Source organism: Podarcis gaigeae, assembly GCF_964106915.1.
Source record: "Podarcis gaigeae genome assembly, chromosome: 4".
NCBI classification, from domain to species: Eukaryota; Metazoa; Chordata; class Lepidosauria; order Squamata; family Lacertidae; genus Podarcis; species Podarcis gaigeae.
Window position 1 is genome coordinate 83,671,598 of NC_139677.1, and position 67,395 is coordinate 83,738,992.

Consider the following 67,395-nt stretch of genomic DNA (forward strand, 5'->3'; position numbering starts at 1 on the left):
TCCTCAGAGCCTCTTCCAGCTCTATGATTCTATGAACATCTGGAGAGCATCACATTGACTATCCTTGTGCTACAGCATGCCTACTTATTTCTCTCCTTTGAATAGTGAAAAGAAATTAGAAAGGTATGGTAGTTAGTTACTTATCTGGTGTTCCTGTAAATTTCAAGGTTCTGTATTAAACCATCACAGGCATTGTGCCTTTCTCATACCTTTCTGCTAGATTCAGGCATATAATAGTGGAAAGGAGCCAATTACCTAAGCATCAATTCTTCAGTAATGCTTACATTAAGTGTCTGTCTACTTGCACTGTAATTACATCTATTATGCCAACAAATACCTACATACAGGTCTTTGGGGACCAGGTGTACCTAATGTGTAGTTGTTTTATCTACTGGGAAAGATACACAGATGTACTGAGGAATTTGACAAGCTTTGAAGTGATTACTTTAAACACTTCAACAAAACCAAATGTACACTCCAGATTTCTCGGTTCACATCGCTGCATTTAGCAATAACATATCCCGATCTGGTTTTAAAATATGAAATAGCTCTGTGAGAGACACTTTCTCATTGTTTACTGATAATTCTATAATTATAGTCATTTCAGAGAGCGGTTCTTAAGTTCTCTAGTGTTCACCCAGGACTTGTCCAGTTAGATTCTTAACAGCTTGTGGGTTGTCAACAACTGCAAGAGTTAAGTCAGCGTTTTTAAGAGGTGGGAGATATGATTATTTATTTTATGTACTCATCTGATGGAGGTGAATCAAAGCAATTTTTCAGAGGCTGCCTTTCTGACTGAGAGACCTGTATCTTATCACATGCACTTGTGTTGGGGTAACCAACTAAATATATATCCATTCTAAATCAGATCTCTGCCATTAAAAAGGAATGGGCTTGATTGCTGTAGCTTGGGAGAAGGGACTAGAGGTCAAGAGTACAGCTTAGTCCCCCTTAAAGACAAATCAATGGAGGGCAATCAAGTACTGAGCATCAACATTCTGAGTACTCAGTGTCTTTGGTCAAGGAGGACGGAAAAGGCCACCTTCTGACGTTCTAAACAAAGATGCACAGGGCATTATCTTGCCTCTTCAACATCCTTCCTGTGTGGCAGGAAAATAAGAGGATTATGCCCCTCCTCAAACTTGTCCTCTGGCTGATGGGGGAACTCAAGGAAATGTCTTCCTGGGCTGGGCTTTTCATTCCACATGGCAGAGTCAAGACATTGCTGGAACGGGAGAAGGGAAGCTGCCCCATACAGCAAGGGGAACCAGAGAGATAGAGACTACTTTGCATTTTTCTCCTGGTAGTAGACAGAAGGATGCTTGCAAGGTGGAGCACTCCTTGTTCAAGTTTCCATTCAGCCAGCCTTGCCTTTTTTCAAGATACTCCATTACATTCCCCATTCTCCAGCCCTCCCCTAGGAACCCAGCACCCCATGTCCACTGAGCGCTGGAATGTTTCGGGGTTTCCATCCCTCCCCACCCCAGTGACATTCCAAACAGTGTTTTGTACTTCTGATATCATTTTGGCCACATAACAATCAACTCTCTGATAACGAGCTTGCTGTTTGTATATAGAAAGACTTTTGTCGTCCCTGGGCCCATACCTTTTCTCCAGGGCTATGGACACCCCAATTTTGTACTTACCAACTGCAGAGCCTTAGGAACAGAGGCATCTGGTAATGAATTAAAATCCTTCATCACCTTAAGCACACTCTGCCCCAAACACCTGGAATCCTTTTCTAATTGCTATAAATAATTACTTTGCTCCCACAAATTGTGCTGGTATTCTTCCAATTGCCATTTTTAAAAATTATAGCATGTCAAGGCTTTAACCCAGCCTTCCTTCGGCAACCTGATGCTCTCCAGACATTTTGGACTACAGATCTCATCCAGCAGACAGCAGGTTGGCAAAGTTTGCTCATCTTCCTTGCTTATGAGCCATTGAGCACGTGTCGACCTATGCTAAATATTCTGCGCCTTGCTCATACAGAAACCTCGGGTGCAGTTCTGTGGTACTGAAGACAGCCAAGCACTAATTCTAGTCTAAATAAAGCTACTGCTCACCATATATGTCTGATTACATATTATTTTTGCACACTAGAGTAAAAAAAAAAAAGTTGAGATATATTTAATGAGGAAAGCCATGAGCTAGAATTATTAGCAGCTTGCTCCAGCCAAATTCCTGAAAGCTGTACAATTAATCCAATATGCCATGAAGCCAAACAGAGTATTTATCCCAACTTGTAAAATTCCTTTAAGTGGTATAAAAGTTATGTTTGAGCAAATTGGGGATTTTGTGTCACTTTGATATCAAAGTTTACATCTTAATTAAAAACAGCCAAAATCAGTGTTGGAGGTCTTTCATATTTTGTTGAACAGCATATGCTGTGTATGTCATGTGGTCCTTATTAACTGAATTTACTTTCTTCCTACCCGAGCCTTGACCCTGCCCTGGGAACCTCATAATACATGGCGTTCCAAATCTTGCACCAATTTGCAGCTGCTTTTCCACTTGGGCACAAAGCATAGCTGGCACCACCATGTGAAAGCTGATCCAAACGTACCTGCACAAAGCAAGAGATCCATACCCATGATTGCATGCATCCCATAAGCATCGGGATTCCTGCTTACTCAACAGGACCTTTCCCAAACACAGAAAAAGAGGCGAGAGGGGAGAGACGTCCTGTTGAAAAAGTGCTGATAGGGTGCATGCTTAGTGCTGCTTTGGATATAATCCTATGGTGGTGGCAATGATGATGATATACGGCTTAAATGTTAGGATGACTTATGAGCTCTTTGCGAGTATAAAACCAATATGCAAGTTTAAAACTCATTAAAACAGCATAACAATCAAAAGAGTTGAAACAGCAATCGAAACAGGGCATTTAGATCAGATGAGGGGGATGTCTTCATGAGCCGAAGGAATGCCAATACTGATGGGGCCTCTCATATTTCAGCAGGGAGAGCATTCCACAACACTGTATCAGGTACAGAACATTGTGAGGTCTAGAACTTTGATTCTGGTCACAGGTGAGCCCATAGATTATAAGCTGTAGCCACATTTTGGCCCCAACGCATTTCCATCTCATGCAGATCAATGAACCACATAGTCCCTCCATTCCCACATCAACCTTTCTGTGTTGGCACTAGGGCTGAAAACCCCACTCTAAAATGTTTCACCACTAAGGATGGACAAATCTTTCAATGTCAGTTTGTTCAAGTTTTTTATTTTTCCAATCGTCAGTTTAGTTCTCCACATTGGAAGATGGAATCAGTGAATTGGGGGAACCTGTGTCCTGGACCCCTGTCCTACCTAGCAGCAAGTCTGTATGTCAAGTTCAAAGTTCAAAGTCCGCCAGAAGGCCCTCGGAGCTGGACCTCAATGTCTGGGCAGAATGATGGGGGTGGAGACGCTCCTTCAGGTATACTGGGCCGAGGCCATTTAGGGCTTGAAAGGTCAGCATCAACACTTTGTGCTCGGAAACGTACTGGGAGCCAACGTAAGCCTTTCAGGACCAGTGTTATATGATCTTGGCAAACATGACTTTCCCTAGCTTGTAAGTGCACTTTTGACAATAAAGAGTTAATTCCTCATTCTGAAAAAACAAAAAAAATTCCTTCCAGTAGCACCTTAAAGACCAACTAAGTCAGTTCTTGGTATGAGCTTTCGTGTGCATGCACACTTCTTCAGATACACTGAAACAGAAGTTTCCAGACCCTTCTATATAGTGAGAAGGTGGGGAGGGGTATTACTCAGAAGGCTGGTGGGAATGGGTGATTGGCAGATAGCTGTGATGAGCCTGTTGACGACTCTTAACGACTGCAATAGGTCTTACAGGAAGAAGCAAGGGGTGAAAAGGTGAAAAATGGCTTTGTCTTGTATAATGAGATAAGAATCCAAGGTCTTTGTTCAGGCCAGGTTTCTCCATGGTTTTAAGTTTGGTGATAAGTTGTAATTCAGCAGCTTCTCTTTCCAGTCTATTTCTGAAATTCCTTTGTAGTAAAACAGCTACTTTGAGATCTTGTATAGAATGTCCTGGGAGATTGAAGTGTTCTCCTACTGGTTTCTCTGTCTTGTGATTCCTGATGTCCGATTTATGTCCGTTTATTCTTTGGCGTAAGGTCTGGCCTATTTGTCCAATATAGAGAGCTGAAGGACACTGTTGGCATTTGATGGCATACACAATGTTAGACGATGAGCAATTAAATAGTCCCGAGATGGTATGTGTGATGTTGTTGGGGCCAGTAATGGTGTTGTCCGGGTGTATGTGGCAGCAAAGTTGGCATCTGGGTTTATTGCAGGCTCTGGTGCCAGTGTCCGTGTTAGGTCTGGTTGTAGTATTATTGTGGGTTAGGAGTTGTTTAAGACTGGGTGGCTGTCTGTAGGCAATGAAAGGTCTTCCTCCCAGAGCTTGAGAAAGAGAACTGTCATTGTCCAGGAGAGGTTGTAGATCTCTGATGATGCGTTGTACTGTTTTAACTTGGGAGCATTGTTCCTCATTCTGGACATTCTGCATCTGTCAGCCTCGTGACATTATAACACAATTCTATAGCCACCAACCAATTACCCAACAGTATTTGGTGCCACCAACCCAACAACTTCACACTGCTCAGTGCTGACACCGCCTGTTCACTGCTGATGTGAGGCAAGACACAAGGAAAGACCCTTCCATGCTTCTAATGGTAATCAACAACGTTGTTCGGTATCCTTTAGCAAGAGTGGTGTGGGGGGAAATTGAGCCCTATGGTCACATTCTCTTCTGGACAATGTTATGAAGGCCAGAATCCAGAGGCCACTGGTGGCCAGAGCCAAAAGTATGCAGTGCAATGAATGTAAATCTTTACTTTTGTACAGTAAACAGGTTGCTACACAACCTTCTCTGTTCTCCATCCAGGCAAGCAAAAGGCATTATCTGAGCTCAAGGACAAATTCCAGCCAGGCAAGAGCGTTCAAGGAGGGTGCAAACCAAGGCTGGTGAGGTGAGCAGCCTAAGGAAAGAACACAGGGCGAAACAGAGAGACCTCAGTTTCCCCTCTCCTGACCTCTAGGGAAGTGCCTAGGACAGCCATGTCCTGGTCATAATGTGATGCATGTTGCACACACATGCATTCAGGAACCTTACTGCCATGGGTGTGTTCACATGGGTGCGTGGAATGATCCAAAAATATAACCATATTCTAGAAACTTCCACACACCTCTTAAGATAAAATGAGAGGTTGTCCAGGTAGGCCAGTAAACTCATGAGCAAATTTATTCACTTATTATGAAAATGCATAATTTTGTACTGCCCTTCATCTGAGGGCCCCAAGACAGAATACAACAAACATGAGGGGGGAAATTATTCACACACACCCAAAAGAAATATAATAAAACCAACAGCCATCACAAAAGAATTGACAAAATGAGAGTCAGGACTAAAATGGCAAAAGATGTGAAGCAGACTGAAAGACCATTTGCGCTTTAAAATGCCTGGGCTAATCAAAATGGTGGAACATGGCACCAAAAACAGCAATGTCAGCACCAGTTGCATCTCTTTTGGGAGGGCATTCCAAAGGCATCATCGCCAGGAAGCCTTTTCCTTTTGACTAAGGAAGGTGCTCAGAGGAGGGTCTCAGCCAAAGATCTCGTAGAGTAGAGAACTTTTTTTTTCTGCTCAAGGGTCATGCACCCTTCCTGGCAATCTTCCAAAGGCCATATATCAGAGGTGGGCAGGGCCAGGTGCAAAAGCAGAAGCGACAAATGTACGGTACATTTTACAGTAGGTAGATTCTACACACAGACACACACACACACACACACACACACACCTTCAATCCAAGCAAGCAAGAGGCAACAGGAGAGTTCAAGGGCAACATTCCATACCCTCCAACATTTCTCCAATGAAAATAGGGACACCTTATTTATTAAGGGACACGGGTGGCACTGTGGGTTAAACCACAGAGCCTAGGACTTGCCGATCAGAAGGTTGGCGGTTCAAATCCCCGTGATGGGGTGAGCTCCCGCTTTCCGGTCCCTGCTCCGGCCAACCTAGCAGTTCGAAAGCACGCCAAAGTGCAAGTAGATAAATAGGTACCGCTCCGGCGGGAAGGTAAATGGCGTTTCCGTGTGCTGCCCTGGTTCACCAGAAGTGGCTTAGTCATGCTGGCCACATGACCCGGAAAAACAGTCTGCGGACAAACGCTGGCTCCCTTGGCCAATAAAGCGAGATGAGCGCCGCAACCCCAGAGTCGGTCACGACTGGACCTAATGGTCAGGGGTCCCTTTACCTTTACCTTTATTTATTACTACTACTACTACTACTACTACTACCCTGCCCATCTGACTGGGTTGCCCTAGCCATATATAAAAAACATAACAAAACATTTTAAAACTCCCCTGTCCTCTGAAGGGACATCCTAACATACCCTCAAACATAGCTCTGATAGAAATAGGGACGCCCTAAGGTAAAGCAGGACATTTCAGGATCAAATCAGAAACTGGGACGGCTTCTGTAAATCCAGGACTGTCCATGGAAAATAGGGACACTTGGAGGGTCTGATTCTAGCCAGGCAAAAACACCTGGGGAGCCAAGTGAGAAATGAGGCCTAAGGAGAGGTGTCAAGGCCTGAGGAGAGTTCCAGGACAACTGGAGGGTTGCATTTGGCCCCTGGGCCTGAGGTTCCCCTCCCTAGGTCTACAGGAACAAATGTGTAGCTGGAGGTCAGAATACAACCCAAGTTCTTACTCTGGAGCAGCAGTGAGGAACCTATGGCCCTCCAGATGTTATTGGACTAAGCTCCCATCATCCTTGATCATTGTCTATGCTGGCTGGGGCTGATGGGAGTTGGAGTCTGTCACCCTCTGAAGGGCCATAGGTTCCCCATCCACACTGTATAAAATCAAGGATGTACAATGTCAGTGTTGTACAGCTTGTTTCAAAATTAATAACATCCCCCCCCTTTGGAGAAACTGCTGCTTTTGTTAAACAACAGACATGACCTTCAATTCAGCAGTCTCCTCTTGGCATCATTTATAGAACATTTGACAGATTGACAGTTTTCTCATTTTGCTCCAATCCCCTCCAATCACCCAGAAAGGCACAGAGGGCAATGAAGCAAGCGAAATAATCCTCCTTGCGCTGGATTTTGCAACCTTCAGTTTCTCTAATGTCCAGCTGCCCTAAGGTGCTATTTATGGTTCTGGACAAATTTTTACATGGACACGTTAATTTCATTTACACATTAAGTCAGGTCTGATCCATCTTTCTTAAGGAGATTAAAAAAATGTATGCACATAACACTGACTCATGCTTTAGCCGCAAGAAAGCAAAGTGATATTTAAGTCTACCATGTGCCTCCCAGAGGAATGTCCACCTTCAAAAATTAAAAAGGAAGTGACCCCTAACAATGATTTAATGATAACACATCCCTCTTTGGTGCCTGTGTGCTTTCTTTCTATGTGCTATTTTGAGCTAAATAACCTCCCTTTCTAAGCTGTCTCTTACTGAGACCCCTTTTTTGTATACTCCCTTCTCCATATGTGTTTCCTATTATATCATTGTCATGGAGACATATGCCATGATGCATAAGACTGGGGGCAGGAGTAATATATTATTATTATTATTATCATCATCATTATCATTATTATCATCATCATCACTACACAGCTGCACATTCCCACATTGCAGGGGGTTGGACTAGATGATCCACAGGGTCCCTTCCAACTCTACAATTCTATGATTCTATTATTATGATTCTATATATTTATTTATAGACCACCGTTTTCCCTAAAGAAGACTCACTATAGCTTACGAATATAACATCAAATTCGTTTTTTCAATCCCTTGCATGTTTCTCTAATCAAACAATTGTTTGGCCTGTCTTGTTTTGTTTCTGTGATGTTCTTTTGCATTTTATATGCTCCAAAAAAGGAGAGGTGGTGGCTGTGTGATGAACACAAGGGCCAACCAATCAGCAGCAGGCACAGCCCTTTGAGCTATAAACTGTAGAAACTGCCTTCTCTTGAGCTCAGTCCAGGGACAAAGATTGAGCATATGCCCTGAATGCATTTAGTGTGCTTTAAGAGTTGGTTTGCTTCTAAATTATGTTGGCCTGGATGCACACTTACTCTTCTTGAAATTTCAGACCAGGACAGACTATTTGTGTCTCTCTCTCAAACTGACCTCTACAGTCACAGCAGGCGCTGCCACCTTCCATTCGTTTGACCTCACCCCCCCACCAAAGGTGCATTCCTCCATTGTCTCCCAAGACAGACGATGGCAACCAGCCCATCGAGCCCAGGAGTGGGAGGCTGTGGCCCTCAACATGTTGTTAGACTCCAGCTCCCACCAGTCCTAATCCACATGGCCAAATGTCAAGAAGAAGAAGAAGAGTTTGGATCTGATATCCCGCTTTATCACTACCCTATGGAGTCTCAAAGCAGCTCACAATCTCCTTTCCCTTCCTCCCCCACAACAAACACTCTGTGAGGTGAGTGGGGCTGAGAGACTTCAAAGAAGTGTGGCTAGCCCAAGGTCACGCAGCAGCTGCACGTGGAGAAGCGGAGACGCGAACCCGATTACGAGTCCACCGCTCTTAACCACTACACCACACTGGCTCCTAGTGTCAGTGGTGGTGTCCATGGCGTAGGAAGGGGGTGCAGTGGGTGTAGGCCAACCCAGGTGTCATCACTGAGGGGGTTGACAAAATCGCAAAAATATGTGTTTTTAAAATAAATAAATAAAAATTGGGCTCACAACACTTTTGGGGGGGGGGAAATAACTCCCGCACCCACCACAAACCCCTTCCTACGCCACTGATAGCTAGGAGAGGTGGGGGGCACTGGGTGCTACACTGTGGGCCCTGCAGCGTGCCTGAGCCACACATATTTCCTGAGGGGAAGGCAGTGGGTGGACTGCCTGCAAGCTCTGCACTGCTTTTTTGAGCAGTGCAGGGCTTGCATCTGCCCACCGCCTCAGCCGCCCTCCAGCTGAGGAGGAGGCTGCAGAGAGGCTCCACGCAGCACACCCTGCCTTGGCTTGCCCTGCCCCCATGGGCAGCTCTCTCCACCACCGGCTGCAGGATGCACGCAGCGCACTGGACACCCAAGTGGCTAGCTACACCACTGGGCGGTGTGAGATGTGGCCCACCAACACCTCTGATCTAGTCCACTATTTTCTACTTTGGCTGAATAAGAAATGCCCAAGGTCTCAGGCAGAAAGATCTTTCACATGACCTGCTAACTGGAAACAGGAAGGTTTGGACCATAGCTGTCAACTTACAGATTTGAAAATAGGGGTCCAGCAGCCTCAAAAATAAGGGATCAGCAGCCAAGATAAGGGATTTTCCGAACACAGGTATGTTCAACTTCTGAGCCCCTCCAAGCCAAAGGCAGAAAACCCAGCCAGCAGCCAAACGAAGCCTCAAGCGGTGGTTCCCACAACGCAGCAACCCGGCAAAGGGGATGCAGCAAGGAAAACCACCGTCACCTCTCCGCTGGGAAGCACTGAGCAAAGGCGAGTCCCCAGGCAACGCGGCCGATTTGATCGGCACAAGGCATGCAAGCTCCACCCCCCCGTCGTTCTTAGACTCCTTATTGAGTGAGCAACGCAGCCAAGCAACACAGTTGGAGCCTCCCTCCTCCCTGGCTGGCAGGGAGGGAGGGAGAGGAGCTGCTTCCTTTGAAACCCGGGAAATTTAAGGGACATCATCAATAAGGGACAGCAGCGAGACACAGCGCTGGGATAAGGGACTTTCCCACCAAATAAGGGACAGTTGATAGCTATGGTTTGGACTCTGGGACCTTCTGCATGCCAAGCAAGCACTCTACCACTAAGTGATAGCCACAGGCACTGTGGACTCACCCCTTGCTTGCTCACACCATCCTTGATAGCAATGACTCTGCTTTTCCTTCGCCCACTGCCTTGCGTGATTTCACTCAGATTGGAATGGTACAGCTGAGAACATTGTCAATCAGAATCTTGTAAAAATTACTCCATAAGGGCAGAAAAATGGGGGATATTCCCCCCCCCCCCATCCAACAGACTATCCTGAAAGGCAAAGGGTAATGGAAACCCCAGGAAAGTCTTAGTGCATAACATACATGTAAAACAGATTGAAAGCACATCCCCTGCAAATAATCCTGGGATTTGAAGTTTGCTAAGGGTGCTGGGAAATTTAGTTCCATGTGGAGTAAACTTCAGTTCATAGGATTCTTGGGCGGGGGGGGGGGGGAGAGATGCTTTAAATTTATGGTGTGCATGCAGTCTGCATTAAAATATTAACTAGATTCCTTACAGACTAGAATAGTCTGGCTTATTGTAGAAGATATAAAAATTATCGAAGAAGATCTGAAAGTGGCAGGTTTGTTGTTCTTGTTTAACTCTACGTACGTGACACAGAATTGCAGTTCATTTGATTTGTTTTGGAATCTGCACGCAGGTAGCAGAGTTGGCACAGAGTCGCTTACATAAGAATGGGAAATCCTTTCCCCTGAATACTGACAAATGCTACCGCAGGATTTTCCTGCACTTTTGCTGACTCACTGCAGCACCATTTATTTATTTGTTTAACCAACAGAAAAACTTGCCACATTAGACAAGACTCAAGGTCCATCCGTATGATCTGTGAATCAGCTCTTTCAATATAACGTTTTGGAGAGAGAACTCCAATACTGCTGCGTTCAAAACCAGCCCTTAGCTGCATGCGTCATTTGCAACCCCACAAAACATCAGAGGTGACCTAGAGAGACAATTTTGAATTCTGTACTTTTCTTACTTATAGGCTCAGTCATAAGCTCTTCAGTATCCTTGATGAAATATTGGTATGGCAACCTTTCTTCTCCTCCCATTGCAAAAATAAAATAAAATATGATAGTGTTCTCTTACTGTCATGTTCCTATTGGCCACACTCTATAAGAGTCACTTTGACTATCTGATCGAGAGACAGAAACACTGTTCAGACATTCTCAGAACATGCATGGAACAGGGAAGCAAGAGTAAAAGCAAATTCCCCCTGGGCATGCATGACATAATCCCTATGTACATACAAGTTGACACACCTGTTGGAACTGTACATGCAGTTGGAGACCCTGCATATTTGTGGTACCCCGATTGTGTCCAAGTAGCCTACATAGAGGACAACTTTTATGCACAAAGGCTGATTCAGTCAGTACCTCAGATGTGCACAGGGGGTGTGGCCAGAGGGTGCAACGTCATTCCAGCCTCTATACACATTCAGAAAATATCTGGCCACTGGGAGACAATTCTTTTTAAAATTAATAAGCTTTGAGTTATTTTCCGCTACTCTCTATGCTGTCTCTGACATAGCAGGGCTGCAAAACTGTGAATTTGGAGCTGTGGGGGTGGGGGTGCTTCTGGAAAGCTGAGTCCCATGCCATTCTGGTAACATCTGGATACAGCAATCTCCCAGTCTAGGCAAACAGGGTGATTCCTTCCTACACCAGCATTGTCAGATCCCAAGGAGAGTCAAGCTGGTGGGGGGAAACAATGTAATTTTTAAAAGGGATCCCAAGGGGATCCTGGTAGTTACAGGCCAGACAGCTTAATGTCTGACCTGGAGAAACTGTTGGAAAGTGTTGTTAAAGATAACACAACCAAGCATATAGAAGAACAAGCCTTGCTGAAGCAGAGCCAGATTGGCTTCTGCAAGGACAAGCCCTGTCTTACGAACCTATTTGAGTTCTTTGAGAATGTCAGCAAGCACGTAGATAGAGATGATCCAGCTGACATAGTGTGGACTTGGACTTTCAAAAAGCTCTCAGCAAGGTACCTCACCAAAGACTCCCAAGTAAGCTTAGCAGTCATGGAATAAGAGGGGAAAGTCCTCTTGTGGATCGGGAATTGGTTAAGCAGCAGGAAGCAGACAATGGGAATAAACGGACAGTTCTGCAGTTGGGGAGGTTTAGAAAGTCCCTCAAGGATTGGTACTGGGACCTGTGCCTTTTCACTTGATCATAAATGATCTAGAGTTGAGGGCGAGGAGTGAGGTGACCAAATTTGCAGGTGATGCTAAATTATTCAGTGGATTTGTTGCACTAGTGCACTATAATTGTGCAAACCTAATTTTCTGGTATGCATGCTTCAGTCACTCTCACAACATAAAGGGCAGTCTGAAGGCACCCTTAGCCTTCAGTGGAGGAGCCTTCTCTAGGAGCTGTCCATAGTGCTGCAACCATGCCACTCCCATGGCCTGGCCATACATGTCTCACTGTTGTTGATGTGGGTACCTGAGCTGTGGTTTGTTTCCGTGAACAAAGAGTTAACTTCACTGGCCTTGGGTGATATATTGTTAGTTGCAACTCTGACATTATATTTTCCCCCAAATGGTCCACTGGAGCATTATGTCAATAAGTACTGTATGTCTTATAATGATACTGGGATAAAGGTAAGGTAAAGTACATGGGTGGCGCTGTGGTCTTAACCACTGAGCCTCTTGGGCTTGCCAATCATAAGGTTGGCAGTTCGAATCTGCACGACAGGGTGACCTCCCATTGCTTTGTCCCAGCTCCTAGCAGTTCAAAAGCATACCAACGCTAGTAGCTAAATAGATACTGCTGCAGCGGGAAGGTAAACAGTGTTTCCATGCACTCTGGCAGTTGTCGTGGTGTTCTGTATGCCAGAAGCAGTTTAGTCATGTTGGCCACATGACCTGGAAAAACTGTCTGCGTGCAAACGCTGGCTCCCTCAGCCTGAAAGCAGAGATGAGCACCACACCCCACAGTCAAATTCAACTGGACTTAACCATCCAGGGGTCATTTACCTTTACCTACTTGGATTTCTGCATTGTACAGAATTGTATTGTACAGTATTGTATTGGATTTCTGTATTGTAAACTACTGTGAGCCTTCTGGACAAAGCCTAGAAATTTAATAAACCAAAGCTATTCAATGACACACACACACACACACACACACACAATAAAATAGTCATATATAAAGTCTAAGTCCCAGTAAAATTTTGTCACACTTCTATAAAGGTTATAGAATGTTCTTCAGAAATTCTTTGCTGTTCTTCTTAATGGGTAAATTAAAGTGAAGTCTGCTACCGTCCTAAGTGGAGATTAATTAACATTCCATATGCAACTATTTGTCTCCCAAGAAAAGACTAAATGAATCAAGGTGACTTTGCTTGAAAGCAGCTGAGGGAGAGAAAATGTATTTGCTGCAATGGCATTGCAGGTGATACAAAGAATTTTATATGGTCAGCTATGCACTGTTAAAAAGTATGCCATCTGCATATAAATAGCTATGTATGGGAATATATACCAAATTTAGAACAAAATGCCTTATTTAGTGAACGTTGTTCCATATTAGCAAATGGATCTTGTAAACTTGTTAGGCTTTTCTATAGACAGAAGTCAGTGGGAATTAACTCCAGTACAATCCTATGCATGTCTACTCAAAAGCAAGGTGCTTTGAATTCAATGGGACTAACTCCCACTCAGCCCAAGTAAGTGCATATAGGATTGCAGTATGAAACTTTCTGAACGGAAGAGGAAGCAAGAAGAAAACCTTAATCTAGTATCTGTCCCTATTCTAGATTTTATGCTGACATAGAATAATTCTTCCTCCTCATCTTAATATTGAGTTTTTCCCTCAAAGAATTGCTTTCAGTGACTAGGGTAGAGCTTTTAAGTGCATCAAAACTTTGTTATCAGCTAAATTTTATTGGTTCCCCCAGCCCCATTTTTTTTTATTTAAAAAAAATGTATTTAGTCCCAAACTTACGGGAGGAAATGAAAGAGAAATTGATGTAACAAAATAAGTAAGACTGCACTTTTATATTCTCTTACCTAAGAGTAAGCCCCATTGAACTCACTGGCAGATAATTCTGACTGCATACGCAGGGTATTGCTCTACACATAGTATTTTGAAAGCACAGCAACATCCCATTCTTTATCCGGTGACACTTTGAGCTTCTTAAGGTTGATCAGTTTACAGCACAACAAATGAGCTGTGCCTTGTTGGGGGAAGGGGTCACCAAAGTAGAATCACAGAACTGTAGATCTGGAAGGGACAACTAGGGCCATTGAGTCCAACAGCCTGCAATGCAGGAATATTTTTCCCAACACGGGGCTCAAACTCATGACTCTGAGATTCCAGTCGGGATTCAGGCCTCATCATGGGACTGAAACTGCCTTGGTCGCACTGGTTGATGATCTCCGGCGGGCTAGGGACAAAGGCGAGAGCTGTTTCCTAGTTCTGCTGGATTTCTCAGTGGCCTTTGATACCATCGACCATAACATCCTTCTGGACCATCTTGAGGGGCTGGGAGCTGGGGGCACTGTCATACAGTGGTTCCGCTCCTTCCTCCTGGGCCGTGTTCAGAAAGTGGTGTTGGGGGATGAGTGTTCAGACCCCTGGGCTCTCACTTGTGGGGTGACTCAGGGTTCTGTCCTCTCCCCCATGCTTTTCAACATTTACATGCAGCCACTGGGAGAGATCATCAGGAGGTTTGGGCTGGGTGTTCATCAGTATGCGGATGATACCCAGCTCTATCTCTCTTTTAAATCAGAACCAGTGAAGGCGGTGAAGGTCCTGTGTGAGTGTCTGGAGGCGGTTGGAGGATGGATGGCGGCTAACATATTGAGGTTGAATCCTGACAAGACAGAAGTACTGTTTTTGGGGGACAGGAGGTGGGCAGGTGTGGAGGATTCCCTGGTCCTGAATGGGGTAACTGTGCCCCTGAAGGACCAGGTGCGCAGCCTGGGAGTCATTTTGGACTCACAGCTGTCCATGGAGGCACAGGTCAAATCTGTATCCAGGGCAGCTGTTTTTCAGCTCCATCTGGTACGTAGGCTGAGACCCTATCTGCCTGCAGACTGTCTCGCCAGAGTCGTGCATGCTCTGGTTATCTCCCGCTTGGATTACTGCAATGCGCTCTACGTGGGGCTACCTTTGAAGGTGACCCGGAAACTACAACTAATCCAGAACGCGCCAGCTAGACTGGTGACTGGGAGCAGCCGCCGAGACCATATAACACCGGTCTTGAAAGACCTACATTGGCTCCCAGTACATTTCCGAGCACAATTCAAAGTGTTGGTGCTGACCTTTAAAGCCCTAAATGGCCTCGGTCCAGTATATCTGAAGGAGCGTCTCCTCCCCCATCGTTCTGCCCGGACACTGAGGTCCAGCTCCGAGGGCCTTCTGGCGGTTCCCTCACTGCGAGAGACCAAGTTACAGGGAACCAGGCAGAGGGCCTTCTCGGTAGTGGTGCCCGTTCTGTGGAACGCCCTCCCATCAGATGTCAAAGCGATAAACAACTACCTGACATTCAGAAGACATCTGAAGGCAGCCCTGTTCAGGGAGGTTTTTAATATGTGACATTTTAGTGTATTTTTCATCTTTGTTGGAAGCCGCCCAGAGTGGCTGGGGAAACCCAGCCAGATGGGCGGGGTACTAATAATAAATTATTATTATTATTATTATTATTATTAGAGCAGACATAGGCAAACTCAGCCCTCCAGATGTTTTGGGACTACAACTCCCATCAACCTTAGCTAACGGGACCAGTGGTCAGGGATGATAGGAGTTGTAGTCCTAAAACATCTGGAGGGCCAGTTTGCCTATGCCTGATTAAGAGCCTCATGCTCTACCAACCAAACTAGTTCTTCAACAATGCAGGATACAACTACAAGTAGAGCTTCTGTAGCAAGTATATGGCATTACAATGTGCCCCCTCTTGCCCCTGCCCTTGTGTGAGTCCATAATTATATTTAGTTTTTGAACAGAGGTGGGAAGACTCATGCCCTGGTCCTTGAGGAATCTCTCAGACTCATGCCCTGGTCCTTGAAGAATCTCTCCAAGTCACACCCTCCCTCAGGCTTCAACCTGCCCAGGATGTGTCCTTGAACCTACTTTTACATATCTGGAATGTAGTTTACTACACAAAGGAAAAGAGTCACATTTATTGCCTCTGGCCCCAACCATCACTGGCAGGTGGGCCCAGGAAGGCTGCTCAGGGGGGAAAGTGATCCTCAGGCTGAAAAAGGGTGCTTCAGATGTTGAGAAGACTTTCTATCATCCTTCTGAAAGGATACTTGGGACATATTATCATAGACACTGTCCTTCTTGGAGCAATGCACCGCCATTTGTTGAACCATCCCATTTATTTTATTTGATACTTTGAAATATGTCCACTCCTCTTAACCATAACTGGAGTGCATGTATACCCTAAATTAATTTGCAGAGATATGAGTATAGATATCCCACACAGCAAGACTATGTAAGACTGAATGCCGCCACCACCAAAATCACTGAACTAGGACTGGTTCCTCCAGTGTAGTCCTGTGAAGGTTTTAGTTGTCTGGAGATCATTTTGTCCCAAATCTTCTCTCCTCGCAAACAGCAGCATCCTCGTATGCCAAGAATATCTCATTCTTCAGAGGATGTCCACCAGAACATTGTGTTAAATGCTACTGTCCACATTTATACCACACAGAGATGCTGAAAATAATAATTTGATGGCTGAGAAACAGACTTTAATTAGAACAGATTCACAGGCTGCAATCTGAATGTGCAATCTACTCATTAAAAAGGACAGAAAATGGTTTGATTGTAGGGCATAAATTTACCCTTTGTAGGAAGACAACTCCAAGTACAAAAGGACTCCTCCTCCTCCATCTCGCAGAGGAAAGTATAACAATCTGCGCCTAAATGTTCAAATGATGTTTGAAATGTTCAGCAATGAGAATATCCGATGGCCCTAATAAAGGTGCCCTCTCCATCTCCCACAGGCTCCATACAGCATAGGCACTACCATAATGTGAACAGACTTGACACATTAACAGTAATAGCAGGGAGAAGTTAGCTTTGCCTGTTCTGTATAGGAAGTTACACTGGGCTGTGCCTATGCTCCTGTATGATTATGAAGTCAATAGATCTCGAATGGAACTGGGGGAGCTATATGAAAGAATAGGTAAAGATAAAGGGACCCCTGACCATTAGGTCCAGTCGTGACCGACTCTGGGGTTGCGGCGCTCATCTCGCTTTATTGGCCGAGGGAGCCGGCGTACAGCTTCCAGGTCATGTGGCCAGCATGACTAAGCCACTTCTGGCGAACCAGAGCAGCGCATGGAAACACCGTTTACCTTCCCGCCAGAGTGGTACCTATTTATCTACTTGTACTTGACGTGCTTTCGAACTGCTAGGTTGGCAGGAGCAGGGACGAACTAATGGGAACTCACCCCGTCGCGGGGATTCGAACCTTCCAATCGGCAAGCCCTAGGCTCTGTGGTTTAGACCACAGCGCCACACGTGTCCCTCATGAAAGAATACTCACTTTCAAAATTCTATAACAATACATTTATCCAACACACATATTTCCATTCATATGCACAGTTACACGTTGTCAAGTATATTAACACCAAGTTGCCGTGTGAATTTTAAAGAGGTGTCAGAGATGGAGAGCTCTAGAATATACGAAGCCTTTTTTTCCCCACAGCACTGGAATAGCGGTAATAAAAGTTTCCCGTGTTCCCCCACTCACTATACTTATTTCCAAGGCATCAAACTGCAACAGTAGAAGGTGTGGCCTTGGTTATTTGCTATCTATGAGAAGTAAGCCAACCATCTATACAGTGGTACCTTGGTTCCTGAACGGCTTAGTGGCCAAACAAATCGGCTCCCGGATGCCGAAAACCCAGAAGTATGTGTTCCGGTTTGTGAACGTTTTTGGGAAGCCAAACGCCCAACGCGGCTTCCAATTTGAGTGCAGGAATCTCCTGCAGCCAATCAGAAGCTGCGCCTTGGTTTACGAACAGTTCAGGGAGTCGAACGGACTCCCGGAACGGATTAAGTTCGACAACCAAGGTACCACTGTATTAGTGAAATCAGGAAACTGATGGAACAGGATTCATGTTTGATGTTTTGCGGACAGGCAAACCAGCTTTGATGCAAAGGTGAATGTCTGTGTATTCAGGAAGGGAATGAGGTCCCAAGCCTCTATATTACTGCTGCATTTGAGGACTCCATGAAATTTAATCACACACTGTTCATCTTGTTTTATAAAGGGATCGCTTTTTTCCCCAGTTCTATTTTGGAATTATTCCATGGAGGACTTAGAAGTGACCAACCAAGCTTTCATTCGACTTCCGTTATATGCTAATAGAAAAGGCTGGGTAGCCTGCTACCATGTGTTGGACCAAGATAATGTATATCATAACTCCGTATCTACAAAAATCCAATAGGTATATACACAGCACTATGGGTTATTTGAATAAATTGATTACAGTTTATTGCATCAACTGCCATAAAGTCATAACATTTTTCTTGCTTACTTTTAGTCCTTTCTTTAAAAAATACAAAAAATAAATTAAATAAAAAACATGTTAAGTAATATTAATGATCTGTCTATGATAAAAAATACCAGCAAATTCCACATTAAGGCTAAAAAGTATGACCTTATTATTCTTGTAAGTTCATGGCAAGTTTGACCTTAGCTATTATGGGTGTCCTTAACATTTTTGTGGACTTAGTGCAAAATCAGATACTTATTGCTACTGGAATCCACCTTTATGCAATATGTATATATATCTTTTACTGTTAGATGCTGAACATGCTGTATGTCCTTTAACTCGTTTATTCGAAGGATAATCATTTTCTGGTTCTGGTTATTAAAAACACAATTTCAAAGTAATTTACAATGATAGTCCTATTGAGGATTCTGGTGGAATTAGTCCAATTAAAGTGGTCTTATAGCAGGCCTGCACCATTTGTGATCCACCCAACTAATACACAGCCTAGTATGGTGCCTTTTCAACTGCTTAACAGTCTTCCCATTTTCAAAATCCCAGGCAGGCAGCAAAAAGAAAAAGGGTCGTCATAAAGTGGGTTTTGATCTATGAGAAAACTGTATCAAATTCTTAAACAGAAACAAAGTCCTGATCAATTAAGTCAATATGTGTTGAATGTAAGCAGAAATGCTCTGACAATTAGATGTCCAACATCCCTTGGAATTAACCTAGTTGTCATTTATTTACTTTGAAAGATTTAGCCCAAAGCTAATATTCAATGGTTTACTATACATTGGTAAAGTCTTGAGTCTGATTGTACTATGGGCCAAGAAGCAACAGGCATTAAGATTTTCATTTTAAATAAAAGAATAGTTTTCTTATTCTGATCCCATTCAGAGAAAGTGACTGCACACATTGTGGTGCTCACATAATAAATTTTAGCTATCAGATATGTGGAACAGATCTCTTCAGTGTATCATGGATAGTTGCATCAAAAAATTACCCAAGATTGGATAGGATGGACTGGCTAGCCAAAAGGGCAGAACTACACATTACACTTGACTCAAGGCTGCCTCTGAAAATCCCAGCCCCATGTTGAGTTCTCCACCTCTCCCATAATGATTAAACACACCTGTGTTGACATCATAATTCCTCAGCCCTTGTCCAGAACACAGGTTGATATTCCACAAGGGTGTGGAAACGTACAGATAGATGACATAATAATAAGGGGAAGACTGACTTTGTATCAAAGAGATACAAAGAGTGGCGAGAGAGGGGTAAGAACTGTACATGGGGATATAATTTTCATTTGTAGCCCCATGTGGAATGTAATGTGCTCCCCACGCCCCAAAACTGAACATGTAAACTCATCTTGTGCAGCTTGCAACCGAGTGAAGGAATGCTGAATTCATTCTGAACATATTGATGGTTATCTCCAATTTGTTCATAAGCAGTACTTAATATCTTTAGTTTGTCTCCAACGGAGGCATGCTCAAAGTAGACCCACTGAAATCAAGGGGCTTGAGTTAGTTGTTGCTAAGTCTATGGGTCTGTTCTGTGCATGACTTAGTTGATACAACCCTCTGTGCATTAAAGTCCCTTCTTACTCCAGCTAGGGGAAAGATTTAGGCTTGTCTCTAGTGACAGCCATATTCAGAGCACACCAGTTGAAAGTAACGAAAATGACTACTCATTTCAATGAGTCTACTCCGAGTACAAGCTCGTTGGAGGCAACCAGAGCCTTGAAACTACTCGCTAATACTTGCACCGGAAAACTCAAGTAAAATTTGTACGGTCCCAGAATGACATGCAGTATCAACCAAAACAAGTGGCATCAGAAGTGCTTAGATGTGCTTCAGTTGTTTTAAGCATCACTGCAACCCAAGGAAATATGCATCATTCATACGGAGGTGGATGCACAACTTTCCAAACTAAATAGAATCCAGGCAACAACCCAAACCAGGCTGAGCTGAAACCTTGTACAGGAACTCTGCACAATGGTACACAAACATAGTGCATTGGGCTGCAGCTGTTGACAGCACTTCTGACTCAGCTATTCCCAGGGGCTCTTTTCTATGGGCAAGTTCCAAAATTGCAACCCCTAACGAAAAGTGTGTTTGCACTTATTACGTTACACAGTCCTAACGGCATACAGTATATGGAGCAGAGCCTGCCTCAGAATACACTCCAGGAACATATGGAAGATAACTTGAAATAAAACAAGTATAGTACTTTCCCCCTCATTGCAATTCTCAACAGAGATTTATTAGTTTCATTTGCAAGAGTCTTACTTTAAGAAGGGTGTTAATATGTATTATGACAGTTCACACTGAAAGCAATTTTTCCCCCATAAAAGATGTTACAGTAATAACCCCTATGGAACTTGTGTAATTTCAGAGTAGATAGTCAAGTGCACAATTAAACAAGTTTACAAGAGTGAACCTTGCCCCGGGCCTCTTGTACTAGTTGTGAAAACCTTAATTAGTACAAAATGTCAATATTAGGATGTTTCTGGCATTCTGCTTAAATAAAAAGAGCATATTTATCATTTAGCTTTGGTATTATCTGCAGTAGGTTTTAACAAGTAGAGTATATACCAACCCTTATTTTCTTTTCTCTTTCTTCTTTTCACAACTGTGAAGCTTACAAAGATGGAATAAGTCGACTTACCAAAGAGGAAATATTACAGACACAGAATTAAAGTTTTGAAGACCCATTTTTATCTTTAATCCTTGGGGAGGGGAGGGGGGAGAGTTTAAGCTATGAAACAAGCAGTCAGAAGAGTGAGCTCTCTGTGTCATGAGTGGTTGTGCATACTTTTACAATAATATGGGCACAAAGCAGATTGTCGCCTTCAGTACATTAGGGTCGCTAGATTTCTCTTTGCCTCCATGCACCTTTTACGTTTGACTTGCATGAGTTTTATCACAGGTTCAAAAGCGGCCTTCGCTGTCGAAATGTTTCACAGAGCCTAAAGCTTCCAAACTGCCTATCTGGCCTGTACATATTTCATTAAAAATAAACTCTATATAATAAATAAATATATAAAATAAATAAAATGTTGCCTTTGGAATTTCTATAAATAAATTTAAACTTTTTTACGTATTTTTTTTACTACTTTTTAATTTTTTATTTTTATTTTCTTTATCTTTTCTCGTTTTTTTCACCTAGGAGGTCTTTGCTTTTAAATTCAGCGAGGGGTGGCTCCCACTTGAGCAGTCAAACAAAAAAAAATAGTCTCTTTTTCTTTGTTTGTTTGTTTGTTTGTTTGTTTGTTTAAGTAAGACCGAACCCTCCATGCCTTCTTTTTTTTTTTGTTTTCTTTTTTTATAAATGCAGCGTACACTTGAGCAGGCCACCAGCCAAAATTCCTGATGAGTCAAAGTATGGCAGCTATGCTGATATAGGATGAAGTACAATGGATCAAAAAATTTAAAAGCGTGTCTATTTCCCAGCATGCATCAGGCCTTTCCCCCTCCCCCTTCCTTCTTGCTCCAGCTTCTCTCTTTCATCCTCTTTCCTTTCTTTTTTCCGCTCTCACACATTCTCACTCTTCCTTCCTTCCTTCCTTCCTTCCTCTCATAATAAACCAAGCGAGTGGGAAATAGGCACTCCTCCAGGAAGACAAAACCCCTTTAAGTGCAGAACAAAATCAGCATGTTCCATCCAAGCCTCCATCATACATTATGCATGCGACAAAGTTTGGCAACAGTGGAGCTGATGCGATGACACAGCTAATCAATTAAGAACCCACCGCATGAAACCTTTTATAGTGGTTACTTTCGTTTTAAGGGCTCACAAGTGAAGAAAACGTCTTTGTCAACTTTGGCTTAAAATATCCTTATATAGTTCAGGGACTTTCTCTGGATCCACCGGTCTAGGTAAAAAATGTGTGAATTTTTGATGGCGCTTAGTCCTAGTCGCTTCTCTCGGAGACCCGTCTTTATTTAATGCAACGTAATATCGTCTTCCAGTGTCCACATGCTTATACAGATTTGATGAGTATGTGTTATACCAGTTCTCTTCAAATTGTTCTCTGAATACACACTCCTGGGTTAGCTTTTCCTGTGGACAGAAACAGGGAGGGAGGGAGAGAGAGAGAGAAGGAATTAGCAACATATTTAATTACTTATTGCCAAATGCCATCTAGAAAAACCAGGGGTTGCCATTTGGGAATAATAATAATAATAATAATAATAATAATAATAATAATAATAATGTATCATTTATATCTCACCCATCTGACTGGGTTTTCCCAGTTTTATTGTGCTTTTTATATTTTGCTGTAAGTCACCCAGAGTGGCTGGGACAAACCAGTCAGATGGGTGGCAAATAAATAATAAAGAAGTTGTTGTTGTTGTTGTTGTTGTTGTTGTTGTTGTTGTTGTTTTGTCCCTTTTCAAACACTACTACAGAATCTCTTTTTTAGGAGCCCCAATCTCATGAGACAAAGCTGACAGCAACCAGAGAGAGGGCCTTTTCAGTGATGGCACCTCATCTGTGAAACTCCCCAGAGAGCTTCATCTAGAGCCAATCTTTTTTGGCTGCAGACAAAGACATTTTTATTACATTTTTAAACTATCTGTTTTTTTACTATGTACTTAAATATACCGATACAGTTGATTTTTTTTAAAAAAAATGGTTATTGCTGTTTTAAATTCTGCATCATAATCTGTTGCGTCCTTTCTCTTTTTAGTTTTAGTCACTGTTGTGCTCATTAATGGATTAGTGCTGAGTTTTTTTCATTTAGCAAATAAGACATCTAAAAATATTCCTTCTCCAATCCCCCATTCCTCACGACCTGCACAAATATAATCCACCTTTGCTTCCTCAAAGAACTGAAATGGAAAATTTAAATATAGCAATATTAATAACAATAACAATATTGTTGTCATTGTTGTTTAGTCGTTTAGTCATGTCCGACTCTTCGTGACCCCATGGACTAGAGCACGCCAGGCACTCCTGTCTTCCACTGCCTCCCGCAGACTCATTAATAGTAATTAATGTATCCATTGTCATATGCAACCATGTGTGTTTCCATGAAGGGCAGGCTATTAAAAGCTATATAAAAAAACCAAATGGATAGGTGGCTCAGGGGTGGTGGTGTGATGAAATGTTCTTTACCCATGACCACCATTACATTGGTTCCAACCTAAAATCTGAAGACAGCAGTACCAGAGGATTTGCCCACAGAAGCTGACACAACAATAGGTAGAAGCTGAATGTGTTCTAACAGCCTCCCATATCTTATTGAGAGAGAAGAATGCCAGCAGCTTTGTAATCAATGTCTTCTTTATATTTGTTGAATAGTCTGTAAATACAGCTCTTGCAGTCTACACATCTCTTGGAGCAATTTTAAAAATTACTTTATATTCTTTCAATTGCCAAAGCAGATGCTGAGAAGAAGTAGTCAGTGGATGCTGGGCTCTGTGTGTTGGGAGGGGAGGCGTAAAACTCATTCAAATGAAGTTTTTTTCTGCTATCTACAAGCATCACATGATGTGCGCTGCTGAACTTCTCGGGTTTTAAAAAGAGAGATCCTCTTAAATGTCTTTCTTTGCTTTCCTGAATCATAAATACCCATATAAGGTTAATTTGAAACCAAGATACATCTCTTAAGAACAGTTCTCTTTTTCTCCCTAACAGCTGCTCCCAACTTTAGACCCGTAGATGTTGTTATGCCACCACCACAACAACAACAACCCCATAATGGTCAGGAGTGGTGGGAGGGGTGGTCCAACATCATTGGGGGGAGGGAGCCATCTTGTAAAAAGGGCTATTCTAGAAGCTTTAAATCAATTATGATTGTGTTCAAACTACTACAAACCCTTTTCCATTTTTGAATTTTCACAGCTGGAACAAAACAGCAATTACAACATGGAAACCTTCAGTCTTCTCCATTATGGTGTTGCCACGCATTAGTAAACTGAAGGGAAGGGTGACATCACATGGAATACTTTGGATGAAAAATTTGTAAACTCCGCCCCTATGGAGCAAATAATTTTAAAAGGTACGAAGAGAAATGTAACAATTCCAAACGTGCAAAAGTTTGCAATTTACTTTACTCCTCAGTCTCCGTATTATAAAACACACTTCCAGTAAAATAGTTGCTGATTTAGTTCCAACTACATAATGAAAGTGGGATGCGGGTGGCGCTGTGGGTTAAACCACAGAGCCTAGGACTTGCCGATCAGAAGGTCGGCGGTTCAAATCCCCGTGACAGGGTGAGCTCCAGTTGCTCGGTCCCTGCTCCTGCCAACCTAGCAGTTTGAAAGCATGTCAAAGTGCAAGTAGATAAATAGGTATCACTCCGGCGGGAAGGTAAACGGCGTTTCCATGCACTGCTCTGGTTCGCCAGAAGCGGCTTAGTCATGCTGGCCACATGACCCGGAAGCTGTCTGCGGACAAACGTTGGCTCCCTTGGCCAGTAAAGCGAGATGAGCGCCGCAACCCCAGAGTCGGTCACGACTGGACCTAATGGTCAGGGGTCCCTTTACCTTTACCTTACATAATTAAAAGAGTAAATTGATACCATATATAAATGATCAGTGTCTCCTTCTTCGTTTGGAGACCTTTCATTAGGAGATACTTCTTTCAAATGGTTTTGAATCAGGGGAGGGAGGATTATTACTACATGTATGTCACCACCAGCTATCTTTGGGGGGATGTCTCCTAGGACAGCCTTACCAACAGGGTGCTCTGCAGATGTAATTGGACCCTTGCCAATCTACTGCAAATCATCCAGACATCAACCAAAAAATCCCAAGCTCATTTGCCCAGCCCCATTCATACACATGAGCCAACCAGGAATTTGAGTAGACATATTACAACTTAACTGTGCCACCGAAAGAGTGAGCATGGGCAGCCCTCTGTGTGAAAGCCTCTTGTTTCAAAGTCTGTTCAGTCCCAAGTCTATTTTTAAGATAATTAAGAAGGGCCTTGAAGTGGCTCATCAACAGTTAACACCTAGAGAGCAGACTGAGCATGTCAGACACAGATCACATGGTCACAGTCTCTCCCAATAGGGTGAGATCTATCCTTGGGAAGACAAGGCGGACCAATGACAGTGTACTGGAAGAAGCAAAGATCACCAGTGTTGAAGCAATGATTCTTCAACATCAACTTCGTTGGACTGGTCATGTTGTGCGGAAGCATGATTATCATATTCCAAAGCAACTATTCTATTCCGAACTTAAAAATGGAAAGCACAAAGCTGGTGGTCAACAAAAGAGGTTTAAAGACTCTCTGAAGGCAAATCTTTTAAAATGTAGTATAAACACTGACAACTGGGAAGCAGTGGCTTGGGAGCACTCCAGTTGGAGAACAGCCTTTACCAAAGGTGACTTGGGCTTTGAAGATGCTCAAACTCAGGACGCAAGGGAGAAACATGTTAGTGGAAGGCACGCTTGGCAAACCCTCACCGTGGTCAATTCCCAGAAACCTATGTCCCCACTGGGGAAGGACATGTGGATCCAGAATTGGCCTCCACAGTCACTTACAGACCCACTGTTAAAACATTGTTTATGGAAGACAATCTTGCTCAGCTATGAGTGATTGCCAAAGAAGAGGAAGAAGATATGTATTTCTGTTTAAATAATAGTAATTATCTCTGTGCTTGCACTGATGCATATAAATTATCACACACAGAGAGACATTTGTACCCCACCTTTCCTTCCAGGAGCTCACAAGGTAGTGTATATGGTTCTCTCCTTCCCCATTGCATCCTCGCCTTAAAACCCTGTGAAGCAGGTCAGGCTGAGAGACAGTAAACTGTGTGATCGGAGAGTAACCAGCCCACCCAGAAATAAAAGACAGCTGTTTATGTTCTTTCTAACTCAGCACTTGTTTTTTATACACTACCCCCCTAAAAAACACAATTATTTATTGCATTTAAATCCCATCTCCTTTGCGAAGGAGCTCAAGGGGGTGTACATGGTTCTCCCCCTCCTCTTTTAATCCCCACACCAAGCCTGTTAGGTAGGTCAGGCTGAGAGGCATTGGCTGGCCCAAGGTCACACAATGAGCTTCATGGCCGACTGAGGATTTGGACCCTGGTCTCACAAGTCCTAGTACAATGCTCTACACCACACTGCGCAGGGTCCGTTCTTGTTTCCCCTTTGAGTGATGCATTCCAACTCCCATCCTCCTTGACCACTTGGCTGGGGATGATGGGAACATTTAACTCAAAACCATCATGGGAGCCACAGCATGATTTTATTCCAGTCATTTCAGAAAAAAATGTCCCAAATATCAAGGAAGACCATGTAAACTTTCTGGCTGACAATGATCCTTTATATAAAATATAATGTTATTAGCTCTGTTATTCTGTTGGCCTTCACAATTTTCCCTTCATTTTTGCCCCACCCTACCCAATCTGAGGTCACTTTAGAAGAATACTTACATTGTTAACCTAATACTTAATATAAGTTATAGAGGAGTTTATTTGATGCGTGATTTACTTTAACAGACATTTCTAGAATATTTTTTTAAATACAAAAAATCCTTCCATACAGCTTTGCCTCAAAAATAGGCTGAAAGCAACTGTTTCACCTTTCAAATAAAGTACATCTAAGCCCACAAACACTGGACAATTGCTGCATGCATCTCCCACACAGGAATCCATTTGTAATTGGTTAAGGCTTTATCCACACAGTTAATTTCAATTTTGATGACACTTTATGTCAAATACTTAATAGATAATTACATATTTATTAAAATTTCAACTGATCTGATGAGTGAGGAGGTCAGATAGCAGGCAGCCATCTTTGCTTGATGTCATGTGGACCTTTCCTGAGAGCAAAAATATCCAGCACTCAAGCTTTGAATTGCAAACGTATTTGTGGAGTTACTTTACTATTTTTGTAAGGCTGTAAAGGAAGGAAGGAGGGGAAGGGAGAAAGAGACTTGGTTTTACTCAACCCTGTTATGCCTTATTAAAATGGCTAAAATTACTTCCATAACATTTTCCCCCTCAAATAAAAATGGGGAATAAGCGCTTCAGCAAAAACCCAATATTTATTGAATATAATGTAAGTCTGTAATCCTGTGGTCCTTAGGAAGGCACCCAAGAGGCCATGAGATAGCATGGTCCCTCTTTCTGAAAGAGAGAGAGGGAGACCCATGAGCACAGGAGATCTGTCCATGGCGCCATTTTCCTCGGAACTGCAGAAATCTCCCTGGTTTGCCCCCTCCTTTGCCATCAAAGGCCCTGGGGCAGAGAGGGCAAAAAGGAGGCATTCTAGGGGCAGATCATGGGGAACTTTGGATTCACTGGATCAAAAGCCCTCCTATTCCTCTAACATGCCCCCAATTGGCATACTTAATTCCCCTCTCATCGGGATCAGTGGGAGGGGAAATCCCTGTTTTAAAAAGCTGACCAAGAGCAAAGCCCACCCACAGAAAAATACACAACCTACACACATGCTATTTGAACTGCTATCATGAGCTACCAGGGTTTTGAATTTGGCCGTTCGATTCTCTCCCCCACCCCCAACTTCTGCAGACTGCTCTGCCTATGAATACACCAGAGATATTGCATAAGTCACAGAATGTGGGCTTTGGGGAGCATTTGTCCCAGTTTCAGCTATTTGGCTTGCAAGAGACCTGGTCCCAAAGTACTGAGGTTCAGAGCTTTAGTATGTGCTCTGTGCCCCCCGAGGAAGGACCACAAGAAAGGAAGGAGAGGCGGCTTTGCTTTTGGTGTACCCACTAGTAAGGGCTCAGCCAATTGATGCTAACTCGTCTTCAGACCATTTGCTTGACCTGCTCAAAGGCTCTGCAATTAATATGTATACATGCCTCTGAAAGGCTCCAAAGATTATAATCCTGATTTATGGGAGATACTGGAATCCCCAGTTTGACCTGATTATGCATATGTGAAGAGCCTCTGCAGGGATATATTCAAGAAAAAGTCAGCACACCTAAGTCACAATGAAATCATCAAGATTTGTGCTTTACTTGGGGTCCTAAATCCAATAGTTTTCAACTGGGCTTATTTTATTCATTTTACAAAATTTATATAGTGCTTGATTGTAAATAGAACCTCAAAGTGATTTACAAAAAAATAAAACAAACATTAAAAACAAGGTTATATATATATATATATAGAGAGAGAGAGAGAGGGACTTAAGAGATGTCCATCTTACTTTGCATATTTCCAGGTGTCACTACCACTTTTATGTTTACAACTCTTGGCTCAAGCATCCTCACAATCTACTCAAGTAGATCATTTGCACTCCCTCATTTACCCTTTGGAAGCAGATAGACAAAAACAATAACCTGAAAAAGACTATCTTAAGAGTTCACTGTGGAAATCAAGATGTCCAGAGTTCAAGGATGCTACATAAAAAAACTTTCACATCTGGGAATGAGGGAGAAATTTGATTCAGCTTGCATTTGATTCTAATCTGTACTTTCCAAAATAATACATGAGCCAAAACACAGCCATATTTTGAAATTCATACTTCTATGATGTTTGTAATGCAGTTGTACAGCCATGAGATATGTACAAATATGCATATACTAGGGTATATTAGTGAAAATAACATACATATTTGCATTTTAGTTGGGAGAAATCCTTTTCTAAAAATGTGTATATTCAGTAGGACCAGCGGTCAGGGATGATGGTAATTGTAGTCCGAAAACTACTGGAGACCAAAATTTGGGAAACGTGGTATACAGAAATTAGCAAGTAAAACTGGTCAAAATCTGGTAAATAAAACGAGCCTCTTGCTGATTTATTTGACTTGCTAGCATGGCATCTGGTCCTCAGACATTGCAAGAAACCCCAATAGACATTAAGTCAAAAGGATAATCCACCCCCAGACCATGTTATCTCCAATGCACTATGTAAACAAACACTGATTTATTTAGCAGGGAAAGTTTTAAGCTATTGTGATACTGCTGAAGCCATAAAAGACAGAGTTATAAGATGCTTGTAACAGAGCCAATACTGGCAAGACCTTGTCATCACTTCTGTGTTATGCCACTGTGTGCTGTGATCTTGACATTTCATAATAAACTAAACAAGTGAAACCTGTTGAGCACATGGTACAAAGCCTTACAAAGGCAACTTGGGGCTAGTGATTCAGTAGGACAGACCTCTCTTTTTCTCAAAGTCAACAGCAAACAAAAAAGGATGCTCCAACAGAACGCATCACAATATTTAACCCTAAAATAATCACCTACGCAGCAAGTCCTTGTTTTCAGCCTCAGGTTGAAAACCTACACACGTTTGCCCCATTGGATACAGTCAGAGTTATTTTTGAGTAAAAATGCAAAGGACAAGACTGTTAACGAGATGCTGTGAGACTTCTGCCCAAACTGCATGTCTATTCTGGGTGCTCCCTCTCAGATTTTACAGGCTCACGTGGGTATAATGTGATCAATGAAAAACACACCCAAGGCTATATTATTCAAAAGTGGTGTAAAGACAAGTTTTCAAACTTCTCAACTGTAGTTTGTATCCTGCTTCTGCTTTGTATCTTGTCCTCCACAACATTCACCCATGCACAAAAAGGTCTCATTCAGACATAATCCTAAGAGGTGGTTTCACTTAGGGATAATCAATGTGGTTACTTCCAGATGTAGTTTGACTACAATTCTCATCAGTCTTGACTATAAGCATTGTTGGCTGAGGCTGATGGGAGTTGAGTCCAACAACATCTGGAAGGTGCCATATTGATTACCCCACTATGCAAATGAGCCTCATGAGCTCCCCTCTCCTCTAAGGCAACCATAAGCAAATCAGAAGTTTTCGTTTCCATTTTTAACTAACTGCAGTTATTCCTTAAAACCTGGACAAACAGTTATTAGTCTCACCCAGATTGTAGGGAAACAAGCCAGCTTCAAACCCCAGAACATTGCTATCCCACGTAATATACAAGGTAGGGCAGGGAGACCATTTTATTTGCATTTTAATATCTACTTTCAAAGTAACAGCAAACTGGAATGGAACTATCCTTCAAACTTTGCCCTCTTGCCAATCTTGCAAGGCAAATTACTAAAATAAAAGCCCCACCTGTGCACCAAAAGAAAGCATATATTGGGCAGGTGTGCAGAACATACAAAATAACATACAAAAATAAATTATATTAGAGTACATTGCTTGCAAAAATGCTTAAATTGGGCAAGATTGCATACAAATTTGCATATATTAGGAGAATCATTTGAATTTTCCTGCAGGATTTTTTTTTAAATAAAATAAAAATAATGAATGGATAAGGAATGAACTGAACTTAAGGACTGGAAATAGAGAAAAGTCAAAATTGGCAAGATTTACCCATCCCTAATACAAGGATGGGGGTTGCGGGTGGTGCTGTGGGCTAAAGCCTCAGCGCCTAGGACTTGCCGATCAAAAGGTCGGCGGTTCGAATCCCCGCGGCAGGGTGCGCTCCCGTCGCTCGGTCCCAGCGCCTGCCAACCTAGCAGTTCGAAAGCACCCCCGGGTGCAAGTAGATAAATAGGGACCGCTTACTGGTGGGAAGGTAAACGGCGTTCCGTGTGCTGCTCTGGTGCCAGTTCGCCAGAGCAGCTTCGTCACGCTGGCCACGTGACCCGGAGGTGTCTGCGAACAGCGCTGGCTCCCGGCCTCTAGAGTGAGATGAGCGCACAACCCTAGAGTCTGTCAAGATTGGCCTGTACGGGCAGGGGTACCTTTACCTTTACCTAATACAAGGATACCATTTTATCTCCTTTGAGAACATAAATGATTTAGCCAGTAGTTATCTACAAGGTTATCATTTCCTTCCTTCCTATCTATTTTCACACTGTAGCCTACTAAAGCCGAAGAGTCTTCCAGACACTATTCCTTCTCATAATAATATTCATTTATTGATCATATTATACCTTGCTTCATGCACCTCATTGTGTTAGATTCAAGGTCACTATTCTGTGGTCTGACACAAATTCTTTAGGGAAGAGGGATCACATTGCAAAATACGCATTATACCAAGAAGAATCAACAAGACCTGAACACATAAGACGGACTGCACACAAAATGCAAAGGTTGCCTCACAAATACTCCAGGTTTTATTTTTCTTGGTTCCTACAAATACATAGAACTCAAGCAGAGGTGCAATAAGAATCAATGACAAATCACTAATCAAAAATTTTCGTTAATCTTTTGACTTAGCTCAAGGGTAGCCAATGTGGTGCCTCCCAGATGTTGTTGGACTACAATTCCCATCACCCTTGACCACGGGACATAGGAGATGGGAATTGTAGTCCAAAAGCATCTAGAAGGCACCATATTGGCTACTCCTAGCTTAGCCCTTCTGTCCTGTCAAAGAATGTAAGAGTTGAGCTGGGAATCCTGTGACTCTGAAAACAGCACCTAAGATTATTTTTAGTTGGGTCCCAGAAGCTTAATCCTGGGCAAAAGAGAGTAGAACTGTGCAATATCAACCTCTGTGGGTGGCAAACCTTATGAGGCCCCTAAATCGACCAAGTCAGGTGTAAGTATTAGGCACCTAATAATCACCCGCCTACCTGCAAGCTCCAGCTTCAAAAGTAAGGCTGAAAGAGGTGTATTGTTAAATGCATCTTTGCAGGGAGAGAGGGTAAAGAAATGCAAATTGCAACCGCCTTGGGTAGGGCATGCCTGACAATTAAGAGGATCAGAGCAGGCATGTATGACAAATTCAGCCCTTTCCTTACCTGCTACAGCTCTGACTAGATGCCAAAACAGGCTCTGGTGGACAAGACTAATAGCACATCCAATGGTCAAGTTTCTGCATGAGGGAAATGAAGGGCAGATGGGGCTTGTCAACTTGGGAAGGAAGCCCATCTAGGAGAAGGAAACTCTGTTCCTAAACCTCCGCTGCCTTGCAGATAAACTCACTTGTGAGAAAGGCTTCGGAAGCAAATCCTGGGCACCAATCTGTCCTTGCTGCCTTGTACGACATCTTCTGGAAAAGGAAAAGCTAAGGAGTTAACCCTAGGCTAATCGGGAGTGGAGTCCCTAAGGCAGTTGGAAGGCATCTTGTATGCTTCCTTCCGACTACACCTGCAGCCAAGCTGGTGCCAAATGCTTTCCTTTCCTTTGAACCACATCAGTAAGGCCGAGAGGTGGGTCATGTCACCTGCGCACACTGCTTTATGGTAGTGAGATGTGGGCAACTTACACCCACCAGAAGCGATGCCTCAACCCCTTGCACACATCCTGTATCAGGAAGATTGTTCGCACTCCTGTCTCAGTGACAGTCTACGCTGCCTTGGTCATGTCCACAGAATGGAAGATGGCAGGATCCCCAAGGAGGGGCTCTACAGGGAGCTGGCTCCAGGAACCCATTGGCAGATCAACGCTGAGTTACAAAGATGTCTGCAAACGTGACATGAAGGCTGGCATCATTAACTCCACCGTGTGAGAATCCCTTGCAGACGATCACAGTGCCTGGAGACAATCAGTCAGGCTGTGTATCCACAGCAGTGACCAGAGAAGGGATGGCCACTGGGAGGAGGGCAGAGAGAAGAAACACCATTGCGCATCTGCAGCAGCATAACCGGAGCCCTTTATCTGCCCCAACTGCAACAAAACTTGTCTCTCCCACTTTGGTCTCTACAGCCACAGCAGGCGCAGTAACTTTCCAATGGTTTGACTGCCTCCCAAGACAGACAGGTGCCAACCAACAACTTCTTCTAGTGTAGCATTTGCTTTGGTAAGGTAAAGGCAAAGGGACGTCTGACCATTAGGTCCAGTTGTGACCGACTCTGGGGTTGTGGCGCTCATCTCGCTTTATAGGCCGAGGGAGCCGGCATACAGCTTCCAGGTCATGTGGCCAGCATGACTAAGCTGCTTCTGGCGAACCAGAGCAGTGCACGGAAACGCCATTTACCTTCCTGCTGGAGCGGTACCTATTTATCTACTTGCACTTTGATGTGCTTTCGAACTGCTAGGTTGGCAGGAGCAGGGACCGAGCAATGGGAGCTCACCCCGTCGCGGGGATTTGAACCGCTGACCTTCTGATCGGCAAGCCCTAGGCTCTTTGGTTTAACCCACAGCGCCACCCGCATCCCCTATTTGCTTTGGTGCCAGTGGGTAATTTCCTTCCAATGTCAATATTAGATTCAGAATATGTACTACATGGCATTTGTGTCTAGTTTTGAAAAGACAAAGCACAGCTCTGTCTCCTGATAAAATCATGCAAAGCCCTACTACGCTCCTGAAAAGTCCCCATACACAACCGAAAGAAAAACTAAGCACACAACTACTCACACTTCTCCCTTATTAACCATGCCTTTCCCTTACTTTTCTCTCTCAGTTGTATCCCTCCATGATTGGAATTTACATCATAAGCTCCTTGAGACAAAGACCCATCATTGCTTGAACGTCCACTACATCTTCCCACAATCCATCAAAAGACCATGGCTATATGCAGACTCCATGCATGGCTCCAACCTCAGCCAATTCCCCCACCACCACCCCGTTTACCATCTACCCTAATGCAGAGTTCCAGAGAACACGAAGTCTTGCACAATATTCTGTAACATTTCAGTTGGCCTAATAAAAGATTTCATATTCCAAGAATTTGTTTTTCCAATAAAACATATCAACATTTATAACCCATTATATAACCCATCATATTTCAGTTTAAAAAGAGTACAACAACATGCTATTATTATGAAGGAACAATATTGTCCTTCTGAAAACACAAAGTTACTAATTTAATCTAACACTATTTGGATCGTTCTAAGTGCAATATTAACTGATGCAAGGCCCTTTCATTGTGTCTGAAAGCTATAATAACTTTGTTGTTTTCTAAATCTCAGATAGTGGATTAATCTGGTGACAGCAGCAATCTCCCAAAGTTTCTTCATCCATTCTTTAATGGATGTTCACTGACCTTCATGACTTAAAGAGCAATGTCCTCACATATGCACTTAACATATGAGAAACTAATTATTTAGCTTTCCACATAATTAAATAAAATGAATAGTGGTTGAAGATGATTTCCATAACTTAAGACCTTTTTAACTTGGTTTCTTCCAATATTTTCTGACAATCACATTCCCACCACATAAGGGTAGGGGAAATCACCTATTTTCTTTTTGGCATGTCCAACATTTAGTGGGATAAAAGAATTGCCCTAATGTGGATACTTGAATTTTTCTTATGGTCAACACAGGTACTTTTGCTTGGCTTGGGTTACTCTGTGAAGTGCCCTGTACACAGATGGTATTGTCCCTGAATAAATCTGGCCCTACTCATAGTTGTGGACATGTCTTCTTAGATCTGGTGTTTACCTCTGTGGACGTGGGTGATCTGACACTAAGTTCCAGTGGAACAAAAGAAGTGCCATGATCAGATCACTTCCTGGTGCAACTAGACTTTTCCATAACCCAGTACATAGGTTGAGTGTAAACCCACTAGCATAATTAGAAAGGCAGTACCCACAAGTCCAGCCAACTGAGCCCAGAACTCCTGCTGATGCCACAGCTGGGACATCCTGCCATTGGGCAGCCTGCAGCTGTTGGACAGTCCGCCCCTGACCACTAGGATCCCTGCTCCTGCCACTGCCCAGTCAGCCTATCAGGGCAGTGGGTGGGGGGAGCCAAGTCGGATCACATCACCAGGGATGTGTGTCTATGCCATGTTGCAACACTGAATAATTCATGAAGGCATCTCTCCCAGGCCCACATCAAACCTGGAACCTGATACTGTAGCCTAGGGCCCCTTCTAGCCTGGTACTGTTATTATTAATAACAGTAACAAGGACAACATGGACCCTGAGATCATCCTCTGAGGCCTTCTTCATGTGCCTCCTCCATGAGAGGTCCAGAGGGTGGTAACACAAGAACAGGCCTTTTCTGCAGTAGCTCCCTGTTTGTGGAATGCTCTCCCCAGGGAGGCTTGCCTGGCACCTTCATTATACATATAGCGTTCTTCTTTATCCAGGCCTTTGGCTGATTAATACCCTATGCCATTCTAAAATGTGTTGGGTGGGTTCATTGGGTTGCCTTTTATTTTTATTATGTATTTTGTGTTTTCTACATTGTAATTTTATGTTGCAAGTCGCTCTTAGAGCTACGGATAAAGGGCATATACAAATTTAATGAACAAACAAAGGAACAACCTCTGTATTTAGTTTTCTCTATAGATTATATATATGAGGGGGAACCAACACTTGTTCTCAAGATACTCTTGGGCTTCAACTCCCATCAACTCTGACCATTATGCCATACTTGCTGGGGCTGATGGGAATTGTAGTCCAACAAAACCTGGAGGGAACCATTTTGGCTACCCTTGACATACATGATTGACAACTTTGAAAGAGGTTATTCTGTTGCAGCAGCAGAGTCTGTTGGCACTTTGAATTCTAACCTGACAACGCCTCTGGAAATTGCCTGCAGCATATGTGGTTTATAATGCAGCAAAAAACAACAACACCCTGCCCCCAAAAGCTGAAAAAATGGGGAATGCCTATCACTTAGCAAACATTAGTACTGCAATGTCAGCAGCCAGTAACAATTCTTTAGCTTTTGGCATCCTGCAACGCCATCTTTGCACAAGCTCCTCAACTGGTTGGCACAACCCAATATCCTGAGCACTTATTTGTTGGCACATGCCTCAAGACCCAGAAGGATAGGGGAAAATGAAATGGTTCCAGGCCACAACAGTATTTGCGCTACTGTTGGCAGCTGCTGAAATATGGGTACTAATTTTGCCAGTGTCAACAAGGCCCTAAAGGATCATGAATATTAGATGCTATGTTTCATTGGAACTAATGGAATTAGATCACAGCCACTTTTCATCACGTTGCAGTCTGATGGCAAGACCCATCTTCTGTGTACAGTTTTCAAAGCCAACTCCGCTAGCCTAGGGGTTCAATCCACCAGGAATTTCTCCTACGCAAGCCCCGCCAGCGGAAGTGGGAATTGCACAAAAGCACAGCTTATGCCCCAGACATAAAGCTGCCAAGTACTTCATTAGCTCCTTGTACGTTAAATTTTCAGTTTATATAAAAGAAAGCTTCCGTAGTTCAGTATGACATTAAAGCTCTCAGAAGCATCAATTGCAAAAATTAACACAGGAAGGATGAATGCCTTCCTTTGTAGAACACTTAAATATCTGCTTTTTAGTTTTAAAAAGTATTAAAGGTTTAATTAGGGTTTAATTAAGGTAGTGTTAATGGTTTCTTTGACTAATAAAATTACAGAGAGCCTTTTTTTTTTAACTTTCTACTCCTGTCAGCAGGTTACTGTATACTGTAGATCTGGATATCATCACATTGTAATACAACTTTCTGTGGTGCAATAGGTACATAACTGAATCTTCTTGCTCTTGTTTAATGTATTATAACTTTCACTTTCTCTTATTCCACCGTAAACGACAGTCCCTCCTTGTTCTGTCCTTCATCTTTAACCATTTGTGATATATAACCTGTGCTTCTTTCGTGACAGTACTCACTGGAACGGAGTACCAACGCCTCTTTTTGTTGCCCATGGCAGCCATTTTGTGATGGCACCCGCGGCACTTTTATCAAGAGTACCGGCACCTCATTTATTTTTATTTTTTTACCAAAACAAGCCCTCTATATAACACAAATTGTATCCATCAGTACTATGTATTTCCCATCTCCCCTCCACCCTGAACCACTATTTTACACCCCACACAAATTCTCACAAAGCTAGGCTTTATCCTCTGCATTTATTTTATGTTTTTATTCCAGTGCCATCAGTTCCAACGACACAACCCTTTCTGAACACAAGATACTGGCCAACAATAGATCAATGGAACATGAGATGGAGAAGACCAAAGACAGAAAAGGAAAGGCTGATATCTGGTTGGCGACAACAATTTGGCGACCTTCATGGCCACCTTGACGTTCGTGCCTGCTCCCCGTGCTGACTGGTCCCAAAAAGGGCCCAGGTGCAACCTCCTGAATCTTTAGCTTGGGGGTTCAAAGACAGCACTGCTTGGAAAGAATCCTACCCAAAGACTTGGGCAATCATGATCAATAAGAGCGGACAGTAGTGAGCCTGACAGCCCAGCCATCTGATCTGGTCTAAGGTAGCATGTGTTCAGTTTTATTGTTCTTATTTCTCTCTATGTATGATACTGCCAGTCTTCACAAAACAGCATCAACGAAATTCTTCTCATTAGCTTTCCAGAGCTTCCTTTCAGACTTTGTGGTATGATACAGCACACTTGCTCAGCCAGTACAACTCATGATCATCCTTTGGCTCCATGCAGCATCCTTTGACTCTTTACGTATGCAGCTGCCTCGAAGTGCCTTTTGAGGCTTGTAGGGCTGCATCCAATCGTTTTGTGGATGAAGGCAACTCAGACTCCTTATCCCTTCCCCTTCTCAAAATGTGTTGGGCCAACCAACCTTAGTGTATGTGAGGTCTCCTCTTTTCATGCCTGCATTTGGTGGCCCCCTCAGCTTTCTGTCTTTATGAATTACATAGGCTGACATGCATGACTATTCTTAAATGTCACCCTGAAGTAGGAATGAAACTGAGAGTTAAAAAAAGGGGGTGTCCAAGCCAGGCTAAGGTTGTGGGTAGCAGAGCCAAAAATCCTCTGACTGAAGCCAGAGAAGCTATCCTTTTGTCCCGGAGAAAGACATGCCCACCATTAGGCAGAGTGGAGCAGCCACCTCAGGCAGCTAATTTTGGGTGCCATGAAAGGGAAGTGAAGGGTTAGTGAAATTTATTGCTGTTGTATCTTTCCTGCAAGTGAGGAAGAAAGGGACTTGCAGCATGGCCGAGGAACCAAGTTAACTTGACCAGGCTTGGGTACTACAAACTAGCGGGTGCCATTTGCTGTCCTGCCTCAGGAAGGAAAACATACTGGGCCATCTCAGCTGAGGGGTAATGGAGGCCTAACTCCAGGTTTTCGTACCTGACCTAACTAATAGAAATAATCCATACTAATAGTCAGTTGCAGGTGCCAGTGCTCTGTTCCCTTCACCTCAGATGGACTCTACTGCTTCTTCCTCAGTATAGAATCAACTATTTAAAAAAACCCAGAGCAAAAGAGAACCATCCTATAATATCTTCCCATGGCTTCATAGATGGGCGTAAACCTTCCTGTGCAACTTAGGTAGCAACTACACTGGACATAACTTCAAGCTTTGAGAACTTCAAGATATTCTGGATAGCTAAGCAAACATGCACCTTGACATGATGAAATAAGTGGAATTTCTCATTCTTTCTGATAGTCTGACATATAAAATGCGTGAAGGCTCTAGAAACTAGGCTCTAGAAATATAACGTAGCCATAGATTTGAGGTAGCCAACAGCGTCCTGCAGATGTTTTGGACTACAACCTCCATCATTCCTGACCATTGCTGCAGATGATGGGAGCTGTAGTACAAAACACTGGAGGGCACCGCATTGGCTACCCCTGCCACAGAACGTTCCATGGTGGCTAGAATGCCTTGGAAATGTACCTTTCCAAACTACATAACCCCACCCTCCCATCATGGCCTGGTTCTGCTGATTACTATACCATGTAAGAGTATTGCAAAACAGCACAGGAGCGCATCTGTTAACAGCGGCCATTCGCAGAGAGCAGTAGTATCATCCAAAGTGTTGTGCCAGCTTAACATCCTAGGTGAGCTTACCACACCAGCACAAAACTACAGGTTGTGACAATGCAAGTACATCCCACCTTTCATGTTTATTTAATGTAAACACAGGATCAATCTGTCAAACTAAGAAACAGCGTCTTATTTATCCTTCTTAACTAGATTCTAGTACCTTTGACCAGAAATTTGCACAATGCATTGTTTTACAAGCACATGATTTTCTGGGCGCTGCAGATAGCCATTTAAACAGCACATTTAAAGAAAACAGAGGCCAAGATTTTTCAAAACCACGAGGAACTTACCGAGCCATATAGTTCTCCTTTCTCATTCATTCCCAGATAAAGTCCACTGTCGACCCCTCGAATGCTGACCAGGCCCACTGCTATACTGATAAATTCCAGGATACCTGCAAAACACAAAGCACAAAAAATGTCCATACCATTTCCATTCACAAATTTAGCACTTGCGAAGTCAACTTTGAAATTGACTCAGTGGCATTACAAAGATGGCAGATGTTTTCCACCAGAAAGAAAAATGCCAACAGATGAGTAATTATTAGAGAGACAGACATCCGCAGCATATAAAAGGCAACAGTGCTGAGCTTTCTCCCGAAATTATGCAATGCAGGCGAAAGAGCCAAATGAAAAGCTCAGCCTTTCAAAGAGGTTCTACTTGTTCAAAGAGATTTTTCTTAAGTCCTTCCAATCAAGTACCTGACCAGACCCAATGTTCCAGCAACCCTCTGGCATGCTGGGGCATGCAGAAAGGTTTGTAGAGTTATTTACAGGCTGCTTGTTGTTTTTTAAAAGGTATTTATGTGATCGGCTGCGAAAGATTGTTAAGAATCTGTTGAAGACTGAACACAACTTCAGGTCTAAAATCAGGCGAGAGGAACCTTTCTTCAGTCTGAGGGGCACATTCCTTACCAGGCTACCAGGTTCCCCATCCCTGGTCTAAATATGTGTTACACACACACACACACACACACACACACGTGTGGAAACCTGCATTATGTTCAGGAACTGTAATTAAACTGTGCTTTGTCCTGTTAAGTACAACCAGTGCCAACTATAGGGGGATTGAACAACCCTCAATGCCCACTCAATGCCAACTGCTGCTGCTCTGCCTCACTTTTGCTTGCCCCATCTGCAGTATAGATTAAAGCAGTATCACACCATGGCTTCCCCCCAAAGAATCCTGGGAACTGTAGTTTGTACTGAGAATTGTTAGGAGACCCTTATTCACTTCACAGAACTAAAATTCCCAGAGTTTCCTGGGAAGAGGGGTTGACTGTTAAGCCACTCTGATAACTGTTGCTGTGAGGTAGCTGTGAGGTAACTGTAGCTGTGAATAGGCATTTCCTAGCAACTCTCAGCAGGTGTCCAACCATGCTGACCCTTGAAGCCAGCCCTCCCTCAGACTAGGAGAAATCCTCCTGCAGGCCTGTAGTAAGAGCCTTGCCAGAGAATGGTAGAAAACCTCCTTAATAACTTAATAAACCTACTATGTTACCACAACTGGTGCGGAGCCTTAGTTTAGTGATTAAGGTTCGACGGACAATAAAGGTACACGCTATACCTTTAAAGTACATTCGAAACACATTTTTCTCCTCAAAGAATTCTGGGCACAGTAGTTGCTGGGAATGGTATCTGTGAGGGGTACCTCACAGATACCATTCCCAGCAACTACATTCTTCAAATGTGCTTCAAATGTGCTTTAAAGGTGCAGCACGTACACAGCTCAAGTCCCAATGTTCCTTCCGCCCTTTTGCTTCAGGAAAAGCCACCCCAGAATGAGTCGATTTGGAGGAGAAGCAGTAGGAATAGAGGATTTGATCCATGGTTATGCTTCAAATTACACCTGCCACACACTCACTAGCAACCCAACCTTGCAAGGTGTCCAATTCCTCATTTATTTATGTGTGTGAAAAGGGAAACACGGGGAGGGAAGCAGCGGATGGGACAATTTGGAACAGGGGAACAAAGGGCAGTGAATGCATAAGCATCACCTCACTCCCTCCCCACTTCTTCCTCAGATTACCTACCAACAAAATTGCCTTTCCCAGGAATAAAACAGGCCATTAGGATTTGGCTGATTGTCTAGTTGGGCTTTATATCAGTATCTCGGTATCAGTATCTCCCATTTACCTATAAATAATGAAGACTACCCACTCCCCACCCCAAATAAACTAGATACCTACAGTCCAAAGTTTGTCTGTAACCAATATTTGCCATCCAGTTCTCAAATTCCCAAACCCTTGTCTCCCTCACTTCCCACAATAGCCAAATCTGGCCCAAGTCTTCTCTGAGCATTCCCCTCAACCCATGCCTCCCTCTCTACCTTCCCTCCAACTCCTCTGCTGCTAAATTGACCTACCACAGTCTCCTTGAAGTCACAGCCCACCTCTCTTTCTCCATATTTCCCCTTCTTCCTCCTTCACTGCTTAATTCAACTCCTTCATAGACAGCCAACTGACCCCCTTCAGCCCGTGTTCCCAATCCCGCCCCCTGCAGCAAACAGCCCCTCCAGTCCTTCCACAAGACTCTTGGCAACCTTTCCATTTCTACCAAACCAATTGTCAACTTGCCTCATAGCAACTGATCTGATTTTGCATATTACACCATTAACCTTACCCCCTAATAGTTCATGTTTGTCCACATCTCCACTGAACAGATTGCCTATGTTACACAATTCCTTTCCCCTCCCAAAAGCAAGGATTTGTCCACATCAGCAGTTACAAGGATGTTATTGTTATTTATTAGTCACTTTATTCATGGAAATGATTCAAAGCAGCCTACAGGTGTTGTCATAATTAAACCATGTCAGTCAACAGCCTGTTTATGAGCTTCTCATAGGCCTCTACTATGCAAAACAGGATTCTGGATTCAGCAGAACCATTCTTATGTTCTTATGAAAGTGGTCAATAGCCAGGTGCAAAATGCACCCGGCAAATTTCAAACGCTGCTCACATGGTATGGCAAACATGAGGAACCTGTGACCCTCCAGATGTTAGGCTCCAACTCACATAAGCTCCAACCACTGTCCATGTTGACTTTGGCTGATGAAAGTTAAGAGCCCAAAATAACCAGAATTCCACCAGTTTCTCTCTGCTGCTGCTCTATCCTTACCTTCAGGAACGGACATAGGAACCTGCTTTATATTGAGTCAAGATCACTGGTCCATCTAACTTAGTAACATCAAACTGACAGACAGTGGCTGTCCAAGGTTCCAGACTGGGGACACTCCCAGCCCTAAAAATACCAGGGATTGAACCTGCAACTTTTCTGCACTCAAATCAGATGCTCTGTCACTGAGCTACAGCCCTTTCCCTATAGGTGGAAGAGAAACTCAGAAGTTGGAGAGAAAGAATGGGACAGAGAAAATGGCTGTTTCTCAGACAGATTCACCCAATGCCAGTTTTTGTTCAGGCCATGGTCCTACCAGGAATATCTGTGAACCAGTGTATGTGGCCTCCTTTAAACCCTCCTCTAAAAATGTTACCCAAACAATTATTGCATGTCACATTACATTTATGTTTGTTTATTTATTTATTATTGAAATGTTTAAAGCTCCACTAAAACTTGATAGGATGTTGTACAAAGGCCCGAGACCACCAGGTCAAAATCTATTTTAAAAACAAGGCAAAAGATGAGTTAGAGAAGAACAGAGAAAGAGTGTGGTTGTAAAAATGGAAAGCCAAAGGAGAAAGATGGAATGGTAACAGGCAGAAATCTGAAAGGGTATTCCAATGAAAGCAAATATATGAGGAAGACAAACGTGGGGGGGGGGAGGTGACCAACAGAAAAGCTGTTACACAGATTATGGAGCGATTCATTTTGCATCTTTCACAAAAGAGCAATAGCAATAGCAGCCTCAGCAGCATAGATCTATCAACAACAGGTAGAAGCCAAGAGATAGTTTTGTAACCAAGATTGCAAAGATGAGTACTGTTGTACCTTTCTCTAAGGCACTGATTCCCAAACTTTTTAATATGGTGGCCCACAAGTCAAAAATTCACTGATTTATTGCAACAAGTGTCAAGACAGCATTATAACAAGCCAACTAAACAAAAAGTTGTAAGATATTCATCATACCAGTTAAGGATTGCAAGCAATAATTATTTTGAGCTTGTTTATAAAGTCCAAAACCCGCTTGCACAGGCTTTGTGACCCACTTGCTAGTCTAAGAGAACACTATTGATTATTGCTGTATATTTTACTCATCACTGCATTGATAACTCCAGCTTGGTAAAAGGCAATCTGCCCATTTTAAATTGTTTGCATTCTTACGAAGTAATAAAACAGAACAAAAAAATCAGCATTCTTCTGCTAGGTGCCATACTTCTAGTACAGTATCTGATACAAACAGCCCATTGCAAAGCTTTCACCATGTTCAGAGCTACATAATCAGGGCTCCAAATCTTGTAAAACTGTAAAACTTTCACCAAACTATCAAGTTACCCCTGTGTACATATAATCACCAAGCAATTTTAAGAGAGGCCAATTCTTAGGTTATGTGCCTATTGTCCAATATTGTAGGCTCTGGGTTTATAAACCTGGTATCTTTCATTCTGGTGTAAAAGTAAATTGGGAGTGAAATTGCTACTCCAATTTCAGATGGCCGGGTCACACACTGCTGACCACCTGAAAGTAAAACGCTGCTAGCCCTGTAGCTGATTTTTTCAAGTCGGTTGTGTCTCTGTTCTTGAGAAGTCACAGTTTACATATTGCAATAGGAAATGCTTCAGTTTTATTACTCTTTGCTCGGGACACTCCCTTAGGGAAAACTATCCAGAGACACATCTGAACCCTACATAAATCAAAGCGCAAATCACTCTGGATCGTGCCCACTGTCCATAATATGAGTTTTGCCAAGTCAGCGGATGTATTGTTTAATTCAAGGCACTTTTGAATGTTTCCAGGACATAAATAATGTGCTCATTCAATTAATAGTGCCACATATAGTCTAAGGCTGTGGTTTTTAACCAGTGTACCGTGGCACCCTCAGGAGCCTTGAATGATGGCCAGGGATGCCACAGGCAACACTGACATCTGTCCCTCTTTCTTTCTTTCTTTCTTTCTTTCTTTCTTTCTTTCTTTCTTCCCTCCCTCCCTCCCTCCCTCCCTCCCTTCCTTCCTTCCTTCCTTCCTTCTCTCCTCTGATGCCTTCTTGTGTCTCTGCCTCCCAAAGGCTTGCACAGCTGTTTGTTGCAGCAGCCCTGGCTACAAGCTCCCCAGGTGAATGGTGCCTCTGAGGCTGGCCAGGGGGTGCTTCCCAGGCCCCTGTGGGAAGCACGTCTCTTTAGGGCAGGGAGTACAGCTCAGAGACCAGGGGCAAAAGATGCAGCTACCCAGAGGACTCCCAAGGAGAGGGAAGAGGAGAGGAGTCTGAGGAAACACTTCACAAGGGAAGGTGTTTGAAAAAGGGTGAGGAGCTGCCAACTTTGTAGGCAAGGGGTGACATAACTAGGTTCCTGAGCCCCACAGGGGTGCTGCAGAAAGAAAGTTGTTGGTCAAGGGAGCCATGGACTCAAAAAGGCTGAAAACCTCTAAGTCTAAGGGCTGAATCATATGCTAACTTCACGGATTGCTAAGGTTTGTATCCTGCCTCTCCAAATCCTTTAACACTCAAAGGCTTGTAAGCATGCAATCCAGGATAATGTTTCATTTGCAAAGATCAAACATAACTTTGCCACTAGAGCCAAAGTGACAAGGCATACGCCATACACAATGACATTCCTAACATGCTATCCACTAGCCAACTGGCCAACCCATTGCACTTTGCAGGATTTCGTTCATTTCCCCTGATTGCTTTAAAACCCGAACTAGTACGCACTGCTGAATATGACCCTGATAGTTACAGCTCCAGGGTAACGTTGTTATAGGATTGGCAGGGCTGGTTTGTATGTCGTCTTTGGAGCCACTCCCAGCCTGTGGCTTTATATCTGGAAGATGGCATTCTGTAGACAGAGAGACTGCTTAAGCGGTCAAACAAGCCTCTTGGGCAATGGCTCTAGCCAAGTCTGCTAAGCAACTCTTTGCAGGACCGAAGGGTAAAGGCTGCCATACAAACTAGCAGCTGCCATACTTATCCCTGCATTACCGAAAGCTTGACAAATGACCCTCAGGAACCTGTACAGTTCTGAAATTCTATGAAGATGCTCCCAGAAAAGATAAAGGGGCCTTGTCTTGTTCTCTGTGCTGAATTCAACACTCTGGCTTTACCATCCCCACCCCCCCAAAAAAAAAACTGTTGGAGCCTCTCCATAATATGCTCAGCCTGTGTGTGTGTGTGATATCATCAAATCGCAGAGTTGGAAGGGGCCCCAAGCATCATCTAGTCCAACCCCTTGCAATGCAGAAATCTCAATGAAGTCATCCATGGATGGCAGAACTCATCCAACCTCTGCTTTAAAAACCTCCAAGGAAGAAGAGTCCACCACCTTCTGAGGGAGACCGTTCCAGTGTTGAACAGCTTAGTGTAAGAAAGTTCTTTCCAATGTTTATATATATAAAAGCATACTGCTTTTTGTGTTTGTATATCGCTGTACAGTGGTACCTCGGGTTAAGTACTTAATTCGTTCTGGAGGTCCGTTCTTAACCTGAAACTGTTCTTAACCTGAAGCACCACTTTAGCTAATGGGGCCTCCCACTGCCGCCGCACTGCCAGAGCACGATTTCTGTTTTCATCCTGAAGCAAAGTTCTTAACCCCAGGTACGATTTCTGGGTTAGCGGAGTATGTAACCTGAAGCATATGTAACCTGAAGCGTATGTAACCCGAGGTACCACTGTACCCTGCTCTGATATTTTATGAGAGGGTGGTATGTACTTTTCTACATAAATAGGTAAAGGGGACCCCTGACCATTAGGTCCAGTTGTGTCCGACTGGGGTTGTGGTGCTCATCTCACTTTATTGGCCAAGAGAGCCTGTGTACAGCTCCTGGGTCATGTGGCCAGTATGACTAAGCCAATTCTGGCGAACCAGAGCAGCACACGGAAACGCCGTTTACCGTCCCGCCAGAGCGGTACCTATTTATCTACTTGCACTTTGAGGTGCTTTCAAACTGCTAGGTTGGCAGGAGCAGGGACCGAGCAATGGGAGCTCACCCCATCACAGGGATTCGAACCGCCGACCTTCTGATCAGCAAGTCCTAGGCTCTACGTAAATAAATGTAAATAAAAGACACCACAGTCTCTGGTGACCTTCATTCTAGGAAAACTCCAGCCAAAGTATGTGCTGGCACCCCGAAATCTCTCATTTTGCTCAGATACTGGGGTGCATACAGCCATATCATGGTTTGCAACACTGCACTGGATTGTTGTACAATCTTTAGGCCTTGTATGCTGCTGCAAGAAATATTGCAATCAGGTTGCTGAACCGTCATTTCCCATACATCAGCTGGCAAGAGATTCAGGAATGGGTCATTAGGCTGCCAATGTTCTCTAACCAGACACGCAAGATACACCAGTACTCACACTGGCCATTCACTGCTGGACCCCTTCAAGGGTTTGCATCTGACCAGTTGCAATCTGGAGTTTAACGAGCTCCCATTTCCCCAGGATATTTCAAAGGGAGCCAAGAAAACAATTCTCAAGCAGAGCCCCTTCAATCAAAGACAAAGTTCCTTTTTCACAGGCGGCGTCTTCCATGGGCCGTCACTCAATACAAGGCAATATGGAACAGCCCCTGATCAGAAGGGAGGGGAGGAGGGAAAGGAACAGCTGTAGTTTAAATCCCAGTGAAACAGCTGCACACTCAGCAAAGAAAGAAAGTGCTTCTGCAGGTGACACGACTATGGTTACATTCACACACACACTACAGTTAAATCACACTTAAAAGCGGGCCAAAATAATCCTGGGAACTGTGATTTGTTAAGGGTGCTGGGAACTGCAGCACTCTGAGGGGTAAACTACAGTTCCCAATATTTCTTAGGGGAACATCACGTGCTTTAAATTTGGTGTGTGCACACCTTCTATGGCTGCAGATTACCAGTGTTTGGGGGAAACAAGGGCAGAATTGCAGTTTGCCACTTGCCCACTCACCTGGAGCAAGCTCCTAAGCGATTACCCAAGTACCAAAACTATCAAATCCACTTAGTGATGCTAAGTGCTGACTCAGCAGCCATTCCCGGGTGTCTCCATATCTGCTGGAGCCACAAGGCCCACTATGAGCTGCAAGAGCTGCTGGCGGCTCAGGACAGAACTAACAAAACATCTCAGCCGGCTCAGTCTCAGATGAGCTCCAGCGAGGAATAGGAAACGAATAACTTACTGAGAGATGTTATGTGCAGAGCTGCACCTAAATGTATGTAGAACCTGGGAAATCAGAGTTCAAATCCCCACTCAGCCATGAAACTCGCTGGATGTGACCTTTGTCCAGGTACTGCCTCCCAGCCTAACCTACCTCATAGGGTCGTTGTGGGGATTAAAGGGAGAGGGGGGAGAACCACGTACTACACCTCGAGCTCCTTGGAAAGGTGGTGTATGAATGCACTGAATAAAAAAGGAACACATTTTATTTAGGCTGAGTATAAGAGGCAGCAATGTTTATGGGACTGGATACATACTGAGAATTAAAAAGCTTGCAAAATGCACATAAGAAGAGCTCTGCTGGACCAGATTAAAGGCTTATCTAGTCAATAAAATACTTCTGGGAAGCCTACAGTGGGGCATGAAGGCATGAGCCCTCTCTGCTCTAGCAACTCGCACCCACATCATGCATTTAAAGCACTCAGATATGACTTTAACGGTCATGGCTTCCCCCAAAGAAGCCTGGAAACTGCAGTTTGTGAAGGATTCTGGTAACTGTAGCTTTGTGAGGATTCACCACAAACACCTCCCTCGTTCTCTTAAAATAGCAATGGCGCCAACCTGAGAGGTGCCAGAACTGAGTTCCAGTGAGTTCCAACTGGGGAAAAAATGCCCTGGCCTTATGCCCCACAAATATGTCTAATCCCCTTTTGAAGACATGAAAGTCAGTGGCCATCATTACAGGAGAAGAAAATTCCATAGTTTAACCATGCACTGTTGGGGTGGGGAGTGTTTCCTTTTGCCAAATTCCTAATTTTGTATTATTTGGGGGGGGGGGACTATTTTTTGTCGATATTACCTATTTCTCTCTTGACAGTTCCTGCAGTAACTAGTGGGGGGGAATGAACCTTCAAGTTTTGTTTTTTGTAGTCTTGGGGTGGCATAAGGGGCTGGAGACCTACTTTCAGGGCATTTGGTCGGACTATGGCCTTGAGAAGATATTTACAAATATGGTTATGGTGGAAGCCCCTCCTGTGCTTTCACACTGGTAGATACACCAGTGCAACTGTTCAAATGCAACACTGGAGTAAAAGGTAAAGGTGAAGGACCCCTGGACGGTTAAGTCCAGTCAAAGGCGACTATGGGGTGTGGTGCTCATCTCGCTTTCAGGTTGAGGGAGCCGGCGTTTGTCCATAGACAGCTTTCCGGGTCATGTGGCCAGCATGACTAAACTGCTTCTGGAGCAACAGAACACCATGACGGAAACCAGAGCGCACGGAGACACCATTTACCTTCCCGCCACAGTGGTACCTATTTATCTCCTTGCACTGGCATGCTTTTGAACTGCTAGGTTGGCAGGAGCTGGGACAGAGCAATGGGAGCTCACCCCATGGTGGTGATTCGAACCGCCGACCTTCAGATTGGCAAGCCCAAGAGGCTCGGTGGTTTAGACCACAGCGCCACCCACATCACCTGTGATGGAAGTGAAAAGCCCGATGGAGAGAGAAACCAACCAACACTGGTATAGAGTCGTTATCACTGGCTCCATTTGCACTAAAAGAAGCTCACTGAAATTACGTAACTAACATTGACTTGCTTAGTTGGATATAACTTTGCTGGATCCAACCTGCTGCCTTGGAGCTATAGCTACTGTGCCATCCAGACTGATTCTTCTACAAGCCAAGCAGAGTGAGAAAACACATGTGACCACAACACACACATCCATGCATGGGGGAGGTTAGCCACGAGCATGGAGGGATTTTTTGGCAGATAGACATTGCAATCTGCATCCCACTGCAAGTCCTTAGTTCAAGGGAGCCTTCTTAGCAATACTATGGAGCCTGCTTCAAACCAAGGTGTTCTTGGTGGCTGGTCCTTTAGAGATGCGCTAAAGTATCTCTTAGAAGCTCTTCCTGTTTGGGTTGGCTTTGGCAACGGGCTCAAAGTGAAGCCAGCAGACATTGGAGAGGAGTTGTTTTTGGTATTTTTAAAGGCTGCAAGGTAACTTAACATGAAGCTGGGATGCAAGTCTGAGTTAGGTTGCAGTCCGAAACACGCTCATAAGGAATAAGCCCGACTGAAAGCAGGGGAAATCATTTCCAACCAAATGCACATGAATAGTATTATTTGGTTTCAATATAATACATTGGTATGCTGTTTTTATTTTGTTAGTTGACATAGGTTTGGGGAATGGGATGAGTTATAACACCTCAATACAAGCCTCCATTGTCCAATTAACATCCACACACACCTTTGAATGTTAGAATGCTGCTGTAAGTTAACTTTGAGCCTCAGGCTGATTTTGTAGGGGGTGCAATAAGTGCAAGTGAATATCGGGCCCTGGGTTCTCATCAGGTTGAAAAGTCATCTGTTGCCATTATTTTTTAAAAAAACAAAATCCTATTGCTATAGAAATAGCATAAATAGGAATAATTGAATAGAATAAAAAATAGTAAAAGCAGCAAGAAGCCTAAGTTGATGTAGAACAAAGGGACATAATTTGCATCCTGGATATATACTATTAAATCCATTAGGCCTCACTCTGCATATGCACATGCACTTAATATGCAAAATTAGAAGATCATCGGCCCTGTTGACACCTTGCCATAAGCCCAGATAAGCTTAAATTCAAAAGCATTCTCTCTAACTTCAAATTACAGAAATCACAAACTAATGAGTACTCTAGCAAGGTCAGTTCAGAAAGGAGTAAAAAGGACTGAAGTTACAAGTCATGGGCCCCTTCCACCCCTACTGATGGTGGTGGTGGTGGCAATTAAAATTTATGGACCGCTTCACAACATAAAATCATCAAAGTGGTGCACACAATAAAAACAGAATAAAACACAAGCTCTTAACATATGCATATGACGCAGTGGGCATTAGTCCACCAAATCTTATGCCATAATAAAATTTATTAGTTTGTGCACAGACTCAAAAAAGTATTTGTTCAACGGCCAACCTATGCTGCCCAAATTTAGAAAAATCGTAACTGGGCATCCCCAGCTTGCTAGAACAAAAATATCCTGCCAGCGATGGCTGTGATCCTATTTTGCATTACCAGCCACAGGAGGCACTTTCTAAAGACTTAAATGAAGAGTGCCTGCCCACCATCTATGAAACAGCTACTGCAATTCATCTGCAGCAGCAGGACTCAGCTTCCCCCCCACCAAGCCTTTGCAAGGAGGCTGTCGCTGCTGCATCATCACCTACGTGCAAACGGAGCTGGAGTCACAAGCTACGCATGGAAGGTCACAGACTGCAGGAGAAGGACATTGTGCAGATGAGGGCTTTTGCATCCCTTTTCCTTGCCATCATATGGGATGAGTTCTCTCCCGTCCAGGGATTTTTGCCTGGGGGAGCAGGTAAGGCAAACTCTCCCTGAAGCTAACAGGGTATTTAATTGCCAATCACCCCCTCTTTCCAAAGGGCTGGCTCCTATTCCAGAACAGCACGAGGCTATGAAAGTTAGCTGGCGCCTTTTATTAAAGAAAATTGTAGCGCTACAGAAAGCGCAAGTGCTAAACACACAAGTGCCAAGTTTTGGTTATCCTCAGAGCAAGCAGAGGTGTGTGCATATATAAATATATATACAGGGACAGTTTGAATGGGGCAAATATGGCCCCATTCCTCCAGAGATCAAGGCGACATTACATGCTGCTCACCCCTTTTATCCTCACAACAACTCTAGGAGGTAGGTTAGTGTAAAGGCAGGCTTCCTCAAACTCGGCCCTCCAGATGTTTTTGGCCTACAACTCCCATGATCCCTAGCTAGCAGGACCAGTGGTCAAGGTTGATGGGAATTGTAGTCTCAAAACATCCAGGGGGCCAAGTTTGAGGAAGCCTGGTGTAAGAGAATATGCCTTGCCCAAGGTCACCCTGTGAAACTTCCAACACTTCCACACTGGACCTCGCATATTGGACATGCACCCAGCACCTAGTACGGACTCAGCACCAGAGGCGGAGGGTAGATTCTGCTTTTGCTGCATCAGTGCCCTTGTATGCAGTGCTTTCCCCAGAGGAGGCAGCAGAATGGCAGCCATCAGTTGAGTGGAAGCAAAGCACTGCACTTAAGGGCTAAACCAGCTCCTTACTGAGTCTGCTCCATCTGCATACAGGGTCCCTCTAGAGCAGGGGTGGAGGACCTGTAGCCCTCAGGAGCCTATTGGAATACAACTCCCATCATCCCTTGCCACAAGCCATATTGGCCAGAGCTGATGGGATTCCAGAAACATCTGTCCATGTAGAATATGATAGGTGTTTGGAGGGAATAGTTCGTTAAAGCAAAATAGGTAGAGTAGACATTTCCCTTTGTCCTTTCAGGCATACTCAGTTCCATTCAAAGTTCCTGGGTGTAAGGCTACACTAAAAAGACTTGGGAGAGGAAACGGTCTGGCTTAGCAGCATTTTGCCACAATGAGTTTAAAGCTTAGAGGCTAAAATGTTAGACTGAACTATAGAATTGTAGAGTTGGAGGGTACCCCCACAGTTATCTAGTCTAACCTTCAGCCATGTAGGAATCTCAACTGGATCATGCATGACCTCTGCTTATAAACCTCCAAGGAAGGAAAGTCCATCACCTCTCGTTGGAGTCTGTTCCACTGTCAAACGTCTCCGTCAGAAAGTTCTTGCTGATGTTTAGTCGGAATCTCATTTCTTGTAACTTTGGTTTGGTTTGGGCCCTACTCTCCAGAGCAGAAAACAAGCTTGCTTTGTCCTCCATGTGACAGCCTTCAGACCTTTGAGGATGGATATCGTATCTCCTCAGTCCCCTCTTCTCCCAGCTAAACACAACCATCTCCCTCAACCGTTCCTCACAGGGCTTGGTTTCCAGACCCTTTATCATCTTGGCCACCCTCTTCTGCACATGTTCCAGCTTGCCAATTTTATAAGTGGACACGCCACCTGTAAAACTGGGAATTCATGACCTACCTTGTAAGGTTGGCTGTGCTAAAGAAGAGCTCTGAAAAGCAAGCGCTCTACAAATGTTGAAAACTGAAAACCATGTACAGCAGGGGTAGGGGACTTGTAGCCCTTCAAATGTTGCTGGACTACTGCCGCCCTAATCCCTGGCCACTGCCCATGCTGACAGGGGCTGATGGGAGTTGTAGTCCTACACCATCTGGAGGGCTGCAGGTTTCTCCAACCCTGGTGTAAAGAACCGAGTGCTAATCAAAGAAAGCCTCTGATGGCATTGTGCAGTGACTGGTATTCCTGGACTAGGAGACCTGGATTCAAATACTCTTCCCTCAGCTACAAAGCTGACTGGGTGACCTTGGGCCTCTCAGTTTAACTGACTTCACAAGTCCTTAGAAAAGGAATTGTGCGAGCTACTCCCAAACACCTTGCAAGGTAGAGCAGGCTAAAAGTTTATCAAACAGTCTTATTATTTGTACCCCACCCATCTGCCTGAGTTGCCCCAGCTACTGGGGGGGGGGGCACCAACACAAGAAGAGTGCAAGCTGCATTTTCACTCCTACCCACTAAGCAGAAGGGCGTTGGGGGGGCGGTGCGAAAGGAGAAGGCAGAAATCGGTTTTAAAGATTGCAATGACATTGTGCAACGAAGCGGGGTCATTCCCCAGAGGGAGGGGCTTGCCTGCCTTTTCCCTCCCGGGTCCTAAGGCTGCTACATTTTACCCCTTGCGTTTTCCAGAGGCCTCGGCCAAGTGGGGGAGCAGGAGGTGCTGGACAAAGGAAAGGGGGGTCCGCTCTCTTTTCTCTGCAGGATGCGCCCGAAGAAGCTGCTTTAGTACTGCAGGTCCCGCTCCTCTTGCTTATCCGAGTCATTCTCTGCAGCAGCAGCAGAACAGGATTTTTTACAGCAGCCCGGAAAGTAGAGGAGGGCGGGGGGGGGAGTATGACGCTGCAGCAGCCGGATCCTATGCAATGGATAGATATATAAATGAATTGGAAAGCAGGGCTTGCTCCGCAGCTCAGCGTGCCTCGGGATTGCAGCCCCGAGACTCGTCAGGTGCACTGCAAGCGGGCGCTGCAAGGACCCTCTGCTGCAGCAGCAGCATGTCGCTCGAGGACACGCAGCTGCCGGCGCGTGACGACACCTGGGGAGCGGAGACGCCCGCGCTCCGCCGGGAATCTATGCACCGTTCTTTTTAAAAATAATGGGAAAGCGATCGTTTATAGAGGGTCCGTGACGCGCATAAGCACGTGCGAAAGCCCCGCCCACGCTCCCCCTGGGCGAAAACTAACGCTGCTGCTGCTGAGCGGAGCGCGAGTGCGTGCGAAACCACCTAGCCGGGGGGCGGGGGCGGGGGCGCGATCGTCGGGTGCTGCCGGTTGCTTCTCTGCTGGGAGCTGATCTGGCCGGAGCCCGGACGAGGGTTGACTAGCGTGACTCCTTAGCAGAACTCTCTCTCTCTCTGGAAGGGTGAGATTTTTTCTCCCTCTCATGCAGTGGTTGTGCTGACGCAAGAGCTACGCTACCTTCCCCCATCCCCGATACAAAATTCCTTAAGTTTACCAGTACAGTATTGCACCGTCAATGGCCTACCTACACCAAAGGCACACGCAAAAAAAAAAATACCACAAAAAAAAATCCCCAATAAATTCCGACATTCCCCCGAGAGATAGCATCCGCTTTGATCCCGCGGGGATCGCGTTCCACACTGGATCTCGTAAAAGAGCTTGCATTTAAAGGAAGACGTTAAAATGGTAAAAGTATCACGGGTCCCTGAGCCGGTGCAGCTTGATTTATGACACGTCCCTGGCACGTGTCTAAAATAGGCTTCCCGTCTAAGGTTTCTTCTGAGAAGTGGGGGGCGGGGTGCGTAGCCAAAGCAGGAAACTGGGTCCCTGGGTCCTATTTCCGAGCATGACTTTTAAAACCCCGCCCACCCACAAATACTCAAATGCATGGAGAAGCCTCCTCTTATTCGGGAACCAAAAGCTACCCAGCTAAATTCGGATTGGAAACGAGGGTTGCAATCCTGTAGCTGCTGGCTTGGGAGTCAGTGACCTTTAACTCAATGGAGCTTACTTTCTGAGTAGCGGAAATGCACTGGTGTTGGGCAGCTATATTAGCTGGGGCCTTTGGGCAACTCCCCAAATACAAGTCCCTGGAGCTGGTTCTGGAAACGCATAGGAATGCAAGGACACATGCATTACAAAGTTTGGTTTGAAAGTAACTGACAACTTGAATAATAAAAAAAACAAACCTGGGAATTGTAATGATGCTGCAATGGTGAGGAAGCCAAGATGTGCCCATACTTCTCTTGGCACACAACATAACTGTAATTCCCAGCATTCTCTAGGGCAAACTAGAACATAATTACTTTAGAGTTTTACCATCTTATGTTGATGCCAAGATACAAGTAGTTCAACAGGAATTACTTCTCAAGATAAAAAGTAATCCAATAGGAAGTACACTGAAATGTACTAGACTTGGACTAATGTCAAGTCAATTTTTTTAGGATCGGGTAGGCTGCAGTATATGGGACGCAGGTGGCGCTGTGGGTTAAAGCCTCAGCGCCTAGGACTTGCCGATCAAAAGGTCGGCGGTTCGAATCCCTGCGGCGGGGTGCGCTCCCGCTGCTCGGTCCCAGCGCCTGCCAACCTAGCAGTTCGAAAGCACCTCCGGATGCAAGTAGATAAATAGGGACCGCTTACCAGCGGGAAGGTAAACAGCGTTTCCGTGTGTGGCTCTGGCTCGCCAGAGCAGCGATGTCACGCTGGCCACGTGACCCGGAAGTGTCTCCGGACAGCGCTGGCCCCTGGCCTCTTAAGTGAGATGGGCGCACAACCCCAGAGTCTGTCAAGACTGGCCCGTACGGGCAGGGGTACCTTTACCTTTACCTTTACTTAGGCTGCAGTATATTTTGGGGTCACCTTTCTGCCCTGCCTGCTCCCAATGAACCCACTACCATCATGAAAAGCCAATCCTTTTTGGAGCGCTCTCTCCACCTTTTATATATTCTGCAAGCAGGCATTTTGCATTCTGTACAGAACTTAAACCAGCTGAAATGGTTCCAGGATAGTACAAGGGCCCCAGGTGTTCAGTCCTTGAATGGGTTGGCCATGCTTATTATGGAATGGACTTATCTGACCTTGGTTTCTCAAGGTCTGCAATGAAACCTGTTCAGGAGATTCCAAAGGCTAATTTATTTTATGGAATGTGGATTTGGCTGGGTTGTTTGATCCATTTGCGTCTTATTTGCTTTCTGCATGTGACATACGGGGAAATGTTGTAGTTTAGGAACCTGGATCAGGCCAATCGCAAACTTGGTCTAGCATCCTGCTTTCAAGGTGGCCAGTAGATGCCTACATAAAACCCACAAGCAGTGGCTGCAGCACTCTCCCTACTTGTGCTGAACTGGTTGGTATACAGGGGCAAACTGCCTTGCATAGTGGAGACAGAACACAGCCATCATGGCCATCCATGATGTCCCTCTTGATGTCCCTATGGAGGTAAGCAGGAGGAGTTTTTATCCTCACTGCATTCAGCATTCTGTTAACGGAATAATGCATGCCTGAAACCAAGAGTCCCTTGGAACAGCTTGACATAAAAGCCGGTTGTGGGACCCAGCAGCTTGAGCCTATGCAGAGTTACCCAGAAGTTAGCTCCCAGCGAAATCAGTGCCCAAGTACAGGGCACGTATGGGAGGTTTGCAACTTTAGCTACAGAACAGAATTCTCACAATATCTAAACTATCTTGCCTCCCCTTTCCATTCGGTCCAAGATCCAATAGTCATCCCCTCACTGGGAGAGCTGCAGCTGAACAGATGGTGTAAGGATCCCACCACATTAAGTGCCATGAGATCACGGAGGTTTTTGAGTTGTCCACTACACATAGCCTTTCCAAATAAGTGGCAGAACAGTTCTATATGGGGCAACCAGACACAAATGAGGACATATTCCTCTGAAGCAGGAGCCATTTCACCATCCCAGCACAATAAGCTGCACCCTACCAAAATGCCTTTTTTATTAATAATAATTTTAAAAACCCACAAACTATTACCAAGTACAGGCACTCTGTTCTTTTTTGCACTTGGCCACCCTAGACCAGCGTTTGCCAACCTGCCTGGTGCCCTCCAGGTATTTTATACTACCGACTGGGGGGCTGATGGGAGCTGAGGCTGATGAGAATTGTAGTCCAAAATACCTGGAAGGCACCCAGGTTACTGACTGCAGACCTAGACAATGATCCCTCCATTCTCCACCCCTTAAATCAGTAGCTGCCTGTGGTATTATTATTATTATTATTATTATTATTATTATTATTATTATTATTTAGAATCACCTTTATTTAAAGAGCAACAATCTTCCAACAGATAATGAGAATATTAAGGAATCTTAACTACAAGGACATAGTTGTTACTGCACTGCATCTCTTCTCGGCGCACCGTATCGGGAAATCCACCTTTTCGCATGTAAAATGAGCCGCCTCCCCCTAACGCGGGGCTTCTGCAGCTCTGCAGAGCAGCAGCAGCTGGTGCGATGGCCCAGCTCAGGCGAGCGGCTGGGAGGAGAGGAAGCGGCGGGGTGTAGGACCCTGCAGTGCCCTCCTGCTGCTGCCAAGGCCAATGCGCGCGGTAGCAGGAGCGCCAGCTCGGCCGCCGTACACCTGCTAGCGGCGTGAGCCCGCGGGCTGCCGCTGGGCTCCAGCACAGCGTGCAAATCTCGCCTCTTAACGCACCAGAGCTTCCTGCTTTTTGATCTCGCACCAGCCAGCGTACCGTAAAGACTGCAGCCCCGTCCTTGAGCGCGCATGCACATCCCTGCACCAGATCTCGCCTCTGCTGCTGCTGCTGGCGTGCAGAACCACCCCGGAGCAAAAGGGGCGTGCGTCTGCAGAGACGCATATCTACAGAAGCGCAAAGCCAACTTCTGCATAATCCCTCAACTTTCTTTCTCCATTTGAGAGCTGCCGAGGAGATCTCTGCTGCTTTGCGCCCGTAAGCCTCAACTTTACATGCCTAGCGCTGGGATTCTTCACAGACTTTCGCCTTCCTTTCCCTTCAACTGCATTCAAGAACTATTCTCATTTTCAGGTGCATGAGAAACGGCGCCCAGGCCTGAAAAGGGAACGTGTGCTGCATATGTTGCAACGCAGAGAACTGGAGGAAAAAGATGCTGTTTCAGGGCTGCAGGCAATACTAGCCCTACCGAGAGTAGACCTACTGAACTTCATGCATATGAGGGCCATTCATTGCAACCTGAGTAGGACTAGCTAGCACCCGCTTAGGACTCCCTTAGCCTCTGGAGAATGAAGGGTGACACCGGATGACTTTGCATGTAACGACCGGTTCGAATCTCCAATGACCCTTTTGAAGCGCATCCCTTCCTCGCGAGCCCCGGCATTATCTCCCCAGCTCTCGAAAGCAATAAAAGGAACACAGTTTAGAGCTTGTTCAACATCTGGCATTAAAGCATGGCGGTGGGGAAGGAAGGGGGGAGAAGCACCACGGGACTTTTTCTTTTTCTTTTGTTTTTTGCTTTGTTTTTACGACCTGGTTATAAGTGCTGTCAGGTGGATTCACTCACAAGTTAACTCCTTCCAACAGCCGCTGGAGCCGGCTTTACCCCCCCCCCCCCAGTGGCATTATTTTACCACCCAAACCCCCTTCAAAAAATTCCATTTTTTTTAAAAAAATATAAATAAATCAGGCCAGCGCCAGCCCGTTGTAAGAACTCAGTGGCATTTTGAAGCTACTCTGAGAAGGCCCACTTGCGTGTGGCCACAGCATCGGATGTACCACGTGAAGTCCTCCGACGCCCCTCTATACTGCTGAGTCACAAATAGGAGCCCTTGGGAATGAAATCGGCAGAATACGAGACTCTTAAATCTCAGGGTCGTGGGTTCCAGAGACACGTTGGGCAAAAGATTCCTCATTGCAGGGGGTTGGACTAGATGACCCCCGAGGTCCCTTCCAACTCTAGGGTTCTGCGATTCTAACACACACCTCCCCCCCCCCCATAACTCTGAAAGGAAGCTCCCATTGGGAGCTCCCATTGGGTACCTGCGCTCAAGCATGTGGGCGCACAGCAGAGGGACAGAGGCGAGGGAATGCCTTCGTTAATGACCGAGAGATCTGGGCTTATGATGCAGGCACCCACAGCAGCGGGGGCTATTCGCAGAGCTCTCTCAGCAAGAGCCGCTCACTGTAGAGGGATCCCTCACGGTGATGGGGGTAGGATAAAGGGGCGGGATCCTTTGTCGGGGGGGGGGTCTTGAGGTGGGGGAAGAGTGCGAGGCGCTCCCTTCGCCCTGGGAAGCCGCGATCCTTCGCTGTTAAGAAAAAAAAGCGACTGGGAAGCACATTACTGACTCATCGGGAGAACGGGCTCTATTAACCTTATTTATAACAGGACACCTTATGCTCACCTCTATTGCCCCTTAGCCACAAACCTAGAGGAGCGACATTTCTTTTAAAAATATTATTTATTTTTATTTTTATTATTCCCCAGACTTGTGGCTCTTTGGTGAAAAAACTCTTACTTGCACGCTTGCAGGGGTGTCCCGTTTGCATGCCATCTGCAAATCCCGGAGGCATTTCCTCTTCCGAGCTGTTTCAACAACAACAATAATCCTCATCATCGACTCTCCATCCCATTTCCTCCCGACCAAAAAAAATAATATTATTATTTTATTTGGTTGTGGGTTTTTTTTTTTTTAAAAAAAAGACCCAACTTCTGTCCTTGTCAGCCCCACGGCCACCAGAAGGTTAAATCGCCCATACCTACCAAATCTGCTGTGGTCTTGCCTGGTTCCTTGGATCGTACCATTGGGGAAAATCTCTAAATGAAATCCAGTCCTGCAGTAGAGCTGCCTCCGCCTCAGGATCCCTTTTAAGTGATCCAGGTCCGTCACCGCAGGGCCCCGGGGCAGCCCACCCGCTTCCGCCTGGCCCAGGTGGTCGCTTAACAACACGGGGCTATCAGCCGGCAAGACGGGGACGTTCCCAAAGGGTACCGCATCCTGGACGCCGAAATAGTTCCCAACTTCACCTAAGGGAGCCATCAGGAGCGAGGGGGAGGGAGGAGGAAGGGGGGAGGAAGGCGAGCTCGTTTTTGAAGCAAAACTGTAGTGCCGGTGCTCAAAAACCCAAGGCAGAGATCTTTTTCTTCCCCCCCTTTTTTTTGGGTGGGTGGGGGGAGGACGTGCTCCCACTCCACTCTCCCCTCCCACTTGTAGTTACATGGAGGGGAAGAATGTCCTTTGCTTTAATCCATCAATAATAATAAGTAGGATTTTTTTTTTTTGAAACTGATCTGCTGCTTCGACTTGTCCCAGGTTCAAGGTCAAGCCGCTGTTAGTCTTAAGAAAGCGCCGCACACGGACATATTTATAAACACATCAGACGGGTCTGGAGAGGTCCAGGGCGAGGGATCATCTATATTCCTCTAGCTCTTAGCAAGCGGTGGGGTCTTCTGCCCATCCGACCGTAATGAGGCTAAAAATCCGTAGTTTCTCCATGGGGCTTAGGAGCAGCACGACCATAGCAACTTCGCCGCCTGAGGCTTTTTTCTAGTGGGAGCTGCACGCACCGATTATTGTTATATAGGCAGATATATTTAAGATGCACGGGCGACGCCAGGATTTTTTATGGATTCTGACTTCAGGAAGGCATGCGCTGTTTTTACTCTATAACTGGCTGCATACATCAGCATGGACTCCTGCAAGGAGAAAAGCGGGAGAAGAAGAAAAAGAAGAGCAGGGTGGGTGGGAGATCTCACGTTGGCTGGCTGAGACGAATCCCCCTCTCCACCGCCCGGAAGGGGGGGGGGAAGAGATTTTTTTTATAATTAAAAAAATCCAAATAAATGAAAACTTTTGCCGTCCAGATCCTATTATCCCGAATTCTCCGGAGGAGGCACCGCGGGTGCCTCTCTGGGCTCAGCCGGGCTGGCGATCCGCGCCGAACAACGTGTCCCACGGCTGCTCTCTCTCGGCTGCCTCGCCTGGGAACAGGTGCCGCTTCCGCAGGGCTCCCGGTGCCGCGCCACCGCCGCCGCTGCCGCTGTCCTCCAGTGCCGAGCTGCGGCTCTCGACTGTGCCTCTTCCATCCAAGCGCGCAGGGAAAAGTGGCGCAGGAAGAGGCATTGGGCTGGGTTTAAGGTAGTCCAGTTTGCGGGCGGACACGGATTCCGCCCAGGTCCTAGCGCGCAACGCTACCTGCTGCATTAGAGCGGCAGCGGCGGCGCTCCCTTTCCATCCCAGCCAGCTCAGTGCCACCGAAGCGCCTCGCGCGAAAACCCAGCCAGCCAGTCGCTCCCTCGCTCGGGCTTTTTGCTGGTCTGCGGCACGCCAGGATCGGCGGCGTTGCAGCTTGAAAGCGGCGGAGAACTTCCCAGCCGCGCGCGGATGCAGGGGCTCCTGGGCGCAGGGATTAAAACCGGGGGTGGGGAAGGAGATAAGGGGGGTGCAGCGCGCGCGGCGCTGGGTCAAAGCGTGTTTTGTTTTGTTTTAAGGCGGGGATCCCGGGCTTAGGTACTGGGTCATCCACTAGCGCGGGGCGTCCTTCCGGAGAGGAGGGGAAGAGCGAGCGAGGAAAACCTCTCCAGCCAGCCCGGTTCTGTGCCGATTTCGTTTGCAAGTCGATCCCCCGCGCGACGAGCTTGGGCTTATATACTCAGAGGTGTGCACGCTTTATGTGCGCGTTTCCGACTCCCAAGTCAAGGTTGGGCAGGGCACGCTTACCTGGGAGTAAGTACGGCTCGCCGCGCACAGTAAGAAGGGTGGGCAGTAGACGCGCCTTAGGATCGGGGGCAAAGGCAAAAGCGCAATCGGCGCGCGGAGCAAACTCCTGGGAGGTAAAGCGGACTGCGATCCCGCGCACGTTTACAACGGTACAAGTTTCGCCGAATTCAGCGGGGCTCTGGCCAAGGGGGTTGCTCTGTGTGTATGTGTGACTGCTCTGCAGGAGCGCTCACTTGCTAACCGGGCGCGCCGCTGAAATGCGTCTATAGGATACTAGGGAACCAGATACCGCCCCGCGGTCTCCCGCTTCTCCTGCAGCATCCAGCCGCCCCGGGCCCTTGCGAGGGAGCGAGGAACTGGGGCGGGGCGGAGCCGCGAGAGGACTAGTCCCGCCCCGCCGCACGTGGCGAGGCGCCCTGGAGGCGCCGCCACGTGCTCGGCTCCGCGGGGAAGGGCTTTTCCGGTCTCCGCGCCGTGGAAGCAGCCGTCGGGAAATGGCTCCTCGTCGCAGGGGCGCCGCAAGCCCACCCTGGGGAGACGGGAGCTGTCTTCGGCTGAGTTCTGCCACCAGATCATAGCAGCTCCCTGTGGTCTGCACTCATTCTGCCGGGTTTAAGAGAGAGACTCCTCCCAGCCCCTTCTGGAGATGTTGGGGATGAACCGACGACCTTCTCAAGTACAGTGGTACCTCGGGTTAAGTACTTAATTCGTTCCGGAGGTCCGTTCTTAACCTGAAACTGTCCTTAACCTGAAGCACCACTTTAGCTAATGGGGCCTCCTGCTGCCTCCGCGCCGCTGGAGCACGATTTTTGTTCTCATCCTGAAGCAAAGTTCTTAACCTGAAGCACTATTTCTGGGTTAGCGGAGTCTGTAACCTGAAGCGTATGTAACCTGAAGCGAATGTAACCTGAGGTACCACTGTACTGCGCTACAGCCTCAAAACAAAACAAAACAAAAACACACAGTGAATGGTGTTATACAAATTATTACCACAGGCCAAGCTCCAGTGAGTTAAAGAAGTCTGGGATGATCTATAGATGCCTGGTTCAAATGGCGATGTGAATAATAACTTCAGACCTGGGATTTATCTGTGTTCAGACTCAGCACCACTTTTTCCAGCTGTGGGGTAATAGTGACACCGGCACCTTTGAGCATATGCAGAATGCCAGTGTTGGGTTGCAGGGTCTACATGTCTAACAGGGGCTAACAGGCAGCCTTGATACCCACAGAGATGTACCCAGGGTCCCTTATGTCCTTCGCAATATGTATTGGCACGCCCCCCCCAAAAAACCACACCCTTGAGTCATGGTGTGGGGAAGATTGGTAGCTTCTCTTGCATTTGATCTTGCTGTGACAGCGGCATCACATCGCCACAACACACAGATGTCATACACTGCATAGTCTGATAGGTGATTTTTGCACCCCCAGCAAGGGCCAGTTTCACCCAGAAACACCCCCATATATACCTCTGGATACCCAGAGCCTTTTAAAATAACTTTGAGCCCTATGCAGAATAAACGTGAATCTCTTAAGGAGCCACAAGACACAACACTTTTTGATGCACTGGATTAGACACAACTCTTACCCTTCTGGAAATATTTCCCAGCATGTTTCCCAGCGAGAGTGACTTCATCACTGTGTAGTAGAACTGCAGCCACTGCAAAATTCAGCAGGTCCAACTGCATGGGCATGGCTGTGCAGCTGCCCCCCGCTATCAAGTAAATAAATAAAAATACTTAACTGACCGTTTGCATCGCAGAGAACTTGGTTCTGCCCCCGCCCCCCACATGAAGCCTGCCCCCCTAAAATAAATCCTGGCTACACCCATAGATCCAGGTTTTCCGGTTAAGCTATCCATTGGTGCTTCCAGACAGGAGTTTATTGTGGGTTGGTCCTCCTGATGCATGCAGTTTGGGTGGGTGGAGGGGCTGCATTCACATGGCATGACAATCAAAAAGCCAGCCCATATTTTTACTCCATTTAATCCAGGTTTACCCTTTCTGGGGGAAACTGTTGCCAATTACTCATTTGCAATACAGTATCTTGAAGAATTACACACACACACCCTCCAATAGAAGCACCTTATGACAGGTACTTTTCATGATGTTTCAATTAATAAAATGGATTGGTTGTATATCTAATTGAATATGTATCTCTCAGGCTCTTTGTTTTGCATGGCACCATGTTGACAAGTTATGTTTTTGCAAGTGACAGGCACAATCATACAAATAAAACTGTGTGAAGCACACTTGGAAGGAAGGGGGCTTACATTTGTGTAAACACAGATAGGATCAGGTTGCACAGATGCTTTTTAATCTAGGATGCACCACTTGTGAATATCATTATGAATGTCATTTTATTGATTTGTAGCCAACCTTTCGGTCTTCATTTTAGGGAAGGGTAAAGAAATGTAATAGATAATAAAACCAATGAGGCAGGACAGAAAATGGAAAGTAGCTGTAATCAAATGCACAGATTCTGCCCAGTGCATATATTTCATCTGAATTACAAATTCAGCAGGAAAAAAAGAATTGAAATGTCAGCTGCAGAAATGGCCTCCAAAGGCCATTCACAAGCACCGCTTGTGGAAATGCCTTGAGTCTTCTGAAACAGCCCAGCCAGCTTCTTCTCACTGGAGAATTCCTGTTCTTCCACTCAATTGCTTTAAACATGTTTTGGATTAGAGGGAGAAACAACCTGCAGGCTCCAGGTCCCATATGGTCCATTTCATTTTCACAGAAAACCAGGAAGTGGGAGCAGGTTCTCTCTCCTTAATCCTACCTCTCAATCTCTCCTTGTGTTTTGCTGTCCCTATGAAAATAGCAGGCTCTTTCAAAGGAAATCTCCATAACCGGAAACTTGCAAGGAGTGGCTACAGAGAGTCATCTGTCAAGATGCTGAGCTCCACTTTCCTGCCTCCAGGCAGTGGCTTAGAGGAGGCAGTGGCTTAGACGGATGATCCCTGTGGTTATTTCCTATGGATGCCTTCACCTGAACAAAGGCAAAGAGCATTAGGCAATCCTCTAGGAGTTCATTCCAGCAGACCTGCCTCACTTCTGCCTTTCTCACCATGCTCCTGTGTTCGGTGGAGCTAGGGGCGCTGTCACGGCAGGACTGGCTGCAACATGTGGAAAGCCGGGCCAGCTGAGTTGGGGGTGTTCCCCTCCTTCTGCTGGGGAATAAGCTCATGGCCTTGCCCACCAGTGTAAACAAGGGTGAACCCCACTCCCAGGATTTTTGTTGGGGGGAAGCAAAACGTTGAGTTTTTGGGGGGAGATCACAGGTAAAAATCCCCCCAAAAAGAGGACATTACAAGCAGTGGGATTTTGTTGTGGGGGGAGAACCTTTTTAATGCTTTTCAATAATTTTTGAGGATTTAAGGAGGGGCACTGCCCCCCCGGCAATGCCCATGAAACCCTTCCCCCCCCAAAAAAAAACCCTCAACAGGTCTGGCTTTGCACCCTTGGTGTAAGTAAAGTAAGGCCATCTAAAGACAAGTCCCATAGAGTCATAGGAAGCAAGCAAATTAAAACAAATTAATACAGTATGCAAAGGGGGAGTTGGGTGCTGAAGGACCATTGAGGCAGCAATTCAAGTCTCTGGCTGCAAGGTGGCAGGTGGGCCAGGAAAATAGTTTATCACTATGGCAATCTGTTAAATGGGGGGTGTGGCAGAACCATACAGGGCACCAGCCTAAATTATGTTGCTTTGTATTAAACTGGCATGAAGTATGTCAGATCCAGAGCTTGACCATGGGGTTAGGATCCAGTGCAATGGCCCCACTACTTCCTTTTTCTGAGAGTACACCAGCATAACATTTACTGGTTTCAGCTGAACCAGGATGGGGATTAGTGCCACTGTATCTCCAGAGATCTACCGGATCCTAAACTGCTCATGCCTGCCGTTCAGAGCTCGGGATTATGCCCTAAAATAATTTTATAACTTCTTCCATTTCAATTGCATCTTTTGCCTTGCCAGCCTAAGACACCACACACACTTCACTCATTTCGTAAAATTTGTACACCTCTTGATTGTAAAAAGACAAAACTCAAAGCAGTTTACAGAAAATAAAACAGTAAAAGCAAGAAAAATACACAACCATACTTTAAAACATACAAAATTTAAAATTCTAAAGCCGATTAAAATTACTTTGACTTTCTCAGCATCTGGGCAGGCTTTTCTAAACAATAAGGTTTTAAGCAGGGGCTGGAAAGAGTAAAGGGAAGGCACCTGCTTGATCTCAATAGGCAGGAAGTTCCAAAGTTTAGGCGCTGCCACACCAAATAACTAAATTCTTACAAATGCAAACCGGCCAGGTATTATGTGGCACCTATTACAGTGCTAGTTCCATTCCACCAATCGAAGCAATCAAGTGGGCACATGTGGGGTAAAGCAATCTCATAGGTCCCAGGTTGTTAAACATTGAATAGTTTGTTATATTGATACAGTATTCTTACCTTGCATAGTTTATATAGGTTACAGAATTCTACTTTTCTTAGCACGGAATCTGGGCTCAGTTGGTGATAAGGTCATCACAGTTTAGGCAACATCTGTTTTTGCCACATTCAGGTTTTTATCCCTTTTCTATGGTGGTGCTGAGGTCTAAACCACAGAGCCTAGGGCTTGCCGATCAGAAGGTCGACGGTTCGAATCCCCACAACGGGGTGAGCTCCCATTGCTAGGTCCCTGCTCCTGCCAACCTAGTAGTTCGAAAGCACGTCAAAGTGCAAGTAGATAAATAGGTACCGCTCTGGCGGGAAGGTAAAAGGCGTTTCTGTGTGCTGCTCTGGTTCGCCAGAAGCGGCTTAGTCATGCTGGCCACATGGCCTGGAAGTTATATGCCGGCTTCCTCGGCCAATAAAGCGAGATGAGCGCCACAACCCCAGAATCGTTCGCGACTGGACCTAATGGTCAAGGGTCCCTTTACCTTTTATATGCTTAGAAGCAGAAGGGTTGGAAATCAGATTGTAGCAGGCACTTTGAATTAAAAATAAAATGGGTGGCACATTAAGTAAATTTAATAAATAAAAATTAATATAAATAAAACAAGATGCCTATTGTATGTATGTTTCCTGAAGCGATCTCCCATTCTGATAGTATACAAATTTTCTGGCCACTTAGCTCTGTGAAGTGGGTTAGACTGGGAAATAGCTGTTTGCCCAAGACCACCAAATAAGTTTCATGGTTAAGAAGACAGTTGTTGTTAAGGAACGTTTCCTGTCTCCATACCCAAAACACTGTCCTCATTTTATACATTTCCAAATACCAGGCATGTTGATGCTTTATAGGAGTGCCTGAATTAGGGCAGAAAGTGGGTAAGAGGGCATTGAATTGAAATACAACTGCTGATAAATAAGCCCAACTGAAACAGAAAATTCTATTTCCCCCCATCCTCAAATGAAGAGCTTTAAAACCACTAACCTAGGACTTTGATGTTTTCATTACTCATGAGTTTCAAACTCAGAACGGGATTGCAAGCTATCATTAATCATCCATGAGTAGGCGGTGTTCCAGCCAAGTCTCATGAGAAATCTACATTTGCTATATAATATAAAACCTCTCTTTTCTTCTCCCCTCCCCTCATTTCCATCCTAAGTAGTTGCATTTTTAATTACTCGTGCAAATATTAAAACCCAAATTTTACCAGAGAGGCACAAGTCTGTAGGGTTTCCTCTTCTTCCCAGGGCTCCCTTTGACCACACTGTTGGCGCATTTGCCTCTTTGCTGAATAATAGTGGCATTCAAAAGCTGCATTTCTCACTATCGGTCATCAAAATTTAATTTATCAGCCCCAGTCTATCTCAGACCAGCAGTGAGTCATCATATTTGTCTCCCAGCTGGTTCCTTATAGCTGCATTTCACCATCCCATAAACTTCCCATATATTCACCAATTGAACCAGAGATGACGTCTGTAAATGCAATTTACATAATTTTACTGCAATTCAATAAATACTGTAATATTATTAACTAGGCATATGTAACAGCAGCTTTCATATACCAGCCTAAGGTGTGTAGATGGCCTTTCTTGTAACATCTAAAACTACAACCATGTTGGAAGTGTTTTTCTGTAGGAAGATATAAATTGATCTGGCAGAGACATTAGTTTTCTGCACTGCTGTGATTAAGCAGAGAATTACAGGATTTGGCACATTTACAGAATTCACAACACTTAACACCCTTCATTCTCTCCCCGCCCCCCCAGTCCTGTGAGATATGCTCATAACATTCACATTTAGAAAATAAAGATGAGAGGGTCTTGCCCAAGTCCAATCTGGAGTTAGAATCAGGATTCTAAATGGCACTTTGAATCAAGGCTCAAGCATAACCTTTATTTCCACTGGACCACTGTGGATCCATCAGATGCTTCAGAAAATCAGTTTAGTTGCTATTGTATTAAGTAGCTGTTTCCTAGAACTCATGGTCACGTAGATACATTTTGAAAGAGAGAGCCTTCATGTGTTAAAGACTCAGAGACTAAAATGACTTGAAAATGTATCCAGTAGCCAGCGATAGGAATACCTATCCTTATAACCCCCACGCCAACTTCCCTCCCCCTTTTCCACTGCCACCCACTCTCCCATTAATTCCCCTTCCCCTTCTCCTATTGTGTCATTTTGCAACGATTAAAATTCTTGTCAAACAGCATTTGTATTGTGTATGCCATCTGCATAATTTATTCTGATTTACAGAATTTGATAAACTTATAGAATTGAGCTTTGTTGG

The 67,395-nt window shown here is 44.9% G+C and overlaps 1 protein-coding gene across 6 annotated transcripts; it reads right to left on the bottom strand.

The window, feature by feature from the left end:
* Positions 1–18,209: 18,209 nt before the first annotated feature.
* On the bottom strand, positions 18,210–60,058 carry FGF9 (fibroblast growth factor 9). Of its 6 annotated transcripts, none has more exons than XM_083737462.1 (3): positions 58,715–60,058; positions 39,070–39,173; positions 18,210–22,298 (listed from the first exon to the last, which is right to left on the bottom strand). In XM_083737462.1, the coding sequence occupies exons 1-3, from the start codon at positions 58,989–58,991 to the stop codon at positions 22,053–22,055; spliced, it is 627 nt and encodes a 208-aa protein (XP_083593588.1). In that variant the 5' UTR covers positions 58,992–60,058; the 3' UTR covers positions 18,210–22,052. The 6 variants fall into 6 exon arrangements, with proteins under 6 accessions (XP_083593588.1, XP_083593590.1, XP_083593591.1 ...); XM_083737464.1 differs by lacking the exon at positions 58,715–60,058 and adding an exon at positions 39,943–40,082; XM_083737465.1 differs by lacking the exon at positions 58,715–60,058 and adding an exon at positions 39,899–40,013.
* Positions 60,059–67,395: the final 7,337 nt, after the last annotated feature.

Bases quoted from the DNA above. Each gene is read 5' to 3' on its own strand.
- FGF9 (XM_083737462.1), bottom strand. From the start codon at position 58,991: ATGGCTCCCTTAGGTGAAGTTGGGAACTATTTCGGCGTCCAGGATGCG. The intron at 39,174-58,714 runs GTAGGTATGGGC...TGTGTTTTGCAG, and splicing joins GCAAGACCACAGCAGATTTG to GTATCCTGGAATTTATCAGT. The intron at 22,299-39,069 runs GTAAGTTCCTCG...TTCTGTCCACAG, and splicing joins AAGGAGAACTATATGGCTCG to GAAAAGCTAACCCAGGAGTG.